Source organism: Pinus tabuliformis, chromosome 5_2 (assembly GCF_031772625.1).
Source record: "Pinus tabuliformis cultivar Carrire ecotype Pingquan chromosome 5_2, CPIR1, whole genome shotgun sequence".
NCBI classification, from domain to species: domain Eukaryota; kingdom Viridiplantae; phylum Streptophyta; class Pinopsida; order Pinales; family Pinaceae; genus Pinus; species Pinus tabuliformis.
In genome coordinates this window covers 670,844,927-670,917,015 of record NC_142306.1, presented here as the reverse complement: position 1 = coordinate 670,917,015, position 72,089 = coordinate 670,844,927, and the positions used below count along the sequence as shown (strand labels likewise).

The 72,089-nt window shown below is 34.6% G+C and overlaps 1 protein-coding gene across 1 annotated transcript; it reads left to right on the top strand.

Moving 5' to 3' along the window:
* The first annotated feature begins 58,687 nt into the window (after positions 1-58,687).
* Positions 58,688-60,032, top strand: LOC149160875 (expansin-A1-like). The gene is made up of 3 exons (XM_089436810.1): positions 58,688-58,991; positions 59,113-59,425; positions 59,536-60,032. The coding sequence occupies exons 1-3, from the start codon at positions 58,838-58,840 to the stop codon at positions 59,837-59,839; spliced, it is 771 nt and encodes a 256-aa protein (XP_089292936.1). The 5' UTR covers positions 58,688-58,837; the 3' UTR covers positions 59,840-60,032.
* The last annotated feature ends 12,057 nt before the right edge of the window (positions 60,033-72,089 follow it).

The following is a 72,089-nucleotide window of genomic DNA, read 5'->3' as shown; positions in this document are numbered from 1 at the left end:
TTGCTTGTTACCCTTCCTGTCATCTCCTCCTCCCACATCCTGATGCCCCCTCTATCCTTGGGCCCAGGTGGTTGGCATCTACCGCCTCTACCTCCCATCCCCTCTGGCCCACCTCACCTTCCCTGTCACACCCTGATCTGGGGTTTTCTTCCTTCTCCTTATCATTTTCTAAGATCTCCTCTAGCCTTCTCATACCCTCCATTTGTATTAAATCTTCTCCTCTTATATCCATGTTTCTACCTGCCTGTCTGCATCCCCAGTTAGCGATATTATCTGCTGCCATGTTACCCATCCTATGGACATGTTTCGGGATAATGTAGCTGCTCTGTATAATTAGCTTACCAATCTCTTAGACAAGCCTTGTCGTCATCGAGCTTTGGCTAATTTTCTCCCACGATGTCCCTTGCTGTAGTTATTTCATCATGTCTATTGCTAGTTTCGAGTCCGTTATGAAACCAGCTCAAGAAAAAGATAGAAAAGATAGATCAACGCCTTAAAATTCAGCCTCTTCGAGGGGGCAACCTCCTTTACATTACATAAATGATCAATTCTTGGATGATTCAAATGACAAAACCTCATTTCTATATAGGAGTCTAAGGAGTCACAATATAACCCAGCCAACCTAACAATAATAATATAAAGCCACAAAAATAATTATAGAGGGATTCTATGGGGCATAGTAATAACAATATGGGGACAATAGGGGCACAACAATATTAATAAGGGGTACAACTACAATAGTAATGGGGTAATCACTAGTATTATAGGGACCCAACATGCCCCTCTCCTTCAAAAAAGTGTTGTCCTCAACGCTTGAGTAGTTCTGGATGCTTCTGTATAAAATTCTCATCCTCCCATGTGGAATCTTCAACAGATAAGTTCTTCCACTTGACAAGATACTCTGAAATTGATCGATTTCGTAGCTATCAAGTTCTTGTTTCTGTGACTACTTCTGATTCCAATATAATTTTTCCTTCCTCGTCAAGTTCTAGCAATATTGTTTGAACTGGGAGCTTATCGCCTATAACCTTCTTTAAACATGAAACATGGAAAACTGGGTGCAATCAAGAAGCTGCAGGAAGCTCCAATTTGTATGCCATAGTACCAATCTTTTGCAACACCTTGTACGGACCATAATACTTTGGTGATAATTTATTATCCTTCTTAGCTTGCTTGAGGGACATTTGCTTATATGGTTGTAGCCGTAGGAATACCCAATCACCTACATCGATGTTGATCTTCCTATTGTTTCATTCTATTCTGTGCCAACACGAGGTTATCCTTTAAGAGTTGGAGGACTTGTTGTTGATGTTCGATGTGATGTTCCACTGCTTGAACCTTAGAATTTTCTCTTAAATATGATGTGATGGATGGTGGCTGATACCCATAAAGTGCCATAAATGGGGTCATTTTTGTTGCTTTATGGAAGGAAGTGTTATACCACCATTCAGCCAGAGGCAACCATTTGACCCATTGTGTCTGTTTATCAGATACAAAGCAACGAAGATATCCTTCCAAACATTTGTTTACTATCTCAGTTTGCCCATCAGATTGAGGATGATAAGATGAGCTATGAGCTAACTGAGTACCAAGACAAGAAAATAATTCTGTCCAAAAATTTCCAGTGAAAATGGGATCTTTGTCACTTACAATAATCTTTGGGTTTCCATGTAGCTTTTGAATTGTTTCCATAAATGCAGTAGAAACTGTGCTGGCTTTAAATGGATGTGATAATGCACAAAAGTGTGCATACTTGGTAAGTCTGTCAACTACCACCATGATGACACTCTTTCCTTCAGACTTGGGTAAACCTGTGATAAAATCCATTGAAACCTCCTCCCAATGTTGGCTTGGAATGGATAAAGGTTGTAATAGACTCGGTGTCTTAATTGTTTCAACTTTATTTTATTGGCAAACCAAACATTCCGCCACAAACTTTTGAATACCTGATTTAAGGCCATCCCGAAAAATTTCTTCTTAACCCTGTGGTAAGTTTTTAAAAATCCCGAGTTCCATCCTAAGGGAGAAGTGTGCAATTCCATAAGAATCTTTTGTTTTAGCTGGGAATTCTTACAGAGGTATAAGCGATCTTTGTACCATAACGAATCATTTTTCCAACTAAATGTATACGACGTACTGGAATCTTGTTGTAACTTTCGAATAAGTGCCCACACTTCTTTTTCATTCTTCCATTCCTCCCTTGCTTCATTTATCCAATCTGGTTGGATAATAGAAATGGCGCACAACAATGCTTCCACATCCTCATCCTTTCTTGAGAGTGCATCTGCCACCACATTTTTCTTCCCTTTTTTGTAGATGATTTCAAAGTCATAACCCAACATCTTTGTGACCCACTTTTGTTGCTCTTCAGAGGATAATCTTTGTTCTAAAAAGTATTTAAGGCTATCATGATCTGTTTTTACCTTGAAGTGTCTTCCCATTAGGTAGGGTCACCATTTCTTAAGTGCATGGAGTATTGCCAACATTTCCTTCTCATAAATAGCTTTGTGTAAAAACTTTCCCTTGATTGGATGACTTTCAAAAGAAATGGGTCTTTCATCTTGCATTAAAACAGCACCAATTCCATTTCCTGAAGCATCACATTCCACAATAAAAGTTTTTGTGAAGTCTAGTGTAGCTAAGACTGGTGCTTGGCACATTGCCTCTTTAAGATGTTCGAAGGCCTTTGTTGCTTCTGGAGTCCATGAAAATGCATCTTTCTTCAATAGTGTTGTTAGAGGTACTGCTATTCTCCCATAATGCGATAATACCCTGTCAACCCGAGAAATCCTCGCAAATGCTTTATGGATGTGGGGATTTTCCATTCCTTAATGGCTTTAATTTTGCTAGGGTCTACCTTAACTCCTTCATGAGATACAATATGACCTAGGTATTCCACCTCTTGTACTCCAAAGAAACATTTGGATCTTTTTGCATATAATTGTTTCTCCTCCAATAGTTGTAGCACCCTGTCAACATGTTCAACATGATCCTTCCAAGACTTGTTGTAGATTAGTATATCATCAAAAAATACTAACACAAATTTTCTAAGGAATGGTTTGAAAATTGAATTCATCAAACCTTGAAATGTTGAAGGTGCATTGGTAAGGCCAAAAGGCATGACCAAAAATTCATAATGACCCTCATGAGTTCTAAATGCTGTTTTCAAATGTCTTCAATCTTCATTCTGATTTGATGATATCCTGAACGAAGATCCAACTTGGTGAAGTAAATTGATCCATGCAATTCATCCAGTAATTCATCAATGACAGGAATGGGAAACTTATCTTTAATAGTGAGCTTGTTGAGCTCCCTATAATCCGGACACATGCGCCATGATCCATCCTTCTTGTGCACCAATACTACTGGAGCAGAGAAAGAACTTTGACTCAGTTGAATTATACCAGCCTCTAGCATTTCTGCAACCATATGTTCAATTTCATTTTTTTGGGACTAGGGATATCTGTACGGCCTGATGTTTGGAGGAACACTTCTTGGAATCAGATGAATAGCATGATCATGATCATGAATAGGTGGGAGACCTTTGGGAGTCTCAAATACCTTGGAATGATTGTCCAAGACTTTTTGGAGATCTGGAGAAATAGATGATTCCAATGTGGAAACATCTAGCGAACATAATTGTGCAATTACACCTTTTTGTTCCTTTTTCAGAAGCTTTGTCATACCGTTAGAGCTTATTATCTTTCCCGGTTTCCCTACAATACCCCTTAATTCAACTTCCTTTCCTTCCATAGAACATTTCATGAAAAGTTCTTGAAAATTAAAAGCTATTGTACCCAAAGATTGTAGCCATTGGACTCCTAATACAACATCAGCACCTCCCATTGGAATGGAAAGCATTGGGCTAGTCAATACATATTCTCCCATGGATAGCTTGATATTATGGCACTTTCCAGAGCAATTTATTGTTCCTCCATTTGCAATCATCACTTGACACTCTGGTGTTGGATATAAGAAGCAATTCAATTCTTTTGCTACTTTACAATGAATGAAATTGTGGGTACTTCCTGAATCAATCAACACTATTACCTTTTTCTTCTTGATTTGTCCTTCTATCTTGATGGTTTGAGGAGTGGTAATTCCTGCCAATGCATTACAAGATATGGTCAGATTTATTTGTTCTTCATCTAGGCTTTGTTCCTGGAGTATATCCTCTTCTTTTGACCTTTCTTGCTCCTTTTCTTCTTCCTCTTCACAATCTATGTAGAATAATTTCTTCTCAGCACACTTATGACCTTTAGTGTATTTGCTATCACAACTGTAACAAAGCCCTTTTGCTCTTTTTTCTTCCAATTGTTGTGGTGTCAACCTTATAGGTTGTGGAAGACTAGTGGCAACAACACTTCCGTCTTTATAGTTGTGAATGGTATGCTTCCTGGTTGACATAATTTTGCTTTCCATTTTTCTTGCTAACCTGAATGCCTTCTCTAATGAATCAAGTTCCCAAAGGCGAACATCATGTTGGATATTATCCTTTAAAGACCCTATGAACACATCAATCCTATGCTCCTCAGGAATATCTTTTACCCTTATGTTAAATTTTTGGAACTCCTCAATGTGCTCCATTATTGAACCATTTTGTTTGAGACTTATCAATTGGCTAAAAAAAGTGTTGCTTTTTGTATCCTCATAATGTGCTATCAATTCTTCCGTAAAAATTTCCCAAGTGATATATTGTTTACGAGATCAAAGCCATTGATACCATATAAACTGATTTGGTTCCAAATATAAAGTTGCAATACGTACCTTTTGTGTGTTTTGCACATTATTGAGATCGAAAAATTGCTCCATCTGTAATATCCATGTTGCGGGATCCTTGCCATCAAACTTCCTCATATCGATTTTTGGAATATGGTGCATCTTCGATCCAACATTAGAGTCTATGAAATCATGATTAACATTTCCTTTGTTCGCATCATGAGTTTCCTTTACTCCCCTTTCACCATTAGTAAGTATTTCTTGTAGAAAATTTGTCAAATCTGCCTTCAAATCTATCTTCAAATCGTCAATCTTGGCTTCCACACCCTTTATCTTAGATTCCACGCCATTTATCTTAGCTTGTGTTAGCTTTTGTGAGCATGAAATTTGTTTCACTTGGTCTTGTAATTTTGATATATCATGTAGCATTTCTTCCTCTTCTTCATGAGTCATGCTAGAGCTTTCAGATTGCTTACTAGGTGTTTGCATTTTCTTTCCTCGGGGCATCAGTTACCGATACTAATGCTCTACTATGCCCTTTGAATTCCTTCAAAATAATTTTTCAAACCAAGCTTAAGCAAAAATTTAAAAAATCTACACACCTTTTTTCACTTTGTAGGAGCTCAATATTGCCTCTGATGTATCTCTGTAATTTCGCATCATCCAGTTCTGAAATTGCGACCTGTGGTAGCCCTCCATGTCTTCTTTCCAATGCCACCAGTCTGACCCCAATTGGATTCTCCAATGAAGAGTTATGCCAAATCTTCCATAGTGACCTGATTATAGACTAATTCAGTAGAGCGAACTTGTATGACGTGCCACGTGTCCCTGTTTCAACCTTTTGCTCTGAAAAATATATGGAAGAAACTACAATCCGTCCTCTTTCTGTACCTTCTTACGAAATTTTAATCCGATGCTCAGAGAGAAAGTTATGATGATTTTCCCCAGGTCACCTGTTTGGAATGTAATTCATGATTCTACAAAAAGGCCAACTTCCTCAAATCATATCTCTGCAAATATAGCGCGAAAAGCTCTGAAATTTGGACCCTAGATTCAGCGCGATTTCTTATCAAATGGGTTTTGTTTTTAGCTTCTGAAACGTCGCAGAAAAAAAAAAGTTATAGCGAAAATTCCACGATGGCCTGTTTGGAGCAGCGAAACCGTAGAATCCAAAGCTCTGATACCAAATGTTATGAAACCAGCTCAAGAAAAAGATAGAAAAGATAGGTCAACGCCTTAAAATTCAACCTCTTCGAGGGGGAAACCTCCTTTACATTACATAAATGAACAATTCTTGGATGTTTCAAATGACAAAACCTCCTTTCTATATATAGGAGTCTAAGGAGTCACAATATAACCCAGCCGACCTAACAATAATAATATAAAGCCACAAAAATAACAATAGAGGGATTCTATGGGGCACAGTAATAACAATATGGGGACAATAGGGGCACAAAAATATTAATAAGGGGTACAGCTACAATAGTAATGGGGTAATCACTAGTATTATAGGGACCCAACAGAGTCTCCTTCCACCTCCAGTTTCTGAAACCTCTCCCTTACTGCAATTTTCAAACCCTGCTTCAATGCATGGAGCTCTGCTTCATTGTTACTCGCAGTACCATAGTCCATGGAAAATATTTGAATCGTATTACCTTTGTCATCTCTGAACACTCCTCTAGTCCCCACCACCCCAGGGTTTCCTTTCGTGGCTCCATCAAAGTTCAGTTTAATGAATTCTTTCTAAGGTCGTGTGAAGTTGTTCGCAGTCTCACAATTGGGTGGGTGTTGTTTCCACGAGGTGGGGTTTAGAATACTTGGCTTCAAGTTTAGGCCCATCATTATTAGTTCTTCCTAGGGATTTGTTTCCCAGTCCTCTGCATACCATCTCTTGGCAAGGATCATTTCTCGAATGTTCTGGAGTATCATTTTCCATCGTTCTTCTTTTGATCTTTTTTCTTCTTTGAAGATCCTTCTATTTATTTCCTTCCAAATTGCCCATAGAAAGAAGCCTAATGATAGTCTCCAGGCTCGATTCAAAATGGGGTTTTGGTATGGCTTTTTCCGCCAATTATCCATTGTTGCTTTCATACTAGATTGATTCCTGTCATTGACTTCGAAGAGTTGATCATGGTTTCTCCACATGTTTTCACTATATCTATAGGCATTGGTCAGGTATTCCATTGTTTTTGCTTGTTCGTTACATATACTACAGATCAAGGGTCCCTACAGGCCTTTTTTCTAAATTTGGTCCCAAGTAAGAGCTCGCCCATGTCAGAAGATCCACATGAAAAAAGCGATTTTTGGCCATGACTTTTCTTGCCATATTCTGTCCCATATCTGTGTCCCCTATTGCAGGTGGTGTGTTGCTTTCAGTTGATAGCCCTCTTTAATTGTGAACATCCCTTTAATTATGTACCCCCATCTTAGTATGTCCGACCCTTCCATTTTTGCAATTGTCCGGGTTTCCATCTCTTTCTCATATACCTTCCATTGGGTGGTTTCTGGGGCGCCTGGACAATCCTGTTTCTATTTCCATTTTCTCCAGTACTCTCCTGGATCCAAGCTCCATAATTTTTTTACTGTCTGTTCTGCAAGGTTATTAGTATATTGACATACTATTCCTAGCTCAGGTTTGTTGTTTAATTTTTCTCTCTATTGCCACGCTTCTTCCCAAAAAATTTCTATGTTTCCTCCCCTTATCTCCCAGAAACTATGAGTTCTTATCAGATCTCTATTTTCTGAGGCTAAGTTCCAAATGGCCGATCCCTTAATATTATCCTGGACTCTCAGCCTTCCTTCAGTCGAGCTCGACATTCTATATTTCCTCCCCCATATTTCCTTCCATAAGTCTGCTCCTCCCTGGATCCATCTCCACCAGAGCTTTGCCCCCATTACCTTATTGAGAATGTATCGGTCTCTGAGTTCTAAACCACAATTTTGTAGAGGTTTGTTGAGCCAGTTCCACGATAGCAAGGCCCATTTATTTTTCTGTTATGGGCCCTTGCCACAAGAACATTTTGAAGATGTCTATCATCCTTTGGCAGACTATTTTAGTGTCACTTGGTTGGTTAATTGATAAATCGGGATCGATTGTAGCACTGATCTTAGTAGTATTATCCCACTCGGCATATTCAGTGATCTAAATGTCCAATTCTGCATTCTCCCTTGGATCTTTACCAACAGGGGCTTCCAGTTTGCCACTCTAGTTTGTTGATCACTTAGCTGAATTCCAAGGTATTTCAAGGGGAGATTACCAATGCGAAATCCCATTATTCTTGCTAAAAAAGCTTGTGATGGGGTTGTTGTATTTAAGAAAAAAATATCAGACTTTTCCTTATTTATCTCCGTCCCTGATGCACTTGTGAAGTCAGTTAGGATCTCCATTAACCCTCTGGCTTCCTTGAGAGTTGCTTTTCCATACATCATTATGTCATCAACGAATTGTTGGTGAGTTAACGGTAAATCATTCCCCCACAATCTAAGACCTGTGTATTGTTCTCTTTGTACTTTCTCTTTTACATACCTTCCTAGTCCTTCTGTGGCTAGTATGAATAGGAGCGCAGATATCGAGTCACCTTGCTAGTAAAATTGATAGGATTGGGGTCGACATCATCGACATTATCCAGCTTATCCATCGTGCATCAAACCTGAATGCCTTCAAAATTCCCTGCAGGTACTTCCAGCTCAGGCGGTCGTAGGCTTTTGATAAATCTAGTTTTACCAGCATCCCTTTGGTTTTTTTATTCTTTAGTGAGTGTATTGCCTCTTGTGCCATCACAATACCATAAAATACTTGTCTCCCTTTAACAAACCCTGTCTTTTCTTGAGAGATTAGACTAGGTAAGATAGGTTTTAGGCAGTTTACCATAATTTTAGCCATGATTTTGTAAATTACATTACAAAGTGCTATAGGTCTAAAACCTTGTGAGTCTTCCGAGTGATCCATTTTAGGAATGAGGGCAAAAAATCTGGATTTCAGGGCCAGGTGAATTTTTTTGTTGTGTCGGGAGTCCTCGACGAGTTTCACAATATCACCCCCCATGAATGGCCACGTAGCCTGAAAGAATTCTGTTGTGAACCCATCTGAGCCTGGAGCTTTGTTCTTCGCCAGACTTTTGATGACTTCTTCTACCTCTGCTTTAGATATTTCCCTTAGCAGGGCCATGTTCTGGTCCCTGCTCACTAGATTGGGAATGTGCCGAGTGATTTTGTTTATATTCTCCTCCCTGTCTAGATTGGGTTCCGTTAGTAGCCTTTGAAAATGTTGAACTAACAGGTTCTCCATGTCTTCCTTTTGAGTAAGTCGGTTGCCTTGTTGGTCAACTAGGGAGAATATCCTATTCTGCTACCTATGTTGGATCATGGCTTTATGAAAAAACCTCATATTCCTTTCCCCTTCCTTTAACCATTGGATTCTTGATTTCTGCTTCCACAGTATTTCTTCTTGTTGTCTCCTTTCCTCCAATTTATTTATCAATTGTCCTTCCTCCTCCACTAGAGATTCAGTTCTGCCTTCATTGATAATCTTTTGTTGTACTTTCCTCATCTTGGCTTGGATCAATTCCCGCTCCTATTGAATGTTGCCAAACTCATCCTTGTTCCATTTTTTTATTTTACCCTTTAATTCTTTGAGTCTAAGTTGGAAGGTATGCATCAGACTTTTACCTTCTTTCTCACTCCCGGTCAACCATTCCTTCAATTTTTCAATGAAGGTCAGTTCTCTTAGCCAGAAGGCTTTAAACCTGAAGGGTCGATTTGGATTTCCTTGTTTCATTTCCACTTATAATTTAATAGGTCAGTGATCCGACCCCAGGCATGGTAGTATAGATGCCTCATAGTAAACATCTTTACTTATGAGATTTTCTATTGCCAAGAATCTGTCCAGATGAGAAGCTATTTCCCTGTTCCCTCCCCTTCTGTTGTTCCATGTATATTTTCCATTAATTGTTGGGATATCCACCAGGTGAAGTTCTTCTTGTGTATCCATAAATTTCTCCATTTTTGGTTCTTCCCTTCGAATTCCTCCTTTTTTCTCCTCCAGTGTTGTTATCAAGTTGAAGTCACCTGCTAGTAACCAAATCTTTTCCTCGTGCATTTGGTTTAAAATATTTATCCTTTGGAGGAAGTTTTCCTTTTCGACTGGGATGTGCAGGCCATAAACTGCAGATATTAAGAACCATTCTTTATTTCCTATGAGGCGGAACCGCCCTGTGAGGATGCGTTGCATGCCTATCCAGTAATCAACAGTCACCTATACTGGGTTCCACAGAATTTCTATCCCTCCTGCACTTCCTCATGCATCTATTGGCATACCTTCATACCTCGGTTTCATCTTACTTAGGATTTCATCTAGTTTCCCTCCTGTAATCTTAGTTTCTTGAAGCAACATTAATTGGGGTTTCTCTTTTCTCAGTCTCTCTGCTAAGTATCTCTTTTTTCCTCGATTGTTTAGGCCTCTTATGTTCCAGGATGTTACTATCATTGGGAAAATTTATTTATTTGTTGGTATACCGCTGATAGTGGTACCACCCTGCCTATGTTCACCATCATTTCTCCCATGATCTATATTGATTCCTGTAAGTTTCTTCGGCCCCTTTTCATCCCTCCTTTTTTTTTTTGGATACTCATGGGGGTTTTCATGATGCATCCCCAGTTGTTTTGTAATCTCAACCTATCCCTATCCCTTCTTGGCTTGATATTGTTGTAAAGTCTCTATGTACAATAGTTTTTGGTCCTCCGGGATAAATCTTTCATCTAAGTGTCTCCATTTTTTCAACAGTTTCTTCAAAACTTCTTCTTCCGTGTTCAGTTCCTCTCCATTGCTTGGGTCGATTACCATTGTAGTGGTTTCCATCCCATCCCTTTCTTCCTTATCCTCTTTTTCTGCCAGATCTCTTTGGGATTTCCGCTTGGATGTTGGTTTGCCTTAACTCGAGCTACTCTCTTTTCCTTTATCTTGATAATCCATGAGTTGGATCTCCCTTTCTTCATCTTCTTCTACTTGTAATGCTTCAAAGTTGTTCTTACCACTCGGTTGAGTTTGGTATTATTTTTTCCCTAGGTTGTGGGTTCCCTTTTTTTGCCTCCTCTTATTTTTCACTTCCTGATGTTTCTTCTATTACTTGAGCTTATTCTCCATCTCCTCCATGGACAGTCCTTAAAAAAAAGGGGTCACAGGCCTTCATACAAGATCAAGGTTATGTTTTGGCTGGGTATAGATGGCCATATTCATGGCACCTTCGGCATCTGAATGGAATGTGTTCATAGTCTAAGGTTTGTTGCCAAACCTCTTCATGGTATTCTAGCTCCACGGATTTAGGTATGGGTTCAGTTATGTTCATGTACACAAAGATTCTCGCATAAGATGTGTATCTGCCTCTTTTTGTCATTTCTACTATTTTGATGAATTTTCCTATTGTATTCCCAATACCCTCTAATATTTCTGGGTCCCAAAAGTCCATTGGGAGGCCAAACAATCTTACCCATACTGGGGCTGCCAGGAATTTCTCCTTGTTTGGGTCATAACATTCTTCCCAATATCTCATGAACAGACCAACATTATAATGGAAATAAGGGCCATTTTCAAATATTCTTTCTTTATCTTGCAGGTTTGAGAATATTACCGTGAAGAAGCCTCTAGCTCCTAGCTTGAGCTCGATATGGCCTTTGGGTTTCCATTTTTGTTGTATCCACTTGGTAAGGTATTTCTCCGTCGGCCACACTCCTATGAACTTGCATATAAACGCGTGGTCCTTCATGAAACTTTTGTATCTCTCAAGTTTATTCATCAAAATGATGAATCTCAGTTTCTTGGTTGCACATGGCAGCCATTTTCCTCTACTGCCAGCTGCCACTATACCTCGAGGATAGGTCCTGTCATTTTTTTCGTCTCTTATGTTTGCTTTTGATTGCTTGTGTTCTGGAGGGAATCCCCTGCCACCGCATCCCAGTAGGAGAGGATCTCTCCCCCCGCAACTTCCTCTGTCATCCCGACCTGGTGGGCGTCCCCCTGGTATGCAGCTTTGCAGTAACCCTCAGAGGGTTAGGTCATGGGTAAGCTTAGTTCATGGTTGTCGCGATTTTGTTAGGGTTGTAGAATATATCTTCATTGTTATACCCAAGGTTCCCAAACAATTTAATCATGCAATTTATCTCATTCTCGTTACGATCTTCCTTGGAGATTTTGAAGACTAGTAACTAGGGATTTAATTACACCAATATTTTGTGCAGGAAAGTGGTGAGAATTGCATGAAGGTAATTTTTCGTGTGGGTATTCTTTCAATAGACTTTATGGTCTAAATGTCCATCAAGTTTCATTATAAGTATGATATCGAGGAAGGGTATGCAACCGTTATCTTTTATTTCCATGGTGAATTGGATGTCATTTGAGACTGGTAGATGACATTAGTGTCATCAATGCATATTTTCAAAATATTAGGCATTAGGTGGTACATTTTAAGAGCCTAAATTTCAAATTTTTCCATATAAAGGATTTCCACTACTAGAGAAAGGGGGGATCCCTTTTCTACATTTGTTGGTCTGCTCATAGTATTCACCCCTAAAGCTAAAGAAAGTGGATTTAAGACACACTTTTGTAAGAATTTTTGTTTCTGGGTCAACCACCTCTTTAATTACATGGACAACCTCATTTAGTGTGAATTTTTTGAAGAGGGATACTACGTCAAAATTGATTATGATGTCTTCAGGATTGACCTTGACATATTTAATTAAATTAAAAAATTTAGTAAAATCCTTGATGTATGAGTCAACATGGACAACTAAGGGGATTAAAGCCTTGGCCACAAATTTGGCTAGGTTATATAGGTCAAAGGGCCAATAATGTTCAAGAAACACAAGAATTTTATAAACTTCTAATTTAACACCTATCAATAAATTAATTAAATATGTGAAGGTTAATAAATTATTATGACACCAATAAATTGTTGTGACACCTCTTAGGAAGGTACATGTATGCTTATTTCTCTTTTATTTAATCTAAGTTCACTAGATTCTATGGATTTGTATTTGGAAAGAAACTTAAGCTTTTATCCTGCTTCCTCATATTTTTCCATTTTTCAAGGGTGGATAATCACTTCAGTTTGGGGAGGGAGGGAGGGTTACACAATCATCTTTGCATTCCATAATGTTCCCTCACCATTCTTATCCATATCCACTCCAATATCCATACATGAGAATGATTGAAAGCTACCAATAGTAAAATACCTTGTTGTTGCCACACAAGAACCTACAACAAGAACAATAAAAATTGTTGTTGCTTCCACACAAGAACAAACAATAAGAATTGTAGAAGGCATTACTAATGTCACACAAGAACTAGCAACCAAAAAAAGAAGATTTCGTTGCCCCACAAGAACCAACAATGAAAAAATAGTAATTGAAAGGGGAAACTAACATTTTTTAAAGCCATATCTCTCTTTCTTGATCCTTAGCATCTTTAGATCCACATTTTTGTGCAACGTGTCCAACAAACCATAGCTTGTTTTGAGGTTGAGGAAAAGGAGAAATTGTCATATATAGAGGAATAAGTTGCCCCATAAGAACCTATAGTAAACTAATTTGCTATAGAATCCATCCCTACATACAAATATGTTCTCATCCTTGAATTTTAGTGTGTACAACAACAAATATCAGTTGTAGGAAAATGACAACAAAGAAGTCTAAGAGCAATAATAATATAAGAAGAAATTTCTACTACACAAGAACTAGTAAAAAGAATTCATGTTGTTGCTACACAAGAAGTGACAACAAGAAATGAAACATCACTATGTCATAAGACAAACTATTATGATGTTGTTGCTACTATTCATATAACACTAATGTTGCTAATCCAGTTTTTATGCATAGAGAAGGATTTTTCTATATCTCAAAATCTATGCCTTGGATGTTCATAACCTTTTTTAGGAAAATGAATGAAATGGGACAATAACCCCACAACAACTTACAATAAAAGAAGTTTTTGTATAAGCCATTTCTACAAAAAAAAAATATGTTTTCATCCTTGAGTTTCAGTATGTACAACAACAATTATCAGTTTTTTAGTATGCAAACAATAGCAAGGATTTTGAGAGAAATAATAACATAAAGAAGCCTTATTTTTGCTACACAAGAACCAGTAGTAGGAATTCATGTTGCTGCTACACAAGAACCAATAGTACGGAATAAAACATCACCATGTCATAAGACTTAAACTATTATGATGTTGTTGCTACTATTTCTATAAAACTATCGTTCCTACTCTAGTTTTTATGTGTGGAGAAGGATTTTTCTATATTTTGAAATTTGTGCATTGGATATCATACTTTTTTTGAGAAAAAATGAATGAAATAGGGCAAGTAAGCTTGCATAAGTTCCTATAAAATTAGTTTGTAGATAATGTTTAAAAGAAGCTTGATGCTACTCCTACAAAACTATTGTTGGAACTCCTTGTACAAGGTTGTTTCAACTCCACTAGATTTGTAACAAGTTAATTAAATTTGTTTCAAGATACTAATTTTGAAGGTTGAAGGATCCTTTATGACAATTGAGAACCCGAATTTGAGGAAAATGTAAAATTTTAACAATACAGCTAGGTATGCAATGGAAAAAAAGAGTGTCCCTATAGTATGGCTAATACAGAGGTACTAGGTTGCATGAAGACATGTAGCATTTTCAGCTGGTGGAGATGATGGGCCTAAGAATTGGTATCTGTTTATATCATATTTCACCTATTCTTAATTCCTTTTCACTTGCCTATAACCCCGTATTAGTCCATTCTAATTCTTATATGTGGGATTTATATACAAAGTCTTTTCCATTGCAATTGTTTAATATTTTACATGAATTTATGGTTAAAATTTGAAAAAAGGTCATATTTGTATTTATCTTTGAGTTAATTTGTAAGGACAACGTGCCAAAAATATTGTTGTGTAGGTTGTAATGTCTTCATAAGGTGTATCTCGGTCATTATTGATGTTACTCAGTTGTTGTAATTCATTGTTGTAACTTTGGTGTCACGACTCCTTACTGCAACTTTAGTGTCACAACTCCCTGCTACAACTTTGGTGTTGTAACTCTGGTGCCACAAATCCCTTCTGCAATTATTGTACTACAACTCACTATCACAACTTTGGTTCCACAACTCATTACTGCAATCTTGGTGCCACAACTTGCTGCTACCACTCTTGGAACCATGAGTCAACATGGAAACCACAATTCTACTCTAAAACCATGAGCCATCGAAACTCGCTATTGCAACTCTGGTGCTACAATGTTTGTGCTGCAACTCTCAGAACTGAGGGTCAACACGATAACAATGAGCCAGCGAAACCTTGAGCTAATTATATTACGTAGTTTTTGTTACATTAGTTCCATTTGGATAAATATTAGACATGATAAATTGAGTTGTTAATATTTATTTTGGAATTATGTACGAGTTGTGTATTGTTTGCTATTATTTTCAAACCGCATGAAAAAAATGTGGAAACATATTTTTGCTTGTGAATTGTTATCAAACCATATGTGAAAATTGTGAATCTCATTTATTGGTTGTTATTTTATTTTTAAACAAATCTATGGTTAAAAGGAGTTCCTCTTTCATTCTACGGGAAGGATTCTTAGATAAATGTTGGAATCATATTACAATAACTTAATTATTATTGAGATTTTATTTTAATTGTAGTTTATTTATATAGTTTATGAATTTTGTAATTAATTTAATTTATTTCTTCTTTTTACATGTCTATTTTCTTTGTATATTTATGAAATATTAATTTATTTTAATTACCTTAGTTAATTTAACTAATTTATGTTGTCAATGTAATAAGTATTGATAAATATCAGCACTATATTTTATGAGGCAGGGACCACTCCAATAGAATAGAGTGTTGCATAATTTAGGAAGTTCTCTTTTATAGTTGTGTGATTTAACTCCTCCATTATTTATTCATGTAGAATTTATTTTATTAATTTTTGGTTGTGTGATTTTATTTATGCAATTAATTATTCGACCATGGTCGTATTTATTTATTTATCAATTTATTATTTATATTTATTTCTAATTTGACATGCTTACATTTCAGATTGGTTTGCATTCATTTACATTGTTGAATAACTATGCTAAACACAATTATTACATTTGTTGGTCTTAGTGAAACAAGGATCATTTTGGAAACGATTAGTCTTTTCATTTATTTTTTTCTTGTGTGATTTATTTCTTGCATGTGTGGTTTGTTCTACCTATGTTGTGGGTTACAATGATAAGCTTCCTAAGCCCACTAGGAATAAGTGTGCTATTTCAATTTTGTGAGTGTGATTATTTTATTTCTAGAATGTGTGTTTATTCTTCCATGAATGGTTGAAAGTTGGATGAGTGGGTCATCCATTTTTTGCAAGTGTGTTTACTTTCCTACAAGTGTGTTTACTTTATTTTCATTTGTTTACTTTCCTACAAGTAGCTTTAGTCACTTTACTTCTGAATTTGTAAAAAAAAAAAAATCCAAGCATATGAACTTCTTATACTCGACCCTTTGCAAAATTAATCATTGATACTACAACTACAAAACAAAATATTGATAGTAAAAAGTGTGATTTCCATATATGGGGAATGGTAACTCGCAAGTTTCATACGAGCTCCAGATTGAAAATTAAATGCTTAGTCTTTTGATTTCCTTTCTAAGCAATTATAAAGGTAATTAAAAGGCCCATAAGCTACGTTAATTAAGAAATCTCGTAATGGTCTTAAACAAGCTCCTTGAACTTGGTATGCAAAAATGGATAGCTTTCTTCTTGGCACTGAATTCTCCAGATGTCATTCTAACCACAATATTTACACCAAGAAAGTAGGAAGCCATCTCATAACCCTTATTATTTATGTTGATGACCTTGTCCTCATTGGTAGTGACCCTAAAATTTTAACCCATGCTAATTCAAGCCTTAAGAAGAATTTTGGAATGACAAATGTAGGATATTTGCATTATTTCCTTTGCCTCCAAGTATTGCAAACCAAGGAATGAATTTTTCTTTCCCAATCTAGGTGTGCATGTGACATCCTTCATTTTCTTTACATGGAATATTGTAAACTAGCCCCTTCTCCCTTTCAATATCGAGTCAAATTTACTACCACTTGAATTACACCTAAATTTAATGCGAATTTGTACGATCAGTGAGTTAGTATCCTCTTATACTTGAATCATACCAATCCCAATATTTCCTTTGTTATTGGTCCTATTTCCCGTTATATGCAAAACCCACATGAAAGTCACTATAAAGCAGTAAAAAGGATTCTTTGATTTATTCAGGGTACAATTCAATTTTGGATACATTGCAATTTAGGGGAGACTCCTCTGTTGGATCATTTCACTTATTCATATTGGCCTAGCGACCCTAATTATCAAAATTCTAAGGAAAATTTTAGGGATAATATTCGTAGATGGGTTAATTTTCCATGTTTTTCCCAAAAAGCAATTCACTAATTTCCATTTTTTATAAAAACAAGTTCAAATATATCTTACAATATAAAATTATTTTACCTTAAAAATCACCAAAAAATTATATGGACTATATAAAATCTTTAAATCTTTAAATATTTTTTGCAAAAATATGGCTAAGTAGTTTACAATTTGCATATTAGTGACTAGTAAGATTCACCAAGGTTTCTAAACTTTAAGAAAATTTCTCATCCTTAACGGTTTCCCTAAATTCTACTGCAGGTTATGTTTTTAGTCTTGGTTTTGGACCTATCACTTGGGCTTGTTAAAAGTAGTAGGCTATTTCTCTTTCTTTAGCATAAGCAGAGTAGCAAGTAGTGGTTAATGAAATTCAAGGAAGGCTTGTGGCTTTGAAAAATACTTTCAGATTTTGGATTCCAGTGGCAACATTCGACCAAACGCTGGTGTGACAATTTGAGTACCATCAAGCTTGCCAAAGATATAGTTTAGCAACAATGTAGAAAACATGCTAAGCTACAAGTGCACTTCATCAAAAAACCCATTCATGATTAAGTTATTGAAATGCATTTTTTTCCCTACAGATGATCAGGTTGCAAACATTTTTATAAAGTCTCTTACAAAAGTTATTTTTCTATCCTTTGATCTATGTTAGGATTTCAAGAAGTTTTCATTTAGGTGGGTATTGTTGGCCACAACCCCCCATAATTTTTTCGACAAAATCATGGGGACCCTCCATCTTACATGTTAAAAAACTCTTTTCTTTATTCACATTTTGATGGCTGTTGGCTTTCTTGATCATTATTGCTTGACTTTGGAACTTTCGACTATTTAATATTTATTCATGTTTTGGTATATCCTTCATTATGGTTGTTACAATTGTTTCTTTTCTTGTTGGATTGTTAGTGTCTCTTTGTTACCTTTCGTGTTCATGAGAAAGTGATGTGGCACCCTCGGTTGCCACATCATCCCACATTCTACATTGGGCTTTGCATGTTGTTGATCCTCTCCACATCGCTTGGTACATTGACTGCATAAAAAAAAACAAATTATTAATTCACTATTGTAAATATCATGAGTAATATAAAAATAAATGATATTTTGAAATACATAATTGTATATATATATATATATATGTGATTAAATTAATATGTATATATATATATATAATTAAAAAACATATTTTAATAATACATATAAGTTATAAATATATTAATATCAATAAACATAAAAAATTTGTAATGTTAATACATATTATATATTAAGGAAATTATATATAAATAAAATAATAAGATGTAATTGTATTCTACCAACAACAATATTATTATTATTATATTAAACAGTTTAACTCAAATTATATTGTATATATAAAAAAGTAAATTTATTTATATATTATACATACAAGTAAATTTATTTATGTATTATACATACAATTGTATATAATATTCGTTGCTAAAAAATCATTGTATATAAATATTGGTTCACAAACTAACGTCCCTAGCACTCCAATTCCATGAAACAAATTTTAATCGTTTATAACTTTTGTAATAATATGACACATCGACCAAAAGAGGCACGGTTCCATTCATATGTTCTTGTTATTTAAGCACAGCACAGCACATAACAACAATTAACGAAAAGAGCTAATCAGTCATATATTGGGTATTTAATGCCTTCAGAGCAGCATGCGACTTAACGCGATAACACGGGAGCGGGCAAATTCGACATTAAATAATATTTGCCTGCTCCCGTGTTATCCGGGTAAGTGGCGTGCTACTCTGAGAGCATTAAATATCCAATATATGACTGGTTAGCACTAGCCACAATCAACCTTCAACCCACGCCTTCTCTGTATTCCTTGACAAGCGTGCAAACCCAAATCTAGACTACTTCTATTTGGGATATTGGTACATAAATTTGAACACAAAGTCGCTTAACATACCATCATTTGAGTGCAAAGCGTCGCATTCCTCATTCAGATATCATTACAATATGCCAATCGCCATCATACTGAATCAATGTGCCAACTCTACACAATTAATGTGGGATTTTTTTTTGGTTTTAATCCCAAATTCGAATCTGTCACCTTATCCACGCAACCATGCTTAACAAATTTGATCTGTATAATGGCTTGATTTTATTAATTATATTTAATGAGTTTTTCTGCTGGCAGGTATCCAAAATTTTGACGCAGCTCTCACCCAGGATATCCAACATATATATAACATGGCCCAGGGGCGTATATATATTAATTAATCATATATATTGAAACGTATCCCATTACATGTTGGTAAATGTCAACCAGTCAATAGTCAAGAGTCAAGCGATATTTGATCATCGAGTTTCAAACGACGAAAATATTTGTTGTTAAGCCTATCGCGTTGCCATACGACTGCCACCTTGGATTGAAGTTCAAAGCTTTGAATTTTATCTAATATTCTTAATTTGATTTTTGGCTTTGATGATTAGTTTCCTCTTTATAGGTACACTATTTTACAACAAAATCTCGTTGATGGAAGAAAAAATCTCAATTATGCTGACTTATCCTAGAAATGAAATCGTGCTAGCTCTTCACCCACAATCAAGGCATTTTTTAAGTCAATTGCAGATTTTCCAAATATTCGGAAATCGAATAGACATGGGGCAGTTTATTTTTTGACTGCACCCATATCCATCCGATTCCCAGATATTTAGAGAATCTGCAATCTACTTAAGCTCAGAGCAATCCAGGAATACTTTACAAAAATTAATATTGCTACACCGCGCTCTGCAAGCATTGGGCTTAATTGCACATAAAGAGTAGATTTCGATTGGCATTTGGCACGAAGTGATTACACCACAGGCAAAACTAGTTTGATAACCAAATGAATCTAAAAACAAGTTGGCTGTTGTGAAGGTATCGTTTTCATGATATCAGGAAACTGGGAAAAATGATACCTTCATTCTCACTCATTCTCATTCTCCTGCAACAATGGAAACACATATCAATGATAATCTGGAAAATAAAGTTTGCCATTTTGGAACCTATCTGTTGCTCCAATTTTGGGGAAATTGTTCGAGAGGAAAGGATACCCCGAAAGAATTTAGAAACTATTTAAATAGAGCACAGGCTCTAAAGGAATGGCCGCAATCCACACAACAGGGGGTCCTTGCAATTTGACATTTTGAGTAATTGCACTATTGTATTGTACATCGAGTCTAATTTTAGGGAGATAAAGCGTTTTGGCTCTAAGAAGAAGTTGATATGCACTTTTGTAGAGTAAATTTCATCATGGAGTCAGATGTTGTTTATGGACTACATATTCTGTAATAAAATTCTGGCTTTGTTTTAAGAATTCTCATTTCAGTGCACTTTTATTCTGGTTCTGAATTAATATGCTCCTACTAGAATTTCCTTCACTGATTTCAGTTATGTTTCTCAGTAGTATATTTCCTTATGGTATTATGTATTTTTTTCTATCATTTGCAATATATTTCTAAAGCTCTGTTAAATCTTTGCAGGTCATAACATAATTGAGATAAGTATGAATTCATGGAGACTGGAATGTATTAAACAGTAACTTTTTATTGTTTAGCTCCATTCTTGTTTTGTTTTCATTTTTATTAATTATAATGAACTTTTTATTTTAATTAATAAAAATCATGTAATGGATTTTAGGATTCAGATAAGTATTTCAAATTTACTTTAATAAATATTTATCAAAGTAAATTTGTTTGGGATAAAGCATTTTAATAAATTGTAAAATGCAAATTATTTTGCATGTTGCAATTTTATTTTATTTTCTGAATTCAATCATCATAAAATAATGCGTTCCCTTGTTTTAGCTCATTCACTCTTGAATTGGAAGAAAACTTTCTTATTCCAATTCGAGATAGGGTTTACCTTTTTTCTCTTTACATTCTAGAATAAATTTTCATCTACATTTTTAGGTTTGCATCAAGTCCTCTCTCAAAGAGGAAAACTCATTTGGTGGGGTTTTGATCAAGCCTTGAAATTGATCGAACCTTTGCGTTGATCTAATTCTTTAATTTTCATCATTAAAAGATCAATATAAAGGAATTGTAATTATTGTACATTTTGTATATATAAATTTGTTACTTTTATTTAAGATTGTTTAATCTAGACCTTTTGATAGTTTTACATTTCTTTTCTTTGTAATATATAATTTTAGAGTTAACTTTAACAATTTAGTTAGAATTAACAATTTCTTTTATATTGAATAATAATGTTGCAAAGCTAATTTAAGAGAATTAAACTAATTTTATTTTCTATTAGATTAGATAGTGAATAGTAGATAATATAATATTTAACTAGATTTAATTTTAATTAGAAAATTAACCTTCTCTAGGACTAATCTTTTAACATTGAAATAATAATATAGTTAGATTATATAATAACATAACATAGGCATATTTTAATATTATAATAGATTAGCTTTAATATTGATACATAGTTTTACATAGTAGAGTTGCTTAGTGTAGTTAGTACTAAATTAGTAACATTTAGGAATATGCTATATAATCAAACATATTAGATCTAGTATAGTATAGTTAGGATGTATTAGTATTATATTAGGTAATATTAATAGTATAGTATAGTATTACTTATCTTAGGATTAACACTAGCTTAACATAACTTAGAGGACAAATACTAACATGTTATAATTTAATATAACCATAGGATTAGGTTAGGATAACCTTTAGGTTAGTCTAAAGTGACACGGTAACTGGACCCATAACCAATTGGAACCTCCAGCTTCAACGGAAAAGGGTCTAATTGGGGCCCTAACCAAGTGGTCTCCCCTAATGTTCATGGAGGACATTTTTTCCCATAAATAGTGGGATAGGCTCTAATTCTTTATTCCTTCTCCTATTATGTCATCTTTGTAAATCCTTCAATCATAACCCAAGTTTTTCTTAAGGGGAATGTTTAGACACTTAGACACTTAGGACTTAGTTAAGATGAACTTGGTTTAATGTGTTGATTAGATAAAAGTGTTCTTATTTAGTATGCATTCGTTTCATTGTAATTTGACAGACATGATATGATTTATACATAGAGTGATCTGATGAGTTATATTTTCCTTGATACTAATAGTTATTGATAAATGACTTAACACCTGATTGGTCTGTGATCTCTATTTAAAGGGAATGGAGGGTCCTAACTGATGATTAACTGTGAGAACTCTCTTATGTAAAATATATTCTTTTTCATTAATAAAATTTCCTCAAGTGGTTGCATTGGTTGGGCCATGGATTTTTCTCTCTCAGAGGATTTAACCACGTAAAAATATTGACGTTACAATCTTTGATTTGGTTTTGTGAATGGTTATTGAAGGTGTTCATCCTATATGGAATAACCTATTTAACCAAATAAGTAGAACCTTATGGAAGTCCCAAATGTGATGCCATAAGGTATGTACAATCGATAAATGTACCATTGTCACAGTTGCACAATTTCCACTTCAATTTAGTCCAACTCATTCAAGCCATGGGGGAAAGTGATAATATGTCTTAAGAATATTCAACAAGTAAATTGGTCATGAATCACCACAATACAATGAGGTTTAGGATCTAGTTAATAAGTGTTAGATATGAAATAAAGATATGGGATCACTACAAATAGAAATAAACACTTATCTTTCGCTCAATAAAGATAAGAATAAGTTGTGTTTCAGTGCACAAGAGTGAAATCTAATTCCATATACAAAGAAAAATTGATATTCTTGAGTTATCACTTGAGTATATGATGAAAATATGACAACTTTGGTGCTTTCCATAATTTCTAAATCTGATTGTACATAGAAAATGTAGATTTGAAGTGAGGAAAAGAAACTCAAGTGTGTCAAAAAGCACTTAGAACAATGGACTGTGGTTGTTGATGTTAGGGAAATAAATATAACATGTAAAAAAAACACATTAATGATACATATACAAGTTAATTAATAAATAACAATGTAATTAGTACCAATTTGTAATAAATGTGGTGAATTCCCCCTAGGATCTAACCAGAATATTTGATTGAAAGATTAAAAAATAAGCTCTTAGGGGGTGAATTTCAATAATGGATTGTATTAGATAAAATTTATAACTAATCTAGGAAGAAATATTTGATAGTGTAGGGTTATAATGCATCTTCTATGGTTAAAACCTAGATTTTAAGGATTTCACCAAATCTAATTTTAATGCTACGATTTAATTTTTGGAATTGGTAAAAACCTTAAAATGGCCCACAAAATGTTAGATAAAACCTTTTAACACAAATATGTGGGTTTTATTTTCTACCTTAAGGTTAGAATTTGACAATTAAGTGCAAAATCTTGGATAAATATGTCTTCACAATGAAAAACTATTAGATTCTTCCAAATAATGGATAGATATTTTTAATTGATTTTGTATTCTGATATATTTGTTATTTTATCTTTATAAAAAAATAAAGAAAATAATTTTGTTCTTTAGGTTTTTGGTTTTTTTGTGGAGCTTGAATTAGTGCCTTCTCTCCGCTCGGGGTTTATGGGGTCAAGAAGAATGTCTCTCTAAGATTTGGTTATCTAAGGATTATGGATTAGAGTGATATAATAGATACTTAAGGCTAAGTAATCCCTTTTCTAATCAATAAAAGTCATGAAAACAAATTTCCTACAAGAAATGTTTCATCAAAGGAATAACCTTCACCAATAAGATCAACAATGTTGGGTGTGTGTTATATTCTTTTTACAACTAGTTGCACGTGCTATATGCTACACCGGGCACAACGAGGAGGTCACATGGGGCGAAAACCCCCCTTGTTGTGGGGTTTGAAAGGGGCTGGTAGGCCCCCATCACGGGGTTTGGAGCAACGCCCCAAGAATTCATTTATTTTTATACGAACCCAATAATAGTTGGTCGGCCCCAAGGATGGCGGGCGAACTTAAAGATGGTGGGCAGACCTACCCATGGTTTCGTGCATGGGCTTTGCACATGGTTTTGGGCATGCTGGTTTTCCACCCATGGTATTCTGTAGATTTGGTCAAGGGAACTACAATTATGTTCTAATCCAGGGATAATGGATTTGTGTTTATGAAAGCTTCGACATGTATATATGTATTGTCACACTGAAAGGAATATAATGAAAAATCAATCTGGTAGTCCCGATTTCGGGATCCAAGGGAAATCTCTATGTATATTTGTTTTATGTTTGCACCATTGTATATTTTTATGTTTTAAGAATTTGTTTGCAGGTAATTATGTATAGGCTTAAAACCTATAAATAATGGATTAGAAAAGAATAACTAAAACCCTTCTCAAAGAGATTAAAACTAAACAAGACAAAATAATGATCGCTCACCAGGAAAATTATGGATAATGGAAGAGATAAAAACCCTAGATGTGCTCCTTCTAAGTGAATTTTTCCCTTCAAATGGACCAATCTTTCTAGCTAGTAGAAGTCTTAAACATTCACAAAAATATCTTTAATGAATTAAGAAAGCAATAAATATATTCTATTAATGATTTATGAAAATTATCCCCAACAATTCACAACCATTTGGAATGATAGGAGAACCCTTATTTATATATGAGACTTTTTACTCTAGTTATTCATTTTCAAAACTAAGCCTAAGGAAATAAAATAAAAGTGACTTTTCATCTGGATATGTAAGGAGACTAAGTCAATTGTGCAAATAAATAATTCCACATATGCACAAAACCCTTGAAAGAGGAGTGAGGACTTCAAAGTAAGTCACCTCCATGAAGTATGGAAGTGACCTTCCATATCATAAGATGGTTCATTAGACCCCCAAAAAGCAAAGTGGCATCTAAATGAGTGAGGTCAACCCTCAAACTAAAAGCATCAATCTTCAAGTTGTGTTTTAAACTATCTCCACATCATCCTAATTGTTTTAATTGGATGACATATAATTTCTTCATGCTAGTAAGTCACTTAGGTGACCCCTCCAAGTCATCACATGCTCCAAAAAACCCCACAACCATCATAAAGTAGTCACACTCGTGGGGTGATATCATAATAGATAAAAATAAGCTACAAAAGTCACAAGTGAAGATATATCTCAAAAATCCTTTATGTGGCATGTGTAGAGGATGTCCATGTGTGTATAAAGATTCGATTTGTACCTCAAAGAATGTGATCAATGCCTTAATAAACATGAGACTTTCTCAAGAAATGTGAAAATGCATGAGTAAGGGCATCATGATCTCCGAGCCAAAGTTTGTTACATATATAAGAGAAGGGGCTCATTTGTGGTATAAAATAGGTGTGTTAATCATAGGGTATGACAACCCTTACATGATGTAATAACATTTAAATAGAATATAAAATAATTGATGACTAGGAACTCTTGTATATGTCCCCAAGATGCCAAAATACCTACCCAAAACATAAATTCTTGACTTGATGGATTGTTACTACCATTATGAGACAATCAATCATAGTAATAAAACAAGCACCTTGAAATAGGGGCTAAAAGGACTAACAAAGATCAACCACCAAAAGGGGTCTAGGATATTAACTATGAAAACACTTTTACATCAATCATCTTATCATTTCCCAAATACAATAAATAGATACATCATCATCACATTTTTGGCTCATCATGGTGGTCACTTCTAGTGAAAAAATGTAGGGTACATTACAGAAAATATAAAGTGTAACAACTCGCGCCAACTTGGGGATATGTGCTCATCTAAATAGTTCTTGAGAATTCCAAAATATCTAGAAACCCATAAACCTAAAACATTATTACGAAAGGGATGTCAAATGCAATAGAGGAGTAAAAACACAAGTGCATTATCGCTCCTAGAGAGACAGAAAAATCCATGCATAAATGAAATGGAATGAAGAACACATCAACAAAACCAACAATCAAATAATATCATAAAACATAAGCATCCATTATTTTTATTCAAGCAACAATAAATATAGAAATTAAATGAAACTCACAACTATATATAATGCTTATTCTAAATATCTTATTCATTGTATCCTACTCTAACACAAGAAACATAACTTGCTAAGTAATTACATAAATCCAATGTAACCATTTTAGGAGTTTAAGCATATCATAGTGTTTACCGTTGTGCTTAGTCACAAACCAAAACAATGAAACATCAAACCTCGAGTAAACATATGCCAAAAATTCCTTCACAATTTGGAAAAATATGAGGTAGAATCATGATCATAAGTGAAAATAACTGAAGAATGTGAAGAATTAATAATATTGCTACAATATTCTTCAACCTAGTGGTGGATGGGGCCATGTAATCATCCTTCACAATGTAAGCATATGAAAACTCACCAATATTACTCATAAAATCATCAAGCAAGAGGGGCTATAATATTACTCAGAAGAAACCCACAGGAATAGATCTGAAAAAAATGAAATCCCATGAATTAGGTCTAGATGCCCTAGCATATGAGGCCAAAAGTTGTTGAAATATAACTACTATTGAACATGTTTCTCCCTACAAAATTTTGCAACCTTAAAAACATGAATATTGGATGGATTTTATGCATAAATTATTCATGAATTGAGGATGTCCAAGGCTAAAAATTTCATGTTGTTACTTGGCCATGAAAATCCCCTCTTTGCACTTATAAATCAATTTCATTAGTGGGATAATATATCTTACATATTCCTTTATCATATTTCTCTATCCACATGATAAAAAAAAAATCAATCCTTTTGGAACCATCATCATCGTATTGTCATAAACGAGATCCCCATCAAAATAAAAATATGTTATATCCCTTTTTTTTCTTTCAATATGGAGAGGAGCATTAATATTTTCAATATATTTATTGTCATGCTTTGCACCGAATATGATTTTCTTCATTATATTATCCTTTTACAAAACACTAAAATATGTATCATAAAACTAAAATTCTTGGAAAGGAGTGTAGTGCATCAAACCCTTGCTTTCTTTTGGAGGAAAAATGATTTGATTTCCTTAGGATTGAAATCACAATACCAATCCCATGCTTCTTTCCCTTTCATTGACAATGCAAATGTTTACATCAAGATATCTTCATAGAAAATGTTAGTGTCTTCCATATAGTTCATACAAATTCAAAGTAGCTTGATGCTAACCAAGGATTTCCATCAAACTTATGGACATGACTATACAGTGCATCAATAAAGAGAAAATGTGGATATCTTGAAACACATGATATGCCAAGAGGGACAAACACATTAAAACACATTTTTCATTTGTTACAATCCATATCTTAAACATATACGATGGTGATTTATTAAGATCAAATAATTTCTTACCAAGCATATAAATATCAAAGATGTGGAGTCACCAATTTACCTTAATTCTTTCTTTGAGAAAATTATCTCTAGTAGAGTACCTTTTTTGTTCTATTTTCTTTTGATGGAGTCACGAGATGAGAAAAATGAAGGTTGTGATAATAATAATATTTTAAAGATACAAATACAAGTGAATTTACCCAAGAACACATGGGATGGAATTTCTCCTTGACAGTGGTGCCAAAAATGTTTCCACCCAAATTAGCACCCTTATGAAAATCCCAAGCATAGTGCCATGGGGTTAAGAACACTTGGTAAATGTACCACTATCACCTTAACACAATCACTCCTCACTTTAATATAGCTCCTTGGAGTTGCATGGAGTATCCAAAACTATGGAAATGAACGTATAAAGTATATCATTGTAATACACAATATTGCTCACCTCAACAAACACACACCTCAATATATGGTTAGATAGACTAGTACCAAGTGATCATATGTCCTAGGAAAGTTCAACTATAAATTAAAGCATGAATTTCCACAACATAATGGGGGTTAGGAGCTAGTTAAAAAGTATTGGATCTGAAATAAATATATTCTATTACAAAAATACCAAGACATTTACTTCACTCAATCAATCCAAGCTTAAGATACCCCTTAGTGCACAAGAGTAAAATATGATAGCATACGCCAATAAAAAAATAAGTTGAGATTCCACTTGAGTATATGTTAAAAATAAGACAATCTTGTACTGTCCACAAGTTCCAAATTTGATTTATGATGAAAAATGCAGAAAATGCAAAATTGGAGTGAGGAAAAGCAACCCAGGGGTGCTCAAAAGCACTTAGAACAATGGACCTTAGTTTATTTTCCTTATGGAAATAAATATAACATGTAAAATAGCCTAATAGTGCTAAATTTATAGAATTATTAATAAATAAACATGAATCTCATACCAACTAGTAAGAAGTTGTGAATCTGCCTAAGGTTTCACCAAAAAACATCAAATTGAAAAATAAACATGATTAAACTCTTATTAGATTAATTTCAACATTATATTACAATAGATAAGTTTTACAAATAGCCTAGGAATGAAATATGTGCTAGAGTGGGGTTAGAATGCACATGTTAAACCCTAGCCTTTAGGGTTTCACCAAATGTGATTTTTAATGATGTAAGTTAATTTCAAGGATTGATAAACTCCTTAAATCATCCTATAAAATGTTAGATAAAATATTTTAATATAGATGTGTGGGGTTGTTTATGTCTCCTTGGGGCTATAATTGAACAATTAAGCATGAATACTAGGATAAATATGTCTAGAAAATGAAATAAATTGTTAGATACCTTTTGAAAAATGCATAAATATTTTTATTTGGTTTTTTTGGTTTTTTGGTTTTTTTGTTTTTTAGTCTTTATAAGACAAGAAAGAGAATAATTCGAGCTGTTAATGTTAGGTCCCTATAATACAAGTGTAACCCCTTATTGTTATTAGTACAACCCCCTTGTTATATTGTTGTGCCCATGTAGTCCCCATATTGTTATTATCGTGTCCCATAGAAGCCCACGATTGTTATTATTGTGCCCTTACATTATTATTGTTATGTCGGCTCTGGTTATATTATGGCCCCTTAGACTCCTATATATAGAAAGGAGGTCTTGTCATTTGTATGATCCAAGAATTGTTCATTTGTGTAATGTAAAGGAGGTTGCCCCCTCGAAGAGGCTTATTTCTAAGGCGTTGATCTATCTTTTCTATCTTTTTGTGAGCTGGTTCCATACCATTTGGTATCAGAGCTTTGGATTCTATGGTTTCGCTGCTCCAAACAAGTCATCGTGTAATTTTCGCTATAAATTTTCTTCTACGATGTTTTAGAAGTGAAAAAAAAAAACCATTTGAGACGAAATCGCACTGAATCTCAAGTTCCAATTTCAGATCTTGTCTCGCTATATTTTCGGAGATATGATCTGAGGAATGTAGGGTTTTTGCAAGCTCCAGAATTTCATCTAAAAAAGGTCATCGTAGAAGTTTCGCTATAACGTTTTTGCTACAAAGTTTCAGAAGCTACAAACAAAACCCATTTGAGAAGAAATCGGTCTGAACCTTGAGTCCAAATTTCAGATCTTGTCTCACTATATTTACGGATATATGATCTGAGGAAGTTAGAGTTTTTTAAGACTCCCGAATTACATCCTAAAAAAGTGACCTTGGGAAAATCCTCATAACTTTCTCTCTGAGCATCAAATTGAAATTTCATAAGAAGTTGCAGAAATAGGATAGACTGTAGTTTTTTGGGTACCATTTTCAGAACCTAAGGTGGAAACAGTGACCTGCTACACGTCGTACAAGTTCGCTCTACTGAACAAGTCTATACTCAGGTCATCGTGGAAGAATTGGCATAACTCTTCATTGGAGAATCCAATTGCGATCAGACTTGCGGAGTTAGAAATAGGACTCAGAGGGCTATTATAGGCCAAAATTTTAGAACTTAGAGATACAAAATTACAAGGTTACAGTCATTTCAAGATCGAGCTCCCAAAATCAAGAAAAAGAAAGATGAGGAAGTTTGATGGCAAGGATCCAGTAAATTGGATACTACAGATGGAGATATATTTTGATCTACAAGGTGTACACTGTTACAAAAGGTATGTATTGCATCTAATTATTTAGAATCGAATCAATTTTCGTAAACAACTTGTTACGTGGTCAATTTTCATAGAGGAAATGATATCACATTATGAAGATACAAAGAGAAACACCTTCATTAGCCAATTGATAAGTCTCAAACAAAAGTTTTCAATGGCAGAGCACATTGAGGACTTTAAAAAATTGAATATAAGGGAAAATGATATTCCAGAGAAGCAAAGGATTGATGTCTCCATAGGGACTTTAAAGGATAACATTCAACATGAAGTTCGTCTTTGGGAACCTGATTCATTGGAGAAGGCATTTGGGTTGGTTGTTGGGAGTTATAATTAGTTCCTTGTCTGCACTTAAGGATTATGGGGTCAAGAAGAATTCCCCTCCAAGATTTAGTTATCTAATGCTTATCAATTAGAGTGAGTGAGTAGAGCCTAGAGGTTCAGTAGTCCCTTGTCTAATCAAGACAAATCATGAAAAACAAGACCCTACAGAAAGGGTTTCATCAAAGGAATAACCTTTACCAACAAGATCAACAATGGATTGGAAAAAGAATACTTAAAACCATTATCAAGGAGAATAAAACTAAACAAGACAAGGGATTAAGAACTTACCAAGCCAATTGAATGGAAGTGATACAAATATTATATGTCCTCCTTCCAAGTGATAAATTTTTGCTTCAAATGGATCAATCTTGCTATCCAATAGAACTATTGAACATGCAGACTATAATATCTTCAATGAACCAAGAAAAATAACCAAGAAAGAGAGAGTTCCAAGAATTAACACCAAAACACCAAGAAATATCTTCTATTAATGGCTAATGAAAATGATCTCCAACTATTCAAAACCATTTGGAATGAGATGAGGTCCTTTATTTATAGGTTTGACTTCTAAAACCTTCTCATTCTTTATTACCTAATTAAGCTTAAGGAAATAAAATAAAAGTGACTTTTCATCCACACAAGTAAGGAGGATAAGTCAAGAATAGAAATAAATGATGCCACATGTGCACAAAACCCTTTAAAGGGAGATGGATCCTTCAAAACAACTCCATAAAAGTATAGTATGATGCTCTATAACTTCCAAAATAAACCTCATTTAAATTCGCAGGCTCATACCTCTATTCAACACACCTCCTTGAAGAATGTAATGTTGGCATTATGAGAAATGCATTGTCCTTGATGGAAACCTACTCGTTGAAGCTTGTCAACATGATGATAACAGGATAATTTTACAAGCTAGTACACATGTGACAAAGAGTTTGGAAAAAGGCATGCTAGTCCAGAGACAGAAGAATGATGAAGGTGATGTTTTTATAAATACACGTGAGTTCTGTGAAGAAAATTAGCATACACATGCGGGTATGAAGATGGGAAATCCCGTACATTTTCTACACCATTGTATCCTAAATACCAGGGATCTTTACCATGGCATTGGCCCATAGTAATGAGTGTGGCAACGGATATTTGTTCCCATCTAGGAATACCAACATTACCAAGGATTTGACCCGTGGTATTGGATAAGGCCTAAGCTATTTAAGGAGATGAAGATCAAAGGGTTATATGTGCAAGTAGTGGACTATTAATGAATTGTTTGATTTGAAATAAGGTTGCACAAGGAATGTGATGTGGGATCAGATCTTTTAGATCTGAAATGACTATACATTGAATAATGTACTTATAGGTTGGTTTGATCTGTGATGATAATGTTTTGGCATGTGTTTTTTACTATGTATGGGTTTGACTGAAGTTTTGTTCTGCAGTGAAGGTATGAGTCAATAATTAAGATGTGTACGTGGGTTTGCTATAGAAAAGTTTTGTACATACACAGATCATATTCTGAGTAGTAGCATATCGATTTTGCAGTATGAACATATATGTATGCAGGTATCAAATATGAAATGCGCGTACATACGCAGAAGTGTTTTGTAAGGGTCGCATACATATGATAGGGTTTATGAAGTATTTGCAGTTAATGATATCTTACCAGCCTTGTTGTGATTGTTGTTGTATGTTGATGAGGTCTTCTTCATAGTAATTTGTATGTGATAGTTTTGGTGAAGTTGAATGGTTTGTGAATGAAATATTGAAATATATTGATACTTGTATGTAATGATCTATAAGTATCTCAGAGATCTGTGATGAAGGATATATGTCTCTGTGATTGATTTCAGTAGTGAGTGTTTAAGTCCAAAGGGTCAATGTTTTCGAGATCTGTACGTAGGTTCGATTAAGGAAAACACATATATGTCATATATGTTGGCATTACACATAACAATAATGTATAAATTTTGACATATTGTTGATCAAGGTTTGCAGTGGAAGCAATTGGTTTCAGTGATAAATAATAGTGTATGGCTTGATGATTGATAGTGAATTCACATGTCAATCTATTCTGGTTTAGTTTGATGGGTTGCAATGAGATTTAGTGATTGATTTTTCTTAGTTGATTCACTGATTTGATGATGGTACTAGGTCTAGTATGAAAATTTGATGAAATATGGCCAATAGGTTGTAATCTTTTGATTAGGTGGATCTAGTTTGAAACATTATGAAAAGTGATCCACAAGGAATTGAAGATAAGGGGGTCATATCTCCCTTCCAGTAGGCGTTGGAGAACAAGAGAAGGTTGTAGCCTTTTGTAGGTGGGTGCCTTCGTACTAGTACAAGTTTGTGTCAGTACAAGATTGTAAATAATATTTTTTTAAATAAGAAGACAAAGACGACAACAGCGATGGTTTTTTCCCACATTGGGTTTCCACCTAAAATCCTAGTGTTCATATGTGTTGTCTATGTGTGATGATTTATTATGTTCTTGTTGCACTTGATTACTATTTAATTAATTCCTAATAAAGGAATATTACACTGGTTCAAGTTAAAATGATGAAGTATTAATTGAAAATATAGCTAACTAGATATACACTAGTTGTCTGCATAATAATATTGTACATACGCAAGTTTATCTCATTGAATTCATGTACATAAATCTGAATAGAAAAGTAGAAGTTCAAGTAAGTTTTAAAATATTGATTCACCCTTGCCCCCAGTATTGTAGAAACTTTGTCTATAAATCTAGTTCTGTAGATCTGCTGTAGGTTAACCCGATAATGCAATATAACAAAAGTAGAATACAATAATCTACTTCTACTATCAATTTGTGGAAGCTTAGATGTTTGAGCGAGAACGAGCTGAACACATATAACCAGAAGAAGAATCAATGCACATGAAACACAGAAAATACTCAGGGGAAAGCCTTAGCTAAAAAACCCCACTATCTGTATTATCATACAAGGTGGAAATATATCAGAATAATACAAAGCCTTAGCTCTCACAGCTAACCAGCTCTTAGTACAATCCTCCTCGATGCTCACAGGAAAACAAGGCTTCTCACAAACCTCCTTTGCCCTCCAAGCCTCCTATTTCCTTGCGTAGTTTCTCCTCGGTGATCCTCCTATTACCAAGTGTAACACTGATCTCTCACACTAATCTCACACCCTATAAAACTGCACAATCCTCAAGGAACCTTATTCCTTCTGCATCCATGAGTTTCCTTTCTAGGAGAAAACATGCAACTGATAGTACACTGTCACTATCTTTAATCTCAATTGGGTCTTTCTCAGAATAGACATGCATGAGTTACTGCTGAGAGAATCTTAAGTTATCTGGAGTACACTAGTTGGATGCATGCATGCATTAACTGGCTGAACTCACAATTAGTTCCTCAAACAGTTTGGAACTAATTTAACTGGACTTAACTCAATAGACTGAGCTAACTAATTACAACTCAAATATAACTCAATCTTATCTCCTTAATTAAGGGATAATCTCCTTAATTTAAGGGATAATTGTTGCATGACTTCAGAAAGACTTCCAACTTGAATTTCTCCAACTAATTAACTCAAGATGAATTAATTAATTATTTTTCAAGTAGTTGGTGAGACTAAATTTGAATTTAATTCACAATTTTAATTCAAGGACAAATTAAAATTGCAATTTCTGGATTCTATTTTTATCATTTCTTGTTGTTATTTTCAACACTCCCTCTCAACAAGAAAGGAATTCAACTTGATCTCGATCGTTAACCTTTGGAATGTTATTCATGCAAGACTTCTCTCTAGTGTTGTTGCTCTAGCAACTTCAGAAACAAAAAAACATCCAAACTGAATCAGTATGATGTATCTGTCATCAAAGTCTCTAACTATTATTGCCTCTATCAACTGAAAAGTTTGCGCTTCTGTTGACTCAGCCTTTCTGCACTATTGTCAATCCTTCTCTGCACTCTTCAGTATCTGACTGCTCTAGCCTTTGTCACTTTGATCTCTGACTTCATCAATCCCACTGATTCCTCCCGCTACTATGTACTTTGGGATCCCGTAGCAAGGTACGATCCATGAGATAAAACCTTTCAATGGACCCTGCCCAATTTCAGCCTTCTTCAGACTATCACTTCACATCGTCCCACCTCACACCTGGAGGTATGGTTGCATGTGATCCCTCTACCCTCTTGGCTCGAAATTTCCCCCTACTGGAGGTCTCTACATGAGTGGATGCCTCCACTCGGTCTCCTCTCAGCATGTCCAATTGTGGCTCCTCCAAAATTATCTGAGACTTCTTCTGGGGTTGCATGTTGGGGGGTAATTTACTCTCCCTCTCAACCACCAAGTCTCTAACATTTTCCTTGCTCCTCAAAGCTTTGCATGCATCTTGAACCTCAAGTTCATAAAGGTTCTTAACTCATGAGCCAATCTGTTTCACCTGTCCCGTGGTGATGTGTCTATGGAAAACCTTTCCCTTACTGAAGACAACATCGTAGCCTTTGTCCTCCAACATCGCAATCGATACCAAGTTCTTCTTCAATCCAGGCACTTACTTCACATCTATCAAGGTGATAAGAGCTCCATGCTCCCTCTAAAAAAAAATTGTGCCCACTCCTGAAACATTATACCTTTCATCGTCACCCATCTCTATGCACATCTTGAGGTCTTTCTCCTCCAAGGTACTGAATAAACTTTTATCGTCGGTCATGTGGAATGAGGCTCCACTATCAAGATACCAACCACAACCCATCATCGATGACACCATGCATGCGATGAGGGTAAAGTCCATCTCGAACTGAGAGGCTAATGCCTCACCTTCAAATCCTTCCGAGGATCCCTTCTTGGACTTCTTCGATGGGAAATTAGTCACATAATGACCCATTTCGTGACAATTAAAGCATCTCACTTTAGACTTGTCAACCTTCTTCCCTCCATGAGAAGAATTTGATTTGGAATGAGAATCCTTCTCCTTCCCTTTCCTTGCCTTACTTGCTAAGGCTAGATTTTCTTCATCATCCTTGGATGAAGAACCATCTCGTGTGCTCCTCCTGATCTCCTCCTGCATGAGATCTGACCACAGTCATTCCCAATCTGGCAGTTTCTCTCTTCCATTCACAGAGTCTTGCTAGCTATTTCAGCTCTTTGGAAGGCCAAGGAGAGCGAGGCTCACCATATCATCATCAGCAGTAGTTATTCCCACACTGCTAAGCTCATGTCTCGTAGTAGTAGTATATCATCATCAGCAGTAGTATCGTAGCTCTCCATCTTGATTCTTCGAAGCTTATCCTTGAGCACTAATTTTCTCTGGTTGCTACTATTCTGGTAGAGGTCCTTAAATGTCTTCCACATTGAATATGGAGTATCCTTCCCATGGAGACTCGAGACAATATGGTCTCAAACTACCTCAAGGATGATCCATCCCGCCCTTGCCACACACCTCTTCCATCAGCCAACTCTTGTGCATTAGTTGATCCTGGCTTTGGGATTTCTTGATCAATGAAATCATTCAAGCCGTTATCTTCTAATACAGCCTCCATGTGATCCTTCCATGCTATGTAATTCAAGCTGCCTTCCAAGGCATACTCAAGTCTCAAGCCATAGAATGCCATTGGCCAACCTTGAAGTATGATAAGAATTCGATTGCACCTGCAACCTCAAACTTCAAACTTCGAATTCTCTTCTTCGTATACTATTCACAGCTCCGATAAACTTTGCTCCGATAAACTAGGCTCCGATACCATGTAGAAATTCTGTCTACAAATCCAGTTCTGTAGATCTATTGCAGGTTAATCTGATAATACAATATAACCACAGAAAAAGATAATAACCTACTTCTACTATCAATTTGTGGAAGCTTAGATGTTTGAGCAAGAACGATATGAACACATATAACCAGAAGAAGAATCAATGCACATGAAACACATAAAATACTCAGGGGAAAGCCTCAACTAAAAAACCCCACTGTCTGTATTATCATACAAGGTGGAAATATATCAGAATAATACAAAGCCTTAGCTCTCGCAGCTAACCAGCTCTCAGTACAATCCTCCTAGATGCTCACAGGTAAACAATGCTTCTCACAAACCTTCTCCTCTGCCCTCCAAGCCTCATATTTCCTTGCGCGGTTTCTCCTGGGTGATCCTCCTGTTACCAAGTGTAACACTAATCTCTCACACTAATCTCACACCCTATAAACCTGTGTAATCCTCAAGGAACCTTATTCCTTCTGCATGCATGAGTTTCCTTTATAGGAGAAAACATGCAATTGATGGTACATTGTCCCTGTCTTTAATCTCAATTGGGTCTTTCTTAGAATAGAAATGCATGAGTTACTGATGAGAGAATCTTCAGTTATCTGGAGTACACTAGTTGGATGCATGCATGCATTAACTGACTGAACTCACAATTAGTTCCTCAAACAGTTTGGAACTAATTTAACTGGACGTAACTTAGTAAACTGAGCTAACTAATTACAACTCAAGTATAACTCAATCTTATCTCCTTAATTAAGGGATAATCTCCTTAATTTAAGGGATAATTGTTGCATGAATTAAGAAAGACTTCTAACTTGAATTTCTCCAACTAATTAACTCAAGATGAATTAATTATTTATTTTTCAAGCAACTGGTGAGACTAAATTCGAATTTAATTCACAATTTTAATTCAAGGACAAATTAAAATTGAAATTTCTGGATTATATTTTTATCATTTCTTGTTTCTATTTTCAACAAGTATTTCTCCTAACAATTGGTATCCGAGCAGGTCCTTCAAAAGAAGCTCTATTGCTTGAAGGAAGATTAATGAAGATGAGCAACCAAGAGGGAGTAGCATCCATCCGACCACCATTGTTTAATGTATTCAATCCAGTTTTTTGGAAGGTCGGAACAAGAGGTTACCTACAGTCACTTGGATCTTATGTTTGGGGAATCATTGAAGGAGGCTATCAATATCCATCCGCCATTCCCATAGATGAAGGAAAAAGGAAAAATTATGAGACCAATGCAAAAGTTATCAATGCTTTGTTAGGAAGCTTGGCAGAATTAGAATTTTTCAAAGTCATGCAGCTGAATACCGCAAAAGCTACATGGGGAAAGATCATCCAAATTTAGGAAGGAGACACTAAGGTAAAGAGTGTCAAACTTCAAACATTTAGAATTCAATATGAAACTCTCGGAATGCATAATGAAGAAATCATTACAAGTTTATTTCTTAGAGTAAATGAGATCGTTAATTCAATGAGAAATTTTGGTGACGAAATAAAAGAATCATCTCTGGTTGAGAAAATCTTAAGATCTCTAACACCAAAATTCAATTCAAAAGTCTCTGTCATTGAAGAAATGCAAGATTTGAAGAACCTTATTGTTGAATAGCATGGGATTCTAACAGCATATGAAATGAGAAAAGGGGGTCCCTTGGATATGAGAGAAGTTGCATTCAAGGCTACTTCTAAAGGAAAAGAAAAGGAGGAACTTAAGGAACCGGGCTATTTGTCAGATGAAGAAGAGGAAAACTTCGTGAATAAACTTCAAGTTGGTATAGGGAGTTTCAGAGGTAAGCTTAGCTTCAAATTTTTTTCTTGTGGAAGAGTTGGTCACTATGCTGCTAAATGTTCTTATAGATAAAATCATGAGAAAGGGAAAAATTCAACAAAAGTAAATTTTAGAGGAAATTTCGAAAACAAAAGAAGTTTCTACACTAGTGAAGATAGTGATGGTCTTTCAAATGGAAAAGAAGGTGAGTTTAATCAATAATATTAACTACTTATGGCATTTGAAGTTAAATGTATTGATGAGTCTAATGATGTTTTTATGGAGGCCTTAGAAGAAAAGGATAATTTCATTGAAGAAGTAACTTGCCTTAAAATTCGTTTGGAAGAAGCTAAATTAGCAGAAGAAGCTCTAAAGAAACAAATCCTAGAAAAGGAGAAGATGAAAATTTGGTACTATAAATAGTAAGTCTGAGGAAGGAACTTGAGAAAACAAAAGGTCTAAATCTTAGGTTTGCTAAATGATCTGAAAGCTTAGATGAAATCATCAAAGTGCAACTCTCTCCTCTCATAAAAACGAGCCTTGGGTACATTGGATAATAATCAAAGACTGTAAAGCCTTCTGAAACAGGTACAGGAAGATATCTCAATGCATTAAAAGGAAGTAATCAACAAAACTCCAACTCGAAGGGAAAACTACATAAGAAGGTACTATACTCCCAAAAACTTCTACTTTCATAGTCAATGCTTCACTTGTCATAATGTTAGTCATAAGTGTAGCACCCTCCTCACACATCTACCCATGTAACCAACCAACATGGGTAAACATGCAACGAGAGGATACTATGATTGGATTCGACCTCCTATGTGACCTTAAGGAAGTGGAATCAACAGAACATATCAACCAACCTACCCACACTAGCAACAAAAACCTCAGGATACATGTCAGCTACTGAGACATCCTATCCCTGGGTCCCACTGATGTTCTAGAAATCTTAAACCTAAGTCGCTCTCATGATATAGTCATGACAGCGTCCAGAAACCTAAAGTCGCTCTCACAAGCTTGCCTACCAGAATCCAGAGACCCAATTTGTCAGTGTTATGCCAGTGACCCTAGTATTTGAGCCACTTTTTCAGGCCCAAAGCCCAGGTCATTGCCCAGAATGGAATGATATTTTAATATTAATCAAAGAACAAGGAAACAATGATGCAAAAGCAATAAGTTAAACAAGACCTTAATCAAACCCCTACTAGCCGTGACAAGGATTTTGTCAAACATGTCATCAACATGTATCCTACAAGTGTAAACACCAGAATTAAGTGTAGGGATCTCATACTTATCTGAGAATAGCTATGAACCATTTTTCCCTCATGTCATTTGTTTCATTATCATCTATTATGCCATAGATACATTATCCATTCATTTACAAGTAAAAACATGTTGAGAGCCATACATAGTTGTTGTCATAAAACATACATATAACCATCATAATAGGGACAAAAATATCATAATCATATTAGCCATACAGCAGTATATTTACACAAGAAAAATCAAGGGAATGAATTTCTCATTAATGAATGCAATAAATCAACCGAAGATGGGACTAAGACATTCCAACTAACTATAGAATGGTTGACCCAAATCTCTCTTCAGCCATTCACCCACATGCCATATTCCAAGAATGAATGTGGGACTTCAACCAAAGAACCAACCAAGGCATACCGAGCTTACACCACCTCACCCTCATCAATAGAAACCAAGCTTTACTGTAATCCATCCCAGATCACTAGGCTAACGCAATGAACACATCATAATAGGCTTTACCATGATCTCCACGCGATCACTAGGCCAAACTAGCATGGATGCCACTAGATTTATCCACATATACCATGAGGAATTTTCGTGTCTCCTAGCCTCTCAGGCTTTACCACAATCCAAACCTAGATCACTAGGACCTAAATTGAGACCCACTCTCAAGCTTTACCACATATCCCAAACTCGAGATTACTAGGCCCAACAGAGAGAAAACCACCTCTTGGCTTTACCGTATATCCTGCCATTCACCGGCAAGGATTCCTAGGCCCACCAAGGAAACACAATCCTGGCTTTACCGCAACCCATAGTCTGGCTCAGGGGTCACTAGGCCAGTGGCTTTACCATGATCCACAGTCTGGTTCAGGGACCACTAGGCCATGTGCTTTATCATTTGGAGATCCACCCCACTCAACTTCGAATCCATCTAGCAATCCATCTCAACTAAAACATGAGAACACCATCACACCATGGCTATCCAAAAATGGAAAGGCTAGGCTAAAAACACTATTACACCTGGAAAAACCCATGCCATGATAGAAAAGAACCACATGCAATACCATGCATGCCAAATCTAGCAAAGAAAATATGCATGCAAATCGATACTTGCAATGAATCTTATTGTAGTTGCTTGATCCTACCTTTCCCTACTTGATCTTTGCTTCCTCTTGCCTTCTTTTCCTTTCTTGCTCCAATGCCAAAATGCTCCAAGAAAACTCTAAGTGTCCAAGAGTGAGAGAGAGAGAGAGAATAGAAGAGAGCTCCCAAACTGAACTGATCAATCTTGCCAATTGATCCTCAGAAGACTTTTTATTAATGAGATCTCTATTTTCTTCATTTTCCATTATTTTCCTCCACACATGAAACCTATTATCTTTCACCTTCCTTTTCTCCTAATTTCCTTTATTTTCATAAATAAATGTGCCAAAAATGTCATTTTTCCTTTCCAAAGCCTTAGTCATTTCCTTTTCCCATTTCCTTAGCCATAATAAACCGAATGAATACCCAATAGGATGTTTCACCCACCATTCAACTTGGAATATGTGTCTCATCAACTGTGGTCTTATATATTTTTACATGGAATTTTTACCAGGGTTGTTACAATAAGGTTGCTCAGTTTGTTGCTTACAAAATTATCATGACTAGAGAAGAAGGAAAGCAAAAGAATGAGATTGGAATAAAGAAATTCTCTTTCAATACTTTCTCACCCCTCGAGCTCAAATTGAATGTTCCTTTTGCAATAACTTTGGGCATAAAGAATCTAAATGCAGGAAGAAAATGTGATCAACACCTTAGAATGAACAAAAGGAAACAACATCAAAGGTATGGAAAAAGAAGACCATAGAATCTGAAAATTGTGGTTTAGCTTTATATGCAGGAGATCAAGAAAATTTGTGGTACATTGACAGTGGATGCTCAAAGCATATGATAGGTGATAAAGATAATTTTATGTCCTTTAATGAAATAAATAAAGAAAAGAATGTAACCTTTGGAAATAATTCACCTGTTGCTATCAAAGGAAAGGGAACTATTTTGTTGAAACAAAAGTTTAAAGTTGGAAATGTTTTGTTTGTTGATGGATTAAAATATAACTTGTTGAGTGTTAGTGAGATGTGTGACCAAGGGCATGAGGTTATTTTCAGATCAAAGAATTGTGTGGTTCAGAATCTCGATACAGGTAAGATCATAATAAAGGGGACAAGAACTCTTGGTAATGTCTATGTCTTGGAAGGAAGTCTAGAAAAATGTTACTTAAGAAAAGCAGAAGAAAGTTGGTTATGGCACAAAATATTGGGACATATAAGCTTCACTCAAATACATAATTCAAGCAAGCTAGGAGTTGTTTGAGATTTACCTAACATCTCTCTACTAGAAATTACCATATGTAAATCATGGCAATTAGCTAAGAAAACTCGGGTTCAGTTCAATTCCAAAGAAGGTTCTGCAAGTAAGCCACTTGAACTTATTCATACTGATTAGTGTGGGACTACGAGGAAATATTCACCTCGGGGAGAACAATATTTCATCTTATTCATTGATTACTTTACTATAATGTATTGGATTGGCTTATTAAAACATAAAGATGAAGCATTTGATAAATTTAAAGTATTGAAATATTTAGTAGAGAATGAGTTAGATTTAAAAATCAAATGTCTTAGATCTAATAGGGGAGGAGAATACATATCATAGGAATTTTTCGACTTCTGTGAACAGCATGGCATCAAGAGGTAATTTTCTATAGCTAAAACTCTTAAACAAAATGGGGTGGAAAAAGAATGAACAAACCAATTCAACAAATGGTGCATGCCATTCTTGATGAGTCTAGGACACCTCATAATTTCTGGCGTGAAGTAACACATACAACTGTGACTATTCTCAACAAATTCAATGTCTGTGTAAACAGTGATAAGACTTCTCATGAACCTTGGTTCGGTAAACCTCCAACTCTCAAGCATTTTAGAATCTTTGGAAGCAAATGTTACGTAAATAATAATGATGATAATCTTGGAAAGTTTGAAGCTAGAGCAAATGAAGGAATTCTACTTGGATATTCCTCTAGAAGCAAAGGATATAAATCCTACAATAAAAGACTTCAAAATATTGTTGAATATATTTATGTTGTGATCAATGAAGCATGCACAGGTACCAAAAGGGAAGCATCAGCAAATGATGAATGTATTTATACAACTAGCGAAAATGATGTAAGAGAAGAAACTAGTGAAGTATCAAAAGAAGGAATTGACAATACAAAACCATCATAAAGGACTCCATTAAGGTATGTTAAGAAAAATCATCTAGAATCTCAAATTCTAGGAGAAAAGGAAGTTGGAGTACAAACTAGAAGAGTTCTTGTTGGAACCCCTAGTTATCTAGCCTTAATATCCACAATTGAACCACAAAATATAAATCAAGCAAGGATGAATGTTGGGTTAAGGCTATGGATGAATAACTTGACCAAATAGAACATAATCATACATGGGAATTAGTATCAAGACCTCATGATAAAAATGTTATTGGGACAAAATGGGTATTCAAAAATAAACTGAATGAAAATGGAGAAGTAATTAGAAACAAAGCAAGAATCATATGCAAAGACTATGTTCAACAAGAAGGAATAGATTTGAAGAGACATTTGCACCTATAACCAGACTTGATGCCATAAGAATTTTTCTTGTGTTTTCAAGATTTCATAATTTCAAAGTCTATCAAATGGATGTTAAATATGCATTCCTAAATGGGGACCTAAAAGAAGAAGTCTATATTGAACAACCTGAAGGGTTCATTATAGGAAATGATAAAAATCTTGTTTGCAAACTCAAGAAGGCATTGTATGGGCTAAAACAAGCTCCTCATGCATGGTATTATCATCTTGACAGGTATCTTCAACAACAAGGTTTCACTAAGGGCTCTCTAGATAACAACCTATATATAAAGATGGATGATGGTAAAATTTTAATAGTCGTTACATAGATGACATCATATCTGGTAGAAATTAAGAATCTATGAGTCAAAGATTTTATTTTATCATGCAAAAAGAATTTGAAATGTCCTTACTTGGAAAACTAACATATTTTATTAGTCTACAAGTACAGCAAGCAAAGAATGGTATCTTCCTCTCACAGACAAAGTACCTCAAGCATATTTTGAAGAAATATGGAATGGAAAACTGCAAGCATGTACGCACACCAATGGTAACAAGATGTAATCTCAGTTCACATGACGACTCTCCCCCGGCCAACCAACCAGAACACAAATCTATGATCGGAAGCTTATTTTATCTTACATGCATAAGACCGGATATCATGCATGCAGTTGGAATTGTTGGATGGTTTCAAGTAAATCCAAAAGAAACTCATCTTCATGTAGTCAAGAGAATATTTAAGTATCTACAAGGAACCCAAGCTTTGTTTTATGGTTTCCCAAAGATGCATACCTTACTCTTCATGCTTACACAGATGCAGATTATGCAGGAAATGTTGTTGATCAAAAAAGCACTAGTGGGGAGCATTCTTCATGGGATCCAGCTTGGTATCATGGTTCAGCAAAAAACAAAGGTACATTGCTTTATCTACTATCAGGGAAAATTTTAAGAACCCCCCCTAAATTTACATGTATAATAAATGGGCAAATCTCCACGGTATATAAGAAAAATGGAAGGCGATTTTATCAATAATATGATATGTATATATAATTTTTTGGCGAATCTCTCACTAAGCATGGCGAATATTTTACTCAATTATAAAATCTTGTGTTTATTGAATACACAAATGAAATCATTGCATTTCTTTAAAATATCTTTTGAAATCAAAATTACTGAAATTACATATCGATAACCTAGTGGGTGTAGGATAAAATTCACCCGTGCCATTCACAGAAAGCATGAGAAAAAACCTAATACTATATATAAAACCAAGAAAAATTCAAATTCATCACTTCTAGGGACCTCGTAACCACCCTGCCAATACACAAGTATGTTCCTGTTTGCAATTAGAAAAATTACCCAAATTACAATCTGTTTACTCCAGCATATGTTGGAAAGTTATAGAAGGATGACTAGTGCAATCAATCCATTCCTTTTAGCCCGATTTGTTTAAGTTTAAAATAGAAGTATACAAATATACTTGTCCAATGTCTATGCTTTAACCATTCACCTTAAGATGTTTTTACAATATAATTTCCTAAGTCTATTTATTATCTTCATTATCATAAAAACCAACCTATATCCATCTTAACTCCACATCTACCACTCTTAGGGGGATGAAATCTATTTATCCCTCTGAGCACTTGGTATACCCAGAATTAAGATGGATCTAAGATGATAGAATTTCCCCTTTAAATAGTCTATTCTCACATGAATACCATGGTATTACCATGGGTCAATACCATGGGTTATCATAAACCTGGAGCTTAAACATTACTATTAGTAATTTATAAAAATTAATAAAACTAATAGTTGATTTTTATTTTATTTTTTATTTTAACCGAGCTAAAATGTTTAACATACATTAAATTACAACATCCATTTTTACTCTTGATCGGATCAAATATTTTTTCACTCTATGCTAGTTTGCATATCACGATATTTGATACCTCTCGGGGGTTAGTAGATCCAGAGTAAAAATGGATCTATGCTGGTTTAATTCCCCCATTTAAATAGGTTACATTCCAGGTGAATACCATGGGTAAATACCATGTGCCATTTTGGTGAATACCATGGGTCAATACCATGTGCCATTTTTATTTTTATTAGGGTTAATAATGTTTTTTGCATGGTATTAATAACAATCTAGTCCATGGTATTTTTCCCATAGTATTTTGCCCATAGGTTTCACCTAAATATAATGCATTTTTTGAGTGTTCGTAAATATAAGGTGACTTATGGAGTAAATATAAAAAAATGTTTTATTTGTTTACCATACCTCCCGTTTATTTATAGTTTTATTAATTTACCATACCTCTTTTACAAATATGGTATTTGGCCCATAGGATTCACTTAAATAAAACTTCTTTCTTGAGCCTTCATAAATAGAACGAGAGAGGTTTTATTTATTTACCATGCGTCTAGTTTATTTATATTTATATTTATTTACCATACCTTTTGAGTAAGTAAAAAAAGACATTTTATTTATTTACCATACCTCCACTTTACTTATATTGTTTACACCCTTGCATGTATATAAGGTGACTTATGGAGTAAATATAAAAATGTTTTATTTATTTACCATACCTCTCATTTATTTATATTTTTATTAATTTACCATACCTCTTTTATAAATATGGTATTTGGGCCTTTGGCCCATAGGATTCACTTAAATCAAACCTATTCTTGAAAATGGGCAAATGGATTCACTTAAATAAAACCTATTCTTGAAAATGGAAGGTTGTAACTCCAAATTTCAAGGTCTAAATTTACCTTTTTTACCCTCTCCCTTAAAATAAGGTGGGCTATTTGAGGTGATTTATAAAAATGTACTATGATACAAAATATTCGCCCACTAAAAATTTAAAACCCCTTAATTCCCCCAAAGGGCGGACATTCGCCCCTAAAATTTTCTGTTGTAACTCCAAATTTCAAGGGCTAAATTTACCTTTTTTACCCTCTCCCTTAAAATAAGGTGGGCTATTTGAGGTGATTTGTAAAAATGTACTATGATACAAAATATTCGCCCACTAAAAATTTAAAACCCCTTAATTCCCCCAAAGGGCGAACATTCGCCCCTAAAATTTTCTATGTCTACTATAGAAGAAAAATATGTTGATGTTGCATCTTGTTGCACACAAATTCTCTAAATGATGCAAACATTGCAGGATATTCAAATCAATTGTTTGCCACCTATTCCCATTCTATGTGATACTACCAGTGCCATAAGTATTTCTAAAAATCATGTCATTCACTCAAAAAACAAGCATATTCCAATCAAATATCACTTTCTGAGAGAACAGGTGCTTTAACAAAAGGTTAAACTGGAGTATGTTCCCTCAAAAGAACAAGTTGCAAATATATTTACAAAGCCACTTCCAACCAATACTTCATCGCTTTTTTAATCATTCTAACCAATACTTCAAGTTCAGGGGGGAGTTGAAAGTGAAATTTATTGCACCTTATTAGCTGTACATGGATTTGATGAAGAACAATCATGTATATACATGGATTATGATCCATACAATCGCGTATGTTTCCCTATGATGAAGTATCAATAGATCTAACTCAAATAAAAGTTATTATATGCTTATGATAATGTTGTTTTCTAGTTCTGATATTAGTTAGATACAATCTGTTGATGCTCAGATACTTATGGTTTATGAGTTTCTCCAATATCACATTGATTCTTTGATTAATGAAGTTTCTTTGATGACCTGACTGATGAATAAGTTGATATAATCAGATTTGACAGTGAACAGTTGGCACAGGTTCAGGGGGGGCATTTTTCCTTGCTTCTTATGGTACATTGTTGGCATTATGATTTCTTGATAATGCCCCTGAAGAAACACATGTTGTTCACTTACTTTTTGATGAGGTTCATGGTGTTGTTTTCTAATGCTTATAGTATAGATCCTATATGGTATATAGTACAGAAGACTATCCTAGTCTTGCTACCTCACTATTGAGATATTTGGTCTTGGTTATAAATGGCATATATGTCATTTGATGTAAAGGTTATGTAAAGACATATAACGTAATAATTGTAATATTCAGCCATGAATGGATTATTGGGGTCAAGTCAATAATGTATGTCATCCCATGTTGGGGATTTGATGTAATGTTGAGTTAAATATGTAATCCCAATGTGTTGAGAGATTGGTAAATATGAGTTATTGGTGATAAGAAAGGTCATGTATGGTTACTTCTTTGTATATCTTAATCATATGCTTAGGGTGAGCATGTTTTACATTTTGTGATCAGTATTCAACAACACTTCATTTAGTGATCTACAACACTTCATTCAACATTGGTCAGCCCTTTCCCCTTGATGTCAAAGGGGGAGAGTAGCTTGGTGTTTGGAGAAAGCCTACTTGGAGAGAAGCTTGGTATATCTACAAGTATCTACAAATGGTTGGTAACCAAACACCACAATGGTTGCCACCAAGTCCAAAGGGGGATATTGTTGGCACTATGAAAAATGTGTTGTCCTTGATGGCAACCTACTTGATGAAGTTTGTCAACATGATGATAGCATGATGATTTTACAATCTAGTACACATATGATAGAGATTTTGGAAAAAGGCATGGTAGTACAGAGACAGGAGAATGATGAAGGTGATGTTTTGACAAATAAACGCGGGTTCTATGAAGAAAATTCACATACACACGTGAATATGAAGATGAGAAAGTGCGTACATTCTCTGCACCTTAGTATCCTAAATACTAGTGATCTTTACGATAGCATTGGCCCACAGTAAAGAGCGCAACAACGAATATTTGATCCCATCCACGAATACCATTGACATTACCAAGGATTTGACCCATGGTATTGGATAAGTCCTAAGTTATATAACGAGATGAATATTAAATTGTTATGTGTGCAATGGGCTATTGGTGAATTATTTGATATGAAATAAGGTTGCAAAAGGAATGTGATGTGCGATCAAATCTTTTAGATATGAAATGACTATACATTGAATAATATTCTTAGGGGTTGGTTCGATATATGATCATAATGTTTTGACGTGTGTTTGATACTGTGTATGGGTTTGAATGAAGTTTTGTTGTGCAACAAAGGTATGAGTTAATAAATACAGATCTGTGTGCATGTTTGTTATAGACAAGGTGTGTACATACATGGATTACATTCTGAGTAGTAGTGTATCAATTCTGCAGTATGAACAAATATGTACGTGGGTATCAAATATGAAAGGCGTGTACTTACACATAATTGTTTTGTAAGGGTCGCGTACATATGCTAGGATTTTTGAAGTATGTGTAGATAATGATATATGATCAGTCTTTATGTGATTGTTGTTGTCTATTGATGAGGTCTTCTTCATAATAATCTGTATGTGATAGTTCTGGTGAAGTGGAATGGTTTGTGAATGAAATATCGAACTATATTAATGTTGGCATATAATGATCTGTAAGTAGCTCAAAGATATATGATGAAGGATATATGTGTCAGTGATTGATTTCAGCAGTGCAGTGTTTCAGTTTGAAGGATCAGTGTTTTTGAGATCTATACGCAGGTTTGATTAAGGAAAAACATGTATACGCTGGTATTATATATAATAATAGCATATACATTTTGACATATTGTTGATCAAGGTTTGCAGTGGCAACAATTGGTTTCAGTGATAAATAGTGGTGTATGGCTTGATGATTGATAGTTCATTCACATGATTTGTTCTAGTTTATTTTTATTGGTTGCAATGACATTCAGTGATTGATTTATCATAGTTGATTCAGTGATTTGATGATGGTAGTGGATCCAGTATGAAAATTTGATGAAAGGTGGCCTACAGTTTGTAATGTTTTGATCAGGTGGATCCAGTTTGAAACATTCTGAAAAGTGATCCACAAGGAATTGAAGATAAATGGGTTGCAGGTCCCTTGTAGTATGTACTGGAGAATGAGAGAAGGTTGTATTCTTCTGTTGGTTGGTTCCTGCGTAATGGTATAAGTCTACACCAATACAAGATTGTAAAGAATATTTTTCTTTTAAGAAGAAAACAAAGATGACAACAACAATGGTTTATTCCCACATTGGTTTTCCACCTAAAATCTTGGTGTTCATATGTGTTGACTATGTGTGATGATTTATTATGTTCTTACTACACTTGATTACTATTTAATTAATGCCTAATAAAGGACTCATACACTAGTTCAAGTTAAAATGATGAAGTATTAATTGGAAAGATAGCTAACTGGATATATGTTGGTTGTCTACATAACAGTAGCGTACATATGCAGTCTTATCCCATTAAAGTCATGTACATAAATCTAAATAGAAAAGTAGAAAGTCAAGTAAGTTTTAAAATATTGATTCACCCCTGCCCCCACCCCCACCCCCCAAGTATTTGTCTTAACATCTAAATGACCCTCCACATCATGAAATGGTTCATTAGACCCCCAACAAGTAAAATGGCATCTAAATGAGTAATTTTAGCCCTCAAAATCAACTCATTAGTCTTCATGTTATGTCTTTAAGCTATCTCCACATCACCCTCATTTTTTCAATTGAGTTTCATATCATTTCTTCATGCTAGGAAGTCGCTCAAGTGACCCCTCCATGTCACCACATGCTCCAAATAACCCAACTATCATAAGTATTCACACATCTCGGTTGACCCTCATAATGAATCAATATTAGCTGAAAAAGTGACAAATAAATAGTTCACTCAAGGATCCTTCACATGACATGTGCAGAGGATGTCCATGTATCTACAAATATCCCATTTGTGCCTCAAATAATGTGACCAATGCCTCAATCAACATGAGATGCTTCAAGAGGTGTGAAAACACTTCAATAAGAGCACCATCATCTGCTGACCAAAGTGTGGTACATACATAACAGAATGGGTCCATGTGGGGCACAAACTAGGTGTGTCAAACATAGGTAGGACAACCCTTACATCGTGAAATTACCTTTACATATCATATAAAATGAGTTAATAGGGGCTCCCATACATCATGTATCCTTGTATATCCACCCCAAGATGCCCAAATACCTAAGTAAGACATAAAAGTTTGGCTTGATGGGGTGCTACTGCCACCAATGATTAGTCAGTTCTAGTGAGAAAACCAAGCACCTTGAGAGGAGGACTAACAGGACTAGACATGATTGATCACTAAAGGGGTTTAGACTACTGACTAGAAAAACATTTTTACATCAAGTATCCTAACATAGTCTAAATACATCATCACCACACTTTGGCTTCATCATGATGGTCACATCTAAGAAAAAAAAGTAGGGTACACCACAAAATCTAAGGTGTAGCATGGAACATCTTGAACAAAGCACAATGAATTACTTCATTTAATTCATGCAAGAACTTCACTCTCAAAATTTTCATCCATTTGAGTGCATGTGTTAGGATAATATAAGAATATGAAGGAAAAGATGCATAGTCATGTTAGGGACAAATCTTTCCAAAAGAAAAGGGCATGGTGTGTACCTAAACATAGTATTTTTATGTATGCAATTACACACACAAGAATTTTTTTTCAATGTGACTTAGAGTTTTTTGATGATTCTTTGTATGGAGTTGCTTATCTTAAATAAAAAATCATATCTATAATTATTACCCTTAAGTTTAATTAGTTAAATAATAATTTAACTATCCCATAAAAATAATTTGAAACAAATATTGGAGTTCCAAAAATTTACTTGTAATCAAATAATCTATTATCAATAAAATATAGTATTTGTTTTTTCTATTACATTATATAGATATTGTTAAATTTCCATAAAGAAATCTATATTATCTTTAATCAAATAATGTTACAAATAAATATATGAAGTGTTATCTCAAGATAGGGAAACTATCTTGGACACATAATCACAAACCAATCTAAGAAACAACTCCTAACTAATAGAAAAAGACTCTAACTAATCCATTATTTAAATTTTCATCTAAAATATATAAATAACCTTATTACATTCTTATTTATATATTTCTTTTATTATCTTATTTTAGTTATTTCCATTCATATAATATCACTTATTTTTAAAATTAAAATAATACATATATAATCTTTCAAACACATTTAATATATACCTTTTAAATATTATTCAACTTTAATGTTAACCTTTTTTTTTCTATCTTTCACTAACTATATAATAGTCAATAATTTGTTTTATTTTTTATAAATATTATATATTTATATTTGATAGTCTCTTACAAATTTTTAATTAGTTTATATGTATCTTTTAAATATGAAATATTATTGATCATTAATTATTTACCTTCTTTGTTTTCCATTCTTTAATAGCTTTATAATGCTTCACAATTTATTTGCATCTATGTATGTATTTATGTTTCTGACCAAACTTTTAGTTACCTTGTCGCATTAAATATTACCAACTACTTCTTTTCAACGTTGTATTGATTGTCAAAGCACTACTTATTGTGGCTCCCTCTTTTGAGGAGATTTTAGCAAGAATTTTACGGACACAGTTGGATGGAGTTGATTCGAGTCGAACCGCTATTTTTTTATATAGGTGCTGTAAAAAAGGATTTTATTTTGTATTTATTGTAAAACAAGTATACATGAACTATAACTAATGGTAAAATAGTAATTTATTGTAAAGTAATTGTACATTAACCAATCGTAAAATTGTAGTTTAAAATTTGATTACAAATAATTAAAATTATTATATAATTACAAATTATCATATGATCGTTGATTCAATGTGTTATGGGTGTTAGTTTTCTATTAGATTATATGGATATTATTTTTTTATTAGATTATAAGTGGATTGTATTTATTAGTAGATTGATTATGAGTATATATATATATATATGGATATTATTTTTTTATTAGATTATAAGTGGATTGTATTTATTAGTAGATTGATTATGAGTATATATATATATATATATAGATATGTATTTTTTTTTCATTCATTTCTCTGAAATGTTTTTAATTATATATGATGTTTTTTCATTTTAGATTAAAAGTTATGTTATAGAAAAATAAATATTTTTAATTAAAACTTAGATGAAATGAACTTTTTCATTAAACATGTGTCACATGTGTATGTTGAATATTTCTTTCTTTTGGTTAATTTTACATGTAATGGGATGAATTAGATCAACTTTGGGGTAGCTTATGAAATTTAACATCACTAAGGTCCATAAGAGAATTAAAAAAATTATCTGATAGTCTCTTAGACAAATCACTTTAGAGGGTAATTATTATTGTAAAATTTATGAACTTGATTAGAAGATAAAGGATCCATACATTGAGTACATGCTTAGTGATGATTCATTCACATGATGCGTATCATAGGACTCCCATCTCACAAGGAAAATAGGGAAACCAATAAACCCTAGGTTAGAATGATTTTCCTAGTGCCCTTGATACAAAATCTAGAGAGGAAGAAATGAAAATTAACTCTCATGCTCCCAAAAAGGATCTCATCCTTTAATAAGATGTAGGGAGTAGCATGTGGCTATAGTTATATCAACAAACCAAATCTCTTAAATGTATACAATTATGACTAATAATCCCTAAATCTATTTGAAGAGGCCACATGAATGAGATGCTTCATATTGGAAAAGGAAAGTAGTCATAATGGTTGATTGCGATGTAGGCCAATATGTTGTTTGATTAAATTTTTTAATATGCCAATGATATTTCAATAAGTAGAAGGATGTTGAATAAAAGAAAGATATTGTATGCATGTTTCAAAATCATGTTATGAATATGCTAACAAATTTTATCATCTACCAAATAGTTATGTTAAATTACAAACTTAATTAAACATAATTATACCTAATGACTTAAATTCAATTGAAGAAATCAAACCATAGTCAAACACTACCTAACTTCAAATTAACTTTATAGTAATATCAAAGTGAATTTAATCTATTTTCTCGTGTTTTATTATATATATATATATATATATATATATATATATATATATATATATATTATTTTTTATTTTTTTTCCAACTTTTAATTAATTTTATTATTTTTTATTATTATTATTATTATTATTATTATTATTATTTTTCTTTTTTTACTTTTTTTCTTCAATATTAGTACCTTTTATAACCATCTACTTTCTTAATTAATTTATATATATTAGTATTTATTTATTTATTTATTTTAGATATTTAAGTTACCTTGTTCCAATATTTTTATTAATTCTAACTAACTTTTATCTTAACAACCTATTATTATAATTTTTAATTAAAATAAATAAATAAATAATAATAATAATAATAATTAATAAATAAATTACTTTTTTAACTAACCATTAACACCAATTAAAATTATTTTATTTATTTATATATTTTTATCGGTCACCTAATTCAACTAATTTCCATTAAATTAAAAGAATAAATAAATAAATAAAAATTTGACCCTGGTCCTAAAGTCAAAATTAGCTGTTGGAAAATAAGCCGTTGGAGACTATGCTCAGACTATTAGCTGTTGGCAAATAAGCCGTTGGAGACTATGCTCAGACTATTTAACATGCTAGGCTGGATCTATTTCTTCAACTTGTCCTGACGATGAACCACACTAGTTGGTTCGAAAGGGTCGACAAATGAAATTTTATGTGATTTACGCTGAAGAATCTCTCATAAATTTGATATAGATCACAGAAGCCTCAATTCAACTATTTAATGTAATTGACAAAAATGTCACTCACCCTCCCCTTCCAAGAATTGGGATAGTCGTGTATATACAATAGACACACAAGCACAACCTCAAACCCTAGAAATTAGTGGCGAAAGACTTTCTTTATATACATGCATATCTTTATCAACCATCGTATACAAGCAAGTGGCGAGAACAAGGATATCCTTTATACACATGCATTATTTCATCAACCACTACATACAAGCAAATGGTGAAAACAAAGATGTTTTTTTCACACACATGTATATTTTTATCAACAATCACATACATAAATAGGTGGTAGAGACAAACATATCCCTCAAACACACACATATTTTCATCAACCACCACTTGCAAAGAAGTAATGAGGAAAAATAAGTCTTTTAAAGATATGCATATTTTATCAACCATTACATACAAATAGGGCAAGGACAAAGATGTCCTTTATACACATGTTTATTTTCATTAACCACCACATAGAGTGGGAACTGAAAATATCCATAAATAACTATGTACAAATTAATAAAATAAAAAATCATTGAGCATAAATTAATTTTATATTTTAAAAATAAAAAATAAAAAATAAAATCACCAAATATAAATTAAATGAAGTGGAATGAGCTTGCTTAAAGTGCATATGAAGCATATTAGTTTAGCCCCCAAAAAAATCAATTGAAAAAATCATCCCGGGAACAACTCTCAAATATATATAGTCTTGTCGAAGATTAGACCAAGATTAGACCACAAACGTTTCCACTAACCAGTAAACCACATCTTTAGAACTAATATTTAATAACTTACATAACCAACTATTCTATTCCATTAGAGATAGATTAGTTTTCAACCTTAAGTTTTAAGATTAAGATGAAGTCATATTGTCATGGACCACACACGACCGATGATAAACTCTTCACCATTCAGAGAAATCATACAATTTATGTATATTGCAATCCATCTGGTCAGGACAATGATTCTAACTCTTGAACAAATATGAATGCAAAAGAGTCATATGAGCCGACAAATACACGTATATTTGACAAATTTATTTAAAGCAGTCTTCACCATATAAGACAGCGTAATCCTCTGGGCTTTCTACGGCCGAAGGAAGCGCACATGGACATTTCTCGCATTGGATTCACCTAACAGCAACATATTTCCCACCAATTTAATGGTATCATTATCTTGGTTTCCTGATTCTGGATAAGACAAGTGCTGCGTTCCTATTCTTTCGGTTGACATGGGCATAGCGGGCATGCTGCATGTCTGTTACCAAATCGAATAACGGGGAGCGTATCGCACTCGGGTCTCCAGCATATTTGACCAATTTGGTCCGAAACAACATTACAACAATAAAAAATTTATATTATCCTAATAAAGGGTTTTATATATCAATTTAGTTTTTGGTTTTGTCTTGACCTTAAAATTGGATAATGATAATAATAATAATAAAATTTGTAAAACCCATTGCTTATGTTTTTAACCAATGCGCATGACTAAATAGAGCCTTAGTAGAGCCTCAAAAGTTCAAATATTTGCTAATTCTTATACTTTATTGTTTGTTTTTTAATATTTTTTGGTTGGAATTTGTTTAATATTTAGTGAAAATTGGTTAAAATTATAAGTTTGTATTATGTAATTTATTAATTTTGAATATTGAATTATTATTATTATTTTTTATAGTGTTGAATTTATTTTTTAATCAATCAAAAATCACAATTTCACTCCCAAATATATCGCTGAGATTAAAAATATGATTAAAATGTATTGTAATAGTCTATTTTAGTTACTAAAACTGTACCACCTAAAAAATAAATTTTATTATTATATTTTTATTATAATTAATAGTTCTTTTAAATATTTTTTTTGTAGGGTGAAAATTTTATTACTTTTAAAATTTGGAGTTTACAAGAAAAGTTGAAACATTCAGGTTAGTTTCTTACTAGGGAGACTTACCATACCCAAAAATTTACTCTTCATAGAGAGGAGAGAGACAATTGAGTATTCATAGAGAACAATAAACAAAATTAAAGAAAGAAAGTGATCAAAACAACATAGCAAAATAGCAATTGTATTGAAAGAAGCATAAGACATAGACATATAAAGAACTAAGCAGAGTGATCTGAAGACTACAACCTAGATGAGATCTTTAGCATCTTTGGATGTTTCCCCACCGAGGGGGGAATGTTGAGATGTTGTTCAATTCTCTCCATCCTTTAATTGAGGTCCCTCAAATGTGGATGAAGATGCTCAAGGGAGTGAAGAATGTTTTCTTGATGTGTGTGCCAATCCAAAAATGTAGAAACTTCATCTTCCAGTAAAGATCAATAGTTTGCATATATTGGTTGAAACAACATCTGGTGTGTCCAGTATCTAGTATCCAATTTTCCCATTCAATGAGAACCTCCATGCCTGAGAGGGGATGTCTATGAGATGAAGCTTCCCCCTTAGCACATATGAGTTCTCCCCGAATATGTCCTGGCATGAGTTCACAATAGTGCAATGTAAATTCATACAAGTAATGGTGCATGTGAGTATTTCCCATGTGGGCTCACTCTTGGTAATAGGAGGAAACCCTCTGAACTCTTTCTCTCTAACGGGGCATGTGGGAAAAGTCAAAGTAACAAAACCTAAGCAAACGTCCAAATAGACTTAAGAAGTATGGTGAAGTGGGTAGGTGCCAAATCATTCGAGAGCCAGAAAAAAAGATGACACCGTCATAAGCCCCTCCCAAAAAGAGATCCTAGAAAATCATATCAAGATGGGGGGGCGGTGGGAAGGGGTAGGCCCCAAGATACCAACCACCAAGAGCTGTTAGAAAGGATACTTACGAGGAGTACTCAAGGAAGCCTAGGCATAAATCAAAATAAGGCTGATAGGAGGAGGGGTAAGAGGCATGACTAGGAGATGGGAGGCCCAAAAACCGAACAGACTAAGGGAACCTAGGAAGGAGCACAAGAAGCAGAGAGAAATGAGGGGAGAAAGATCATAAGAAGAGGACTAGAGGAGAGAAGAAAGTCATAAACACGAGCCTTTGAGTAGATGAAGGGTTATCTAACTTTCAGGGGAATAGAAACAAAGCACTAAAACCAATTCTATAATGTAAGATAACAATACCAATTTGAAATAAAGCAGTGATGGAAATAGCTTCCTCAAAAGGTGGAGGTGTCGTCATTATCGACAACTTTCTATCAGTGAAAACTGTGTATGTGTTTGGTTAAGTGCCTCACCATTGTAAAACCACAACAACCTTTGCATACTTTGAACCCACCAAAACCTATGAAGCCCTTTTTACATGAAACAACTCTATGAATTGTTTCATATTGAGCACCATGGGAGATATTGTAACTCCTAACTCCTTCACAAGAAGGAGAGACTGATTGTCACACAATTCAATTGACGATCAACATAATACCATTAGCATTGTCATCATGGTGTGGCAGGCCATAATGGGCACCCTCCTATCAAAGCACCCTAGGATAAAACATTCTCAAGGGTTTGTTTTCGCGTTCCCCAATCTGAGGCGGGATAGAGGAAACGCCATAGCCCCCACACTTTCCTCCCCGTAAATCACCCCATATAAATAATAATTCTTTAATGAAAGGATTTTTTAATTATTTAATTAAAACTTTATAAAAAATAAATATTATATATATTGTTAAAGAGAAACAGCTTGAGTAGTAGCTAGCTGTTTTAATTCCCCTCTACCAAGATTTTATTCTCCCAAAACATGTTAACTTAACATTTAAAAAATTGAAAATAATAATGAACGATCCTCAAAAATTACTAATTCACTAATTATTATAAAAAAAAAAATATATACGTATCTTTATATATTTAAAATTCTAATTTCAATTTCAAAAATAAAAATTTCAGATTTTAATAATTACCCGAAACTATTTAAATAATATAAATTCTATATTCATGTATTAGTTTTATAACAATTTCTATTGAATGCTATATAGGAATCTAAAGCTGATAAATCAATTTAAAAATCGTTAATAAAGTAAATTTACTCAATTATCAAAGCATATCGTACCATCAAAATTATATGGAGCTCGTATCTTTTAGTATTTAATGAAAAAAGGTATGCAGAATTGTTTTGCTTTCTTTTTAAATAGTGAGCAAAATAGTAAAATGAATTTTATATATATATATATATAATTGTTTTTTTAATTTTAAAAATATAATAAAGATTTTTTTAATTTTAAATATGAATTATATAATTTATTTTAAAAAAATAAAATATTATATTATTATATATTATATAATAAATATATTCGAAAACATATTTTAAATAACAAAAAATTACAATCCAATTCAAAATTATATTTTAATAAATATTAATAATAATTAATTAATTAAACCATATTAATTATTTAAAATATAAATACTAATTTCAAATGGACATAAATTAATAGTTGATATCAGATTACTTTCAAATTTTTTAAGTTTTTTTGTGTTGGTAATATCCGTTCCCGATTTTTATTAATAGTCCAAAAAAGGAGAAAAAAAATTTATTACATTTGATGCCAGTTTACTTCAAATTTATAAGGATGCGAGATTATAATCGATTGATCATAGACTTTCATTAATTGCAGAGAGAAAATAGAGAGAAAAGAGATGTTCTAACAGCGCTGGTTGAAATTCTTTGCGGATAATGTTAAACAAAAATAAATGGAAACGTTACTATACATCAAGAATAATAAACCAGACGTGGAAGTGTATATAAATTTATATTCAGAAACGCGTCTCTGTTTTGGTGGAAAACCGATAAAATATTAGGAATCGCACATTCTCAAAAACGACAAGCTTCCAGTACATAGGCCGGCCTGTCAGTGAGTTGGTTTTCCATGGTCACACTACAAAGTAACTGAAGCATCCATAGATCCCGCGTTTGTCATTTCTCAATATGCTGAGGAGTTATGGCGCTACTGTAATATTTGGTGTAGGATATAAAATGCGTGTCAGTGTCATTTAAGGGACAAAAGCAGTCCAGCCCCCTTCACATGGGTGGAAAAATATCCCTGTCTAGAGAGCCACCTCATAACTTTCCCTGTGTAAAAATATAGACCATTAATTAATTGCTGCAGCATGTGCAGGTGGGCCAACTGAGGACACATGGTGTGCGTGTACTTCCCATGTGCTGCTTACCAAACAATATACAATTCAGTTCATACACTTACAATGACACTACTTTGAAAAACTCAAAATTCTGAATGCAACAACTGTTGGAAGGGTATAGCATTAACACGCTATATATACTTTGCAGAAGATTGCAAATCCAGCAAAATAAGTAGTCCCCCTTTCTGCTTCGATTCTCAGAACAGCCCCTTTAACTTAGGCCAAGTACTGCTCTAGGTAGTTCCTACTGTTGCTTAGTATGGTAAACATGAGATCGATGGAACTAGTAAAGGGTATTGCATTGGCCTCCTTGTTAACATTCATCTGGTTATTAACTGGAGCTCATGGATATGGAGGCTGGGAGTCTGCTCATGCCACTTTCTACGGTGGCAGTGATGCCTCTGGGACAATGGGTAAACTTCCATAACCTTCTATCTTTTGTTTGCTATATTTCATATATAATGCAGTGTTATAGGAATTAGGATCTTCTTTGGTTGTTTGGAACTTGAATTTCTGGCTGTGAAAATGGTGCAGGTGGGGCCTGTGGGTACGGTAATCTTTACAGCCAAGGCTATGGAACCAACACTGCTGCTTTGAGCACTGCGCTTTTCAACAATGGCCTTAGCTGTGGAGCCTGCTATGAAATGCAATGCAATGACGACCCTCAATGGTGTTTGCCAGGGACTGTCAGGGTCACAGCTACCAACTTCTGCCCGCCAAATAACGCTCTCCCCAATAACGACGGTGGATGGTGCAACCCACCCCTGCAACACTTCGATATGGCCGAGCCCGCTTTTCAGCATATCGCCAAGTACAGGGGTGGGATCGTCCCCATCCTCTACAGAAGGTAATACATTGCCCCGTGATCATTTGCATAACCTAATTGAGTTCAATTTCTCACACCATTTCCAGTCTTTCTCTCACTCTCTACTAATTTCTAAGAGGCTGGCAAAGCAGGGTCCCCTGCGTGAGGAAGGGAGGAATTCGTTTCAGCGTGAATGGCCACTCATACTTCAACCTCGTGCTCATCACAAACGTTGGAGGAGCTGGAGATGTCCATGCCGTTTCCATAAAAGGGTCAAGGACCGATTGGCAACCCATGTCACGCAACTGGGGACAGAACTGGCAAAGCAATTCATACCTCAATGGACAAAGCCTTTCGTTCCGGGTCACAACCAGCGATGGCAAGACAGTTGTTTCATATAATGTTGCTCCTTCAAACTGGCAATTCGGCCAGACTTTCGAAGGACGCCAAATCTAAGGATAGCCGGAGTCTATTTCAGACTCTCTATAGTCATTAATTAATGAATAAGTCATTTGGGATGATGCGGTGACTCGGATTGTCGACACCCTCTCCCGCTTGTCAGCATTGTTAGGTGATTCTTGAATTGTAATCTTTATCGATCGATTCTTATTAATGAAAAAGAAACTGTACGCCGGAGTTTGTTCGGTTACTCCCAATATAACACTACTGTATTAACAGATTCCTTCAGAGAATTGTATCGTTTGTTGCAATTTTTGTTACTAAATATTCCTGTGTTGCTCTTCTTAAAATTCGATTTAAAGAAATGCGATGTTATTTCGAATGTTCGTTCATAGTATTTATGGGAGATTTCAATATGATGTAAGTTTTTTATTTTTTTAGGGAGAAAATAAGTCTGACTTTATATATAAAAAAGAAAGTTCAAGTTACATATTTCTTTTCCTGATCAGTATATAAATCTGTGATTCTGTCATACACTTACATAGTGATTCTTTCTCCAAAATATCTGAAAAGTAATCTTTAGAAAATTTACAAAACAGTTCCAAGATAGATATATATTGTTTCTCTGTCAAAATAATGCCTAGTAAGTAGTCGTTAGAAAAAGATCTGTTTCTTTATACACAACAATTTCCAAACAAAATGTCAAAACTTGTGTATGTGTAGTCTAGATCTTGTGAAAAGTAGGAGAGGCTAAAGGATGCAAATACTGCCTTGTCAACGCCGATTTCAGGATTGTATGCAGCATAAAATATAACTCCTGGAGTTTTCCCAACTTCTCTTTTTGAAAGCTTGTCTCCCATGTCATTATGTTTTTTTAATGTGTTTCTATGTGATTGGCTGAAAAGTACCTTGTAGATGTGTCTCTATGTGAGAGGTTAAAGGTATTTGTTGACTAAGTACCTTTAACTAATCTTATGCGCGACAATGGAGGGATTTGTTGATAATGGAGGGTGGAAATTAGAGAGACCCGAAATCCAACAATGGAGGGTGGAAACTCGAGAGGCTCGAAATCTAGACAATGATGCACCTAGAGTCCCAAATACCTGTAATTTGTTGATGTTGAACCATTTTGTAATTTGTTGATGTTGAACCATTTTGCAGGGAAGAGAGTGTCCCATAAAGTTATAATTTCTACTCTGTTGTTGGAGCCTCTGCCTCCCTCCCACAAAGCTACTGAAATGATAGAATGTGTTTGGTTCAGAAATAATGAGAGCACTGTTGCCACAATAATTGTTAAAGCAAGTTCCATTAAAAAATTAACCGGGAATTTTTTGTTGAGATATTAATCTCACTGTTAGTTAGTTGTTGGTTAGGTGTTATCACATTTAATTTATTGTTGTTAGCTGTCATAAGCAGTTTAGTCTTACTTGAATTTTACTCCATAAGTATAGTGTTTTACTTCAGTTATTTATTATCATTTTTCAGTTTCATTCTTTGTCATGGTATAGGAGCTTAGACTGGATAAGACTTTTGACAGAACAACACATATCAGAGTAAGTTCACCAATTATGTATTGACAAGAAAAGAGCATTGATTCGCTACAGAAACTGTAGCAAAGTGAAGAAGCTGTGAGACGAAGTTTGCTGAGAAGTTGTGTTGAAGAAAAGCCTGATTTTTTTTGCAGACTAACGCTGTCCAAGAATCAAACCAGTGCGTTAACGCTGAATAGTGAGAAGCAGATCAGACGCCTTAGTTGCTCCGTCCTATCTATAAACAGTGAGTTAGTGCTGTAACGCTCGTCTTCAGTCTGGACGGAAGGCTTTAGCACGCTGCCTACCCATTCTTTCCGCCGTGTTAGCAAAAGTCAACCAGGTCACAAAGTTTTTTATCAAAATCCATTCACGTGTTCATTTGGATTTTTTTTTAAATTCTAAACTATTCATGAAGTTGAAAAGGGTTTTTTTAAAAAGAGTTTATTTTAAAAAAAGGAAAGGGTTTGTTATCAAAATCCATTCACGTGTTCATTTGGATTTTTTTTTAAATTCTAAACTATTCATGAAGTTGAAAAGGGTTTTTTTAAAAAGAGTTTATTTAAAAAAAAGGAAAGGGTTTGTTATTTTTTTAAAGGTTTTTTTTAAATAAAAATTTGGAAAGAAAGAGACGTATTGGGTTTGTATTTTTTTTAAAGTATTTTTTATAAAAACTTTCAAAGTAAATGTAAAAAGATTTTTTAATTTTTTTTTTTTATAAAAATTTGAAAAGAAAAATATTTTTAAAAAAGATTTAAAAGAAAAGGTGAACATTTTGTATTCAAAGAAATGGTTTTTTCTAGCGTTTTGCCATAGACCCCGACTTGCCATAGACCTAGACTTTGTTTGGTAAAAATTATGAGTTTTGGTTTTTGAAAATGACTTCTTCCAAGCCCAAGAGTGTTGGGATACACTTCAAACTGCATATGTAGAGACGACTCAACAAGCATGTGTGGCCATGATTAATAATCAGAGGAATGCAGCGAATGAACTAAAAAAGAAAGAACACAGAGCCAAATGTTGGATTCAAAACTCGTTAGATGACTCTATTTTCAACGAGATAATAGGCGCATCCATAGCACATGAAGCTTGGGAAATCTTGAAAGTTGCATATCAAGGTAATGATACAGTGAAGACAGTGAAATTACAGACATTGAGATCATAGTTCGAAACCCTAAAGATGACTGACACAGAAAATGTGGATCAGTTCATGACAAGAGTTGTGGGAATAGTCAATCAAATCAAGCTCATCGGTGAAACCATTTCAGATGAGAAAATTGTTCAGAAATTCCTTCGAAGTCTGCCCAAGAAATATGACATGGTTGTAACAACCATTTTGGAATCCAAAGATCTTACAACTTTCTCAGTAGAATAGTTGACTGGATCGCTTCTAGCACACGAAACAAGACTCAACTTGATAGAAGATTCCATGGAACAAGATTTCAAAGCACAACTCTCTTTTGGCAGAGGCAGAGGCAGAGGATATAGAGGCAGCAACAAGTGAGGTAGAGGCCGAAGCAGAGGTAGATCAGAACATCATCATGCAGCAGAGCAATGGAGACCTCCACAAAATCAAACTCAAAGAAGCAGACCTTGGAGAAAATATAATGTCCAGTGTTATTACTGCAAGAAATTTGGGCATTATGAAAATGAATGCAAAAAGAAATAGTCAGATCAACACAGAGGCAATGTTCATCTCTCCAACAATGAAGGAGAATCATTTGAAACAATGTTTATTTCATGCAATCTTTCAAAAGACACTCACAACAAGGATCTTTGGTCGCTGGACAGTGGTTGCAACAATCATATGATAGGTAACAAAAATCTGCTTTCTCATCTTGATGCTTCCATAACATCAGACATTACTCTTGGAGATCGTTCTTCCATTAAAGTTGAAGGAAAAGGTATTGTTCTTATTCTTACTAAACAGAATCAGCAGAAATACATTCTTGATGTTTATTATGTTCCAAATCTGAAGCATAACCTCATTAGTGTAGGACAATTGATGGAACATGGTTATGATGTAATATTTCAAGGGAACACATGTTATATCTATAACAAACCACCTAGTAGAACACTGATAGTTAAGGTTGAAAATACCAAGAATAGTATGTTTCATTTGATTCTTAGAAGTCGAAATCTTTCACAGTGTTTTGTACACAATGTGTCAAGAATAAATGAGTCTCAGCTATGGCATTCTAGATATGGCCACATACCATTCAAAAGTCTAAATCAGCTTCAGAAACAATCAATAGTCATTGGTCTCCCTACTATGAATGATAAACACTGTAATTATGAAATTTGTGTTCTGTCCAAGCATAAAAGAGACAGTGTTCCCGCATCTTCCTCTAAAGCAAAAGAGCCTTTGGAGCTTGTCCTTTCAGATATATGTGGCCCAATGCAAACATAGTGTATTGGTGGTAGTTTTTATTTTCTAACATTCATTGATGATTATAGCAGGAAAACATGGGTGTATTTCCTCAAAATCAAATCAGATACATTCTCAAGGTTCAAAGCATTCAAAGCAGAGGCGGAAAAGAAGAGTGGAAAGCCTTTCAAAGTACTCAAATCCGACAAAGGAGGAGAGTACAACTCCAATCACTTCAAAGCATTTTGTCAACATCAAAGAATCATAATGAACACAAGAAGATATACTCCACAGCAGAATGGAGTAACAGAAAGGAAAACTTAGTCAATCATGAACATGGCCAGATGTATGCTTCATGAGAAGAAGTTGTCAAACAATTATTGGGATGAAGCAATTTCGACAGCAGTGTATGTTCTCAATAGATCTCCAACAACCACTCTCAAAGATACAGTTCCTCAAGAAGCATGGGATGGTAAAAAGGTAAATGTATTTCACTTTAGAATTTTTGGATCAGTAGCATTTTCACATGTTCCTGAGAAGCTAAGAAAGAAGTTTGATGATAGGAGTGAAATATGTATTTTCATAGGCTCTAGTGAGCAATCAAATGCCTACAGACTTTATAATCTAGTTAGAAAGAAGTTTTTTTTAAGCAAAGATGTAAAAAATTTTGAAAATAAATCTTGGTCTGATCAAGTTGATGAAGCTACAAGTCAGTCTTTTTATCCACCACAACCTCCAAGATTTCAGGTTGAAGAAGAACCATACCACTGTGAAAATGGTAGATCTTTAAGCAGTGAAAACACCAGTGATTCAACATCTTCATAAGACAATCAGAAAACAAGAAGCGTCAGAGAAATATATGAGAAGAAACATGAGTTTGACCCACATAATGTATTTTCATTTCTTTCATCACAACCAACTCATTTCGAGGAAGCGGTTAAAGAAAATAGGTAGAAGCAATGAACTAAGAAATTGTTGCCATAGAGAAGAATCAGACTTGGGAATTAGTTGATCTCCGAAGAGACAAAACCAGAATTGGTGTAAAATGGGTATATAAGAACAAGTTGAATGAAAAAGGAGAGATTGAGAAACATAAGGGAAGGCTGGTTGCCAAAGGATTCTCATAATGATTTGGTGTCGACTATGGTGAAACCTTTGTTCCAGTAGCAAGGTTAGACACTGTCATAACCATTTTGTCCGCAACAGCTCAACACAAATGGAAAGTCTATCAGCGTGATGTAAAATCTTCTTTCCTAAATGGTATATTGCAGGAAGAAGTTGATGTATAGCAACCTCCTGGTTTTGAAGTTCCGGGACAGGAGCATAAGGTATACAGATTGAAAAAAGCCTTGTGTGGTTTGAAACAAGCTCCAAGAGCTTGGTACAGTCACATTGACACCTATCTCATCAAAGGTGGTTTTCTCAAAAGTAATCATGAGCCAACTTTGTATACCAAAATGCATGAAGGTAAAATTGTGATCATATGCCTTTATGTAGATGATCTTCTTTATACAGGAAATATGATGTTAGAAGATTTCAAAGAAGCAATGCAAAAAAAGATTGACATGTCAAATCTAGGAGTCATGAAATACTCTTTAGGAATTGAAATTCACCAATCTGCTAATGGATTTTTTGTCGATCAGCAAAAATATGCAACTGATATCATAAAAAATTTCAGAATGACCAATTGCAAACCTGAAGATACACCAATTGCTCAAAGCACAAAACTGACCAAAGACGATGCAACACCACCAGTTTATTCCACACTGTATAAAAGTCTATTTGGTGGCTTGTTATATCTCACTTCAACTAGACCTGATATTATGTTTGTAGCAAGTTTTGTCTCTAGGTTTATGTAGACACCTAAGATGTCTCATTGGAAGGTTGCAAAAAGGATCTTAAGGTATATTGTAGGGACAATAGATTATGGTTTGTTTTATAAACATTCTGAAAATTGTTCACTTTAGGGTATGCCTTTCATCTTGGAACCAATCTGATTTCATGGGCATCTAAGAAACAATCAATTGTTTCAATATCTTCTGTAGAGGCAGAATATGTAGCAGCAAATTCAACAGCTTGTCACGCTGTATGGTTGAGAAGATTATTGAAAGATATTTCAAATATTCATAAGGAGCCAACTCTAATGTACTGTGATAATAGTTAAGCTATTTCCTTGTCAAAAAATAATGTTTTCCACAAAAAGAGAAAGCACATTGACACTCGTTTTCATTTCATCCGTGAGCTATTCAATGATGGGGACATAGTACTTGCTTTCTGTGGTTCCAAATATCAACTAGCAGATATTTTCACAAAGCCATTGGGCAAGAATGTATTTGAATTTTAAAGAGAACAACTAGGCATTGTAAGTGTCACTACATGTAACAGTTGAGTTTAGGAGGAGATGTTGAGATATTAATCTCAATGTTTGTTAGTTGTTGGTTAGGTGTCATCACATTTGATTTATTGTCTGCTAGGTGTCATAAGCAGTTTAGTCTTACTTGAGTTCTACTCCATAGGTGTCCAGTTTTACTTCAGTTATTTATTATTGATATTTACAATGTAACCTATTTAGTCATTCAAAATATTGAGAAAAGCAATCTCTGCTCCACTTTTCAGTTTCATTTCTTGTCATTTTTGCCTCAAATCCAATGCTTGTGCCTTTCTCAATTTATGTACTTTTTTCCTTGGTCCAATTTTTGAGAAATAAGCCACGATCCCCAACATTTTTTTCTCACATCCACCCTTTTATTCTAAAAAATATTTCGAAATTAGAAAATGTAGAGTGGTAAAGTGCAATGATCTTTATGAGACTCGAACCAATATTTAAGGCATGTCTCCAAAGAATTAGAATTCCATGTAGCCACAATCCCTAAAATGTTTAGGACAAAATTCCAGATATTTATGGTTGTAGGACACCTCATAAATAGGTGAAGAACATCCTCTGAATTCTGCATACAGAGGGAGAAGATGCTAGGTCCAATGAAGCCTCTATGGGTAAGATTCTCCCAAGTGAGAATTTTGTTGTGTAAGGACAGCCATCCAAAACACTTAAGTTTTAGTGGAAACTCCCTAGACCATAATTTTTGAAACCAAATGTGATCCTCTGCAATGGGTAGAGAACGTCAGATACTCTTGTATATTTCTCTGACAAAAATCAAATTGTTGAGTGTTTGTCTCGTCCATGTCATATGATCTTGCTCCTCTGAGATAGTTATCCATGCAACATTGATCTGAGAGTGTATTAATATGATGTAAGTTAATCTGGTCAAATTCAACTTAATTTTTTGGTTAAAATTTGGTAAGAGTTTATGCGAAACATATATTTCTAGTATTTACAATTAAGGATTTTGGTCCACTGAGGTTGGGATCTCTCTTCAACGATCTTGGTCCATTACGGCTTTCCTCTTTCTCTGGGTTTTGTTTTGTTCTTTTTCTCTTTATGGGTTTAAATTTCACAAAGGTTTGGATGGTTGAAATAATTGGAAGCATATTTAACTCATATAATTTATTTTTAGATTACAGTGGCCATCAATGAATTTGATGTTCAGCTTAGTGATTTGGATTTAGTTTTGCTCTTTTGGTGTTCTTTATCTGGGTTTAAATTTCACAAAGGTTTGGATGGTTAATATATTTGGAGGTATATTGGATTTATAAGTTATTTCTTAGATTATAATGACAATTAATAAACTTGATAATTTGATCTTGAGCTTAGTGTGAGTTGGGTTTGGTTTTGGTCTAGACAATCAGTGACCGTGAGCTTAGTGAGTTGGGTTTGATTTTGGCCCTCCTCTTTATCTCTGTTTAAATTTCAAAAAGTATATCTGAATTGCAAGATATTCTTAGCTTACCATGACAATTAGATCTTAAATTTAGTGATTTGGCCTGGTTTTAGTCATTTTCATTATTATACATGCCTAGAGACAAATTATATTGTAATTAGTTTATGGTCAAAATTACAATATTAAATTAAATATTTAAAAAATTAAAAATCATTTTTTAAATTTTTTTTTCTTTTCAATTAATAAATATATATAAAATAGCCCACGGGGCTTTGGATTGACGGTGAATGGGTGCGCTGTTAAGGCATTCCTTGCGATAGGTCACTGGTTCAATTCCCCGTGGGTACTTAGTTTAGTCTTAACCTAGAAAAAAGAATATATATATATATATATATATATATATATATATATATATATATATATATATATATATATATAAAATAACAAATTTTATGAAATTTTAAATTTAATTGTGAAGAAAAAAAATATTTCTAAAAATTAAAATTAAAAAAAAAATTGTAATACCAGCAAATATCTATACTATTTTTTTTCTCAGTAAGAGATGAACCTTCTATTAATCTGCTCAAATTACATAATATACAGAGTGCCCCAGACAGCAGGAGTGGCAAAAACCAGGGACCGAAGCTCAAAGAGGTTCCTACAAACAACTCAAAGTGGTATCCACTGCATCCATCACACGGACCTGGAGGCAACAATAAAAGTCCACGAAACTGAATCCTCACTGTTGAAAACATAACCCAAATCCAATGGCCAACAATCAAAGGGACCCACAAAGAGACCCACAATTGTGCAACAGGCATAAACAATCCCAGCCGTTGAAAGCAAAGTCTCAAACCAAAGGCCATCAGGGATATCGCATAGACAAGAAGCATGGAGGTTAACTGCGCGATGAGAGTTATTTTCTCTCACCTCTTGATGCCACGTGTTACCCCCTGAGTGGAATCACATGCATCTATTACAATACCAAATACCAGCCATGTCCCGCGTGATATACCATATACGGTTTTGGGGTTTTGTGTTCATGGTTTCGTGGAAAGCCCAGGGCCCATATAGGGACCCACAGTGGACCCCACTGCCCCCTACACACGAACCCGACCATAACTCTAAACTGGGTCCAATAAATAGCGATAGCTCCGTAACCCTAAGGTGATAAGCACGACCCATCTCAGTCGTTGAATACATACTCCTGATCCAACAGTCATTGGCGATATCGCACGGACAAGAAGCACAGAGGATAACTACACGATGAGAGCATTTTTCTCTCATTTATCAATGCCACGTGTTACCCACTGAGTGGAATCGCATGCACCTACCAGAATATCAGATACCATTTAAGTCCCGTGCGCAATACCACTTATGGTATTGAGTTCGTGGTTTCGTGAAAAAGATAGAACCTTCCTGAAACCCTTGCTGAGCCTTCCACCCGGAGTCGCCAACAGAAACCCGCTGTGCCAAATACACCCAGGCAGTTAGTTCTCCATCATTGCCTGACTTGAAACCTGTATCATTCCTCCAAAAGTTAACAAAATTGTGGAGAGCGACCATATCCCATAATTATAAACAAATTAGGTGATATCTTCCTCACTCTTGTCTCCCGTCTCCCTTCGATCAACACTATTCATCCATAAATCCCAATCTTTGGTTGCCAGGATGAAATCGTCCTCTAGCAGTTTCCCTTCAGGTAACAACTCCCATGCTTGCCGAGAATCCCTTTCCTTATTAGCCACAACTTCGTTGGCCAGCCGATCTGCAAGCATATTTTCCTTCCTTCTAACATGAACAAATCTAATTGTTTCAAGGGTCTGCAAGTGAAAGTGGATACGATGAAAAACCTACGGTAGCTTCCAGTGCTTCGACACTTTATCTAGCGAAGTTCCATTGTGAATCTTCTTAGCTGCTCTGATGATTAAATCCGAATCTGCTTCAATGATAACATTCTTTAAATTTGCCTCCACCAAGGTTTCCAAGCATTGATCTAAAGCTAGCCGTTCAGCCATGTTATTGGTACCCTTTTCCAAGTGGCCATGGAAGATGTATTTTATGTGCCCTTGAGCATCTCTTACAAAGATGTTCTAAGTACAAAGATGTTCCAAGACATGTGAGGTGCCAAGGAATGTTAGTGTACTATTCCAAAGCATGTTAAGGTGTGCCATGAGTGTTGAGGAGTGTTAGGTCTCTCTCATTAATATAATTGACAAATATTGATTATGTATTAACTAATATAGTTCCTACTATTCCGGATTTAAACAGGAACATAAAAAATTACAGAGATGGCCTTAAATACATAGATGCAGCAAAAATATTACTTCATTTCATTAATGTAAATACTGAAATATGCTTACAAATAGAAATGAAAATAAACTAGCTCGGGCAATGGTAGCTTATCTCTAAGAAGAGATGTGATGGCTACATGCCTCTAAAATGCGTTACAATGAGGCTCAAGGGCCTTTTTATTATTGAACAATAAGAGAAAATCCTAAACAACCAAAATGCTAACCCGAGTAGATGTAACACCAAGAGTTTATGTACCCCATTAGAGTTAGTTGGACAGCCAACTTCCCGAGGTCATGACTTAATCATATTATCTCGATTTGATGCACATGATATCCCGTTGGAAAGATATCTCCAAGGAATACGACGGAAAATATGATTTTATTAGAAAATCACTAGCGGTAGATTGCCCAAAAAACGTCGTTTAGGGCCTCAAAACAACTCCAAAAGTTTAGGACCTGAAAAACTGCAAAAAATAGAAAATTATACTACAATTAAGGAAACTGAAAAACTGAAAGAGACAGTTGTGGGGGTCCAAGTGGGATAGGTGGGTGGCCACCAACATCCACTTGGATCACCTACACACACTAGTGGAACTTTATTTAAAGGAAATTTGCTAGATAATAAACCTAATAGATATGATTCATGTTGTTAGGGTCCTATAATATTGTACATACTTTTTCTTTCTACAAAATGTTTTTCATATTAAAAATTAAAAAATATAAAGAGGGTAGGTCCTAAAAGAATAAGAAAAGGACAAAAACAAAGATAAAAAGATCAAAAATATGAACACCAAACAAAAAATAAAACAGATCATGAAAGTGTGCAAATTCAAGTGACACTATTTGTTACTTTACTATGCAAAATAATGGTTGTGTGCAGCTTGTCATAAATGCCACAACCCATGATGGTCAAATAGCTTAATCTTGACTCATTCATGTTTTGAATTTTATGTTGATAGATAGAGAATAAAGATCTAGCCAAATTGTTTAACCTTGGCAGATCAGTAGTTAGGTAGAGAATAAAAATGTGCTCATCAGCTTAATCTGAGCCATTGGAAGTTATAAGGTTAGAATTAGATAGTTTTCTTGTCAAAATAAAATGAAATAAAGGGTCTGCTAGCTTAAATGCACCCAAGAAAGTGAAGAAAAAATGTTAGGATAAATAATGGGTAGGTATAAGAAAGGTTGCAAATGTACAAGGTTTTTTGGTCAAAAGCACATTTATCATGCTTAATCCTATGTTTCATATGCAGGAGAATTTATGAGGGTGAAAAGATGTTCACAAGCTTGTTTTATTAACTTCCCCTCATTTCATTTCACCCCCACATACATACTTACTAATTTCCCCATTATCTCATCATTTTTCATTAAATACCCTTTTTCCCTTCATTTTGACCCTTATCCCTTGGTTTCACACATTTCCCTAGTAAATTACCTTCCAAAACTCATCCCCCTACCCAAAAAACCCTTTTCCCTAGTGTGAAACCCATTCCCTATTGCAAAAATCACCTTCCCCCTTATTAATTTCCTTATTTTCCCTTCAAAACCCATAAAAACCCCTTATCCTAAGTTCCCCCCCCTTCCCCACATTATTTAAATTAATTCCCCGATTCATATTTCCTCAACAAAAACCTTTTAACCCACCAGCCTTTGGTGTAGTTAAACTAACCCCACCACATTAACCCTTGGTCCCACTCCATTAGACCCATTGATTATATTTTAAATCTTGAGCTTAGTTATTAATTAATTACAATTAATTCTAATTAACTCCCCAGGCCCCGCAAATCTTGACTCTGTTTCCCTCCGTGCATATTGACCACATGACAGTCGTCTGATCTTCCACCCATAGATTTGATGACATGTATCCATATCGTGCTTGTTCATTATCCGACCGTTACCATCCCAAGAGCATGCGAGATTCGCAATTTTGGCTGGACACTGTTTTGCTATGTGGCAGCCCCAGGAGAGATCGCGTGCTCCCAAGGAAACAACTCTCACTCTCAAAAAGCGGTGTGATGGCCCAAGAAACAACCTCCCCACCCAAACCAAAACCATCCACTGTTCATTTGTAAAATCCCGTGCCAAATTGTAATCATTGCTGGTTAAAAGGCCGGAGAAGCCCATTTCAACTCTTTTTGCTCGTTTGCACTGTGAATGTTGCTCAAGCCTTTCTGCGACACCTTGAGCCTCTGGGACCAAAATTGACTATCATTTACCTCCCAAACAAGCTTCAGACACCTAATTCAAGCATCCAGTTCACAGCTGAAGCAGTTGTACCCTCTGCACTCACCATTGAACTAGTTTGTAGCCCATACCACCAAATTCTAGGTATTTTTG

Coding starts and splice junctions, on each gene's coding strand:
- LOC149160875 (XM_089436810.1), top strand. CDS start 58,838: ATGGTAAACATGAGATCGATGGAACTAGTAAAGGGTATTGCATTGGCC. Junction 58,992..59,112: donor TGATGCCTCTGGGACAATGG/GTAAACTTCCAT, acceptor AAAATGGTGCAG/GTGGGGCCTGTGGGTACGGT. Junction 59,426..59,535: donor GTCCCCATCCTCTACAGAAG/GTAATACATTGC, acceptor CTGGCAAAGCAG/GGTCCCCTGCGTGAGGAAGG.